The sequence below is a fragment of the Lolium perenne genome, chromosome 4, assembly GCF_019359855.2.
Source record: "Lolium perenne isolate Kyuss_39 chromosome 4, Kyuss_2.0, whole genome shotgun sequence".
NCBI lineage: Eukaryota > Viridiplantae > Streptophyta > Magnoliopsida > Poales > Poaceae > Lolium > Lolium perenne.
This window is the reverse complement of record NC_067247.2, coordinates 79,716,933-79,789,021: the sequence shown is the minus strand read 5'-3', so window position 1 is coordinate 79,789,021 and position 72,089 is coordinate 79,716,933. Positions and strand designations below refer to the sequence as shown.

Sequence of the window (72,089 nt, the reverse complement as noted above, 5' to 3'; positions counted from 1 at the left end):
TTCACTAGAGGTGTCTCTCCCATAAGACGAACAACATGTTGGGTGAACAAATTACAGTTGGGCAATTGACAAATAAAGAGAGCATGACCATGCACATACATATCATGATGATTATAGTGAGATTTAATTGGGCATTACGACAAAGTACATAGACCGCCATCCAACTGCATCTATGCCTAAAAAGTCCACCTTCAGGTTATCATCCGAACCCCCTCCAGTATTAAGTTGCAAAGCAACAGACAATTGCATTAAGTATGGTGCGTAATGTAATCAACAACTACATCCTTAGACATAGCATCAATGTTTTATCCCTAGTGGCAACAGCACAACACAACCTTAGAACTTTCTGTCACTGTCCCTGTGTCAATGCAGGCATGAACCCACTATCGAGCATAAGTACTCCCTCTTGGAGTTACAAGCATCTACTTGGCCAGAGCATCTACTAGTAACGGAAAGCATGCAAGATCATAAACAACACGTAGATATAACTTTGATAATCAACATAACAAGTATTCTCTATTCATCGGATCCCAACAAACGCAACATATAGAATTACAGATAGATGATCTTGATCATGTTAGGCAGCTCACAAGATCCAACAATGATAGCACAATGGGGAGAAGACAACCATCTAGCTACTGCTATGGACCCATAGTCCAGGGGTAGACTACTCACTCATCACTCCGGAGGCGACCATGGCGGTGTAGAGTCCTCCGGGAGATGATTCCCCTCTCCGGCAGGGTGCCGGAGGCGATCTCCTGGATCCCCCGAGATGGGATCGGCGGCGGCGGCGTCTCAGTATGTTTTCTCGTATCGTGGCTCTCGGTACTGGGGGTTTCGTCACGGAGGCTTTAAGTAGGCGGAAGGGCAGGTCAGGAGGGCACACGAGGGCTCCAGATGACAGGGCCGCGCGGCCCAACCCTAGGCCGCGCCGCCCTGTAGTCCGGGCACCTCGTGGCCCCACTTCGTTTCATCTTCGGACTTCTGGAAGCTTCGTGGAAAAATAGGCCCCTGGGCGTTGATTTCGTCCAATTCCGAGAATATTTCGTTACTAGGATTTCTGAAACCAAAAACAGCAGAAAACAGAATCGGCACTTCGGCATCTTGTTAATAGGTTAGTTCCAAAAAATGCACGAATATGACATAAAGTGTGCATAAAACATGTAGATAACATCAATAATGTGGCATGGAACATAAGAAATTATCGATACGTCGGAGACGTATCAGCGTGCCACCTGACCGTATACCTGGCCAGGAAGGTGGTGGATGATGCCTCGCTTAGTTTCCTGCATGGCATACACGTAAACATTAAATACGAGCCTCGATCGGCTCTCAGGTTATCCTGCGAATCGGCTCAAAGAGCCGATACACCCATGATTCGTACGAGGTGCACGAATATATGGTGGTCCTGCTTGATCGAAATAAAGCTAAAACGATCTACTAGGATTTAGGGTTTTCACCGCATAATCGGAACATCCTACTCGTGATTGAGCCTCGCGGCCACGCACGGTGATCGTAAGCCGACCCTAGACAAGGCCTAAAAACCAACACAAGGTTGATCCTCGGAACATCCTGTCTAGGGCTAGCAAACTACACCCTACGCGCCACTGGACCCTTCAACCCGTTTGTAAGGCCTAACGATGCAGATATTAAACTAATCCTTGCAGAACAAGGAGCAAATCATGACGGATCGGATCTACTGAATAACGATCAAGCGGGGTGCCGCCCCTACGCCTAAAATAGGTGCAAGGGCGGCTAGACGTCTCAGGGTTGCACGACAATAGCATATGATACGAAGAACAATGCTAACCCTAACACGTCTAAGATAACTACTTTGCTCGCCATCAAAAAGGCTTCAGCACGAGCAACGCATGGATACGAATAAACTTGTACTGCCTAGATCGCAAGAAGCGATCTAGGCAGCATCACGCTTACCCGGAAGAAACCCTCGAGTTGGGGGAGTTGGCGATGCGCCGAGATTGGTTTGTGTTGAACGTTGGTTGTTGTTTATTCCATAAACCCTAGATACATATTTATAGTCCGTAGACTTTCTAATCGTGGGAATAGTCCCAACCGGGCACGGGCCAAACTCTAACTAACCGACACGTATCCTACTATGTTACAGATACAAGGGCAAACTTGCCCAAACTTGCCATTCAAGGCCGATTCACGTATATTCTTCAATGTATAATCTTCAAGCCCATCTTGATCACGGCCCACCTTTGACTTGGTCAAATTCGGGTGATAACACATGCCCCCCTGGTTTTGGAATTGATAATTCCAAAATCACTCTGTCCTTCCTTCGTCGGGTCATGTCATAGCAGAGCAGAACCGTTGCCGTATCTTTTATCATGATGCCTGGCCTTCTCAGTTTCTCCATGCGATCTGACAACTCTTCGGCACAACTTCCCTGGAAATCGATGTGGCATTAATCCCCCACTAGGTCCCCTTTATTTAACAGTGCCAAACAGTTCGCCTCTTCATCCATCTGCTCTGTTCCGGACCATCGGCACCGAAAAACCCTCCTCCACCATGGACTCGTCTTCCTCCTCTGCCTCGCCAGTCCTTTCCTCTCAATCTTCTTCCTCGAGTGAGCCGGAGTGGGACTTCGACCATGTACCAGACGGCCCACCCGAGGTCCTTGTCTGGTCAGATGGCGATATGCCCCAGACCGATGGGGAAGACGACCTTCAGTTCCTCATTGACGGGGAACTAGTAGCGGAGAGTGAAGACGACCTCCTCTCCTGGGGCAACTTCAACCCTCCTCACGAAGAGGAGGAAAAAGAAGAAGACGAGGAGGATGACGCCCCTCCCAACGAAGAGGAGGAAGAAGACGACACCTCGTCTGACGAGCCGCCAGCGAAGCGCTTCCGCGGCTGGGCCTGGTCGGATGACGACGAAGACAATGATGATGACGAGGAGAAGGAAACCCTGGCCGAGGGCTGGGGTAACAGCGACGAAGACCTCTCCAGAAGCAGCGCCGGCGGCAGCTACGATGCCGACAGCGAGGACAACGAGGATTAGCAGAATAGGATTAGTAACATCCGAGCAATCGGCTCTTCTTTTGTTCCCCTTTTCTTGAGCAATCGGCTCTTCCGTGTAAAAATCCTTCCTTTATTAATGTAGAAGTATTTCTAATCACCTCTTTGCCGACAGCCAAATTCAAACAATCCCCGAAAAAAGCCGATGGCATCGCATCAGTCCCTATCATAAAAACACGCGTAAGGCCAGCCCAGCTGCCCTACCAAATGGTAACCTGCGACCTCCGTCTGAGATAGCAAACTCAGATCCCCAAATCGCCGTCTGGGCAGTCCGGCCTTCGACCATCTACATCCCAGATCTCGACTGCGCTGCCCCAGTTCTACGGCGCCTCCAATGGCGGAATCATCCAATACCAGCGCCATGGTTTCGGGTCTGAAGGTAATCTTTAACCTTCTCTCGTCATCTGAATCACTGTTAGGATTAAAGGCGAACACCTGAATTAATGTCTATTCTGTTATTGATCTTAGGTTTCAGACATCCTACGGCCACATCCTTCCCTCGCAAATTCTATGTGCCTCGGTCCCCGCTCTTCCGAGAGCTCCGCTCTCTTAATTTCATGCGAGGCTAACAGAATCCCCTTTGTGACCCAGAGCCTAGATCTGTCTTCCTGGGCCGACTGCCTGCGAGCCTGGCCTAATCCTCCTGAGGGTTGGGTGGCATGGTACAACAGAGTATCCAAAACCCACTATGCCACCTGGGAAGCCACAGGGATAGCCGATGCCTTGTCATTATCGTTATCTCCCCTTGAAAAGAATGAAAACATTCTGAAAACCATCGGCTACTTCTGGTCCGATGCACTGAACTGCTTTATGTTTGGCCATGGCCCTATGACGCCGACTCTGCTGGATGTAGCCATGATCACGGGCCTAGACATTGCATCCCCAAGCCCTTCTGCGTTCAAGCTGCCGAAAGTTCCCTTCACCCTTTCCTCTAAAAAAGAATGTACGAGCTGGGGTGCCTACCTCCATCGTTACATGAAAACCAAAGGCCCGGTGACAGAGAGAGAACAGACCGCCTTCCTGAACTTCTGGTTGGAGCACTTCATATTCTGTGGCCCCTCACTCGCCCCTACCAAGAACTACCTCTCCCTGGCCTATGAACTGGCCAAAGGTACCCAACTTGGTCTCGGCAAACTATTTCTTGGAGAGGTCTATCGATCTCTTCAATTGATGTCTGTCAAGCTGTTTTCTCAGAGGACAGTTAAAACTGGAGGTCCCTGGTGGTTTATTCAGTTATGGGCTCAACTGTACTTTCAGAACCAGATCCCAGACTTCCCACCTTTGGTCACCTGCACCTTCCCAGACGCTAATGGAAAGGAGATCCGATGCACCAGCTATGGCCAAGCTTTGTATGGTCTCCCAGGTAGCAGGCTAATCCCAAAAGAAGCAGCAGGGTGGTTCAATATTTTCTTCCAAGGTTTGGACAATCCTCTGTTCTTTCCTTACACTGAATCGGAGAACTTTGAGAACCCAGTCTCCTTCCGATTGGACAACTTTGCCGATGACGCTAGCACTCGGCATCTGTACTCTATCATGCTTCGCCCTTGCTTTCTCCCAGTCGGCATGAGCACCTCAAACCGGATTATCAAGCCTGGCTATGAATCTTACCAACCAGTAGTAGTAGCCCGACAACTTGGTCTTGGGCAAGTGCCTCCACACCTCTTCCTACACCACCTGACAGCAAGCAGAGCTGAACTGCCTGACATCCTCACTGGCCAAAGGTGCTATACTTTCTTTGACGATCTGGCCATCCCGATTCCCCACGACCTCCGTTTCACCTCCACTACTGATGGTTTCGAGACTTGGTGGCTCATGTGGAAGACCCATGCCTTCAGAAGAGCTCTAGGACCGCTGCTGAGATAGCTCGATGCCGAATATGACGTTCCTGCAGACCAGGTACCCTCTCTCATAAATTTCACAAAGGCTTATGGTAACTGTTTGTATCCTGACTCCGTTCCCTGGCAGCAACAAGATGGCCCAGATCCCACACAAGCCGATGGTTCCCCCTTTGTATTCCTTCCTCCGGCTCCAGTGGTTCTCTTCTATCAGAGCTCGCCTCCCCTGAAGAAAGTCATAATGCAGAGTCAGCCGATTTCACCAAAATCGGCTCCCAAGAGTAAAGCATCTTCGGGGCCAGTTGCCCCCCGAGCCTCGACTCAGGCGAGGACGGGTGTGAGGAAGGTGGCTGCCAGGAAAACCTTGAAGCGCAAAGCCCCTGCCCAAGATAGCTCATACGTAAGTTGGCTTGCTCCGTCCGCATTTATCTGCTTTCCCAATTATCTGCCTTCTCTATTTTTCGCAACAGGCCTGTATTTTTTCTTCTACAGACTTCCATCGAAGAGAATTCCGGCGAGGAAGTGGAACCCAGCCAGAGGGATTCGAGCTCGGGTAATTCCGAGAGGTCCACCACACAGAGCCAGACGGCCTCGCCAACGCCGGCTTCGAAGAAGAGGTCGATTCCCGAGTCTCCTCCTCCCCAAGTCCTGACCAAATCAGGGTCACGCGTGAAGCGCCGATGCGTCAAAAGGGCTCGCAAAGACTCACGAGCTTCTCTCTCAAGCCAGGAGGTCTCAAATGTAATCATCTCCCTGGTTTACGTTCCTTGCTAACCCAGTGCCGTTTGGATCGGCTAACTGTTTCTTTCTGTAGACCAATAATACCTCTAGCAGCGACATCGAGGAGGTACTGATGCCGTCCGCCCCGCTAGACCTAGCCACCTCGACGATCGTGGCTGGCCAAGTGGCCAACCCAGCTCAGTCCCTGGCGAAGCCGATTATCCCAACATCGGCTGCTCCTCCAACGTTGGGAGAGGTACGTCCCACTTCCTGGGCTCTATCACTCTCTTTGCCGTATATAACACCGTTTCTGCTCGTCTTGCCAGGGTTGTGATCCCTCGAGCTTGCTGACGTTCGATCCTGAATCTATTGAACCAACCACTTCCAAGGCAAGTGAAGAGCCCAGTCCTAGCACGGCCCGTGGCCCCCTCCAGCGTCTCAAGGATTTGCTCTCTTCCTCAATTGAGACCTTGTTTGAAAATTCTGAGGAAGTTAAAGGTATCCTCGAAGATATCCAGCCCCATCTCCCTATGACACTGCAAGTGAAGCTTTGGCCAGCTGTGACTCTGTCGGTCTTCAAATCAAGGGTGCAGACGGCTCGTCAAAGGATCAATCTTCGCCGCACCCAGCTTCCATTGAGGGCCGAAATTGCGGCCAAGTGTCAACGGCTCAACGAGAAGAAGGCTACTTTAGACGCCAAAACTGACACTTCTGCTAATAGTGCCGAACTTGAGACCCTGCGTAGGGAACTGGAGAACCTCGAGGAGAAGGTCAGGGTGACCAAGCAGCTTATCCAAGACAAGGAAGCCCTGATTGCCCGTTCTCAAGAGGAAGCCCAGGGCCTCACAGCCGATCTGAAGACCGATCTGGCCGAAATTCGGGCCCTGAGCAGTCAGCTGGTGATGGGCAAAGACGATGACGACGAAACCGAGATCGCCGAGGTGGATCACATCCGAGCCGACGCCCTTCACGCCCTTAGCGCGTTTCTCAAGTAGAGCTTGTCTGTATAAAACTGCGAAACGTTCTGTTGAACTTGTCCCTCTAGAGTCGAGGACCGTGCGTCGGCTCTTTATCTTCCGAAGCCTCTGTATCGGCTTCTATATTACATTTTACTGCCCATGCATCGCACATGTTCACAGCATCTGTTTGTCTAGTTAAGTGCCCCCCCGAGCTGAATCTGCCAGGTTACGGCGGATATCGGCTCTGTAGCTAGCCAAGGCACTATCTTTGAACGCCGGCTCCAGTAGGACTAAAGTTTACTCGCATCAGCCGGCGTAAAACCGCCGCCCATTAGATCTGCGTTGAACATAAGCAGAACGTGTGCCGAAGATAACCTTGGCCGATTGCTGGAACCGGCTTTCATTTTGATTGTAACCGGGACCTTTTGGAACTGTCGGGGCTGATCACGTAGAACGGCTCCCTCCCTTTTCCTCGCTATGAGAGCAACTGCCCCCGTCGCACTTTCCTTGAGCTCCTCGGTTAGGTCGTCGTATGTGACTGGCGTTCCTTCCGCCATCTCAGATGTAGATGGCGATGGGGTTGTTGTCGAAGATGGTCCCACCGAGCGTGCCAGAATGTGTTGGCGTCAGAAACCCACCGGCGAGTAGCGACGGGCAACACAGTAGAGCCGGGAACAACCTAGGGCTGCGGCTGGCCCTGGTCCCTCCGAGCGATGGCCCGCAAGGTCTTCTGGAACGCACGCGCCGATGCTGGTGCAAGGGCGTGCCACCTGACCGTATACCTGGCCAGGAAGGTGGTGGATGATGCCTCGCTTAGTTTCCTGCATGGCATACACGTAAACATTAAATACGAGCCTCGATCGGCTCTCAGGTTATCCTGCGAATCGGCTCAAAGAGCCGATACACCCATGATTCGTACGAGGTGCACGAATATATGGTGGTCCTGCTTGATCGAAATAAAGCTAAAACGATCTACTAGGATTTAGGGTTTTCACCGCATAATCGGAACATCCTACTCGTGATTGAGCCTCGCGGCCACGCACGGTGATCGTAAGCCGACCCTAGACAAGGCCTAAAAACCAACACAAGGTTGATCCTCGGAACATCCTGTCTAGGGCTAGCAAACTACACCCTACGCGCCACTGGACCCTTCAACCCGTTTGTAAGGCCTAACGATGCAGATATTAAACTAATCCTTGCAGAACAAGGAGCAAATCATGACGGATCGGATCTACTGAATAACGATCAAGCGGGGTGCCGCCCCTACGCCTAAAATAGGTGCAAGGGCGGCTAGACGTCTCAGGGTTGCACGACGTTAGCATATGATACGAAGAACAATGCTAACCCTAACACGTCTAAGATAACTACATTGCTCGCCATCAAAAAGGCTTCAGCACGAGCAACGCATGGATACGAATAAACTTGTACTGCCTAGATCGCAAGAAGCGATCTAGGCAGCATGACGCTTACCCGGAAGAAACCCTCGAGTTGGGGGAGTTGGCGATGCGCCGAGATTGGTTTGTGTTGAACGTTGGTTGTTGTTTATTCCATAAACCCTAGATACATATTTATAGTCCGTAGACTTTCTAATCGTGGGAATAGTCCCAACCGGGCACGGGCCAAACTCTAACTAACCGACACGTATCCTACTATGTTACAGATACAAGGGCAAACTTGCCCAAACTTGCCATTCAAGGCCGATTCACGTATATTCTTCAATGTATAATCTTCAAGCCCATCTTGATCACGGCCCACCTTTGACTTGGTCAAATTCGGGTGATAACACCTGCACTATATATATGTCCTAACTATATTGTTGTGTCCGCTATTATACATGCAGAATGAAGATTAAGGAATGCAGAGTAAGGAACATCCATGATGTTGGGTTCATTGACCCACACATCGTTAATGGATATGTGTTAGACCATCACCCCGACGACGTGGAGGCAGACCTGTGGCAGTTTCTTACAAAGCAGGAACTCAAAAGTGATATTCTATTTCCTTACCATTTTGGGTGAGTGTTTCTGTCTTGAGCACATTCTCTTTTGTTTACTCCATGCATGGTATGTGGCCGGCTAATCGATGAGTTATGCATGACGTACTGTGCATGTATCGTGTCCGCAGGTTCCACTGGATTCTGCTAGTAATTAAAATTGACACCTCAGAATGTCTCGTCCACGACTCTCTGAATATGGATCCAAAGCTTTGGGGCGGCATGAGAAAAACCCTGCAGAAGTAATTATTTTCATTCATTTGCGCTCTATATCGATCGGCCCATTTCGTTCATTTCCTAATATCAAGTAACTCTCTTGTTCATTTAATTTTCTTTGCCTCGTAGGGTTTGGAGACGGTTCGTAGATACAAAGGTCGGTGAATTCAAAAAAGAGCTAGAATTCAAAAGGTCAAAGGCTAAGAATGGTGGGGATATTCAGCCAGCGGGGACCAATCTATGTGGATACTATGTCTGTGAGATGATCCGAGATACACCTCGAGCGGGTTCCGAGTGATACCAATGCTCAGAGGAATAGCCTCCGGATGATGCTTAGTCCAGAAGCTCGCTTCCTACCAATTCAAGAGGAACTAGCTGGATGGTTCAGGAGGGAAGTCCTCCATCCTAAAGGAGAACACCATTACGAGGACTTAGAACTTTATATGCGTTAAATTATGTATGGAAACTTGGTCAAAATTGTATATGATCATCCGATGATATTGAATATATATTCCTCTTGAATTCTTTTTGGTTCTAATTTCAAATTTGTTTGAAATTGTACATTCATATGCATGTATGTAGTACCGTAGAATATGTGAAACTCCTTCAAAATTAAAATAAAGCACAAAAGAAATAAAACAATACAAATTACACAGAAAACAGGTTTAGGGGGGCAGGTTTAGGGGGTTTAGGGAGGGGCAGGTTTAGGGGGGGCTAAAACCCTAAACCTGCGCGGCCTTTAGTCGCGGTTGGCCAGAAGAACCGCGACTAAAGGTCCTCCGCCCCGACGGCCGCCTGGCGCCCACGTGGACGGGCCTTTAGTCGCGGTTCTTAAGCAACCGCGACTAAAGGGGGGGGGGGCCTTTAGTCACGCCTATTTGGTCGCGGTTGCGCAACCGCGACTAATGGCAGTTGCGAACCGCGACCAAAGGCCCTTTTTCCACCAGTGCTTGGCCCTGGTAGATGAGAACCCGCAACGGCCAGCACGCGATAATGCCATGCCGTCCTTGTGACTTGATTCATACAGGAGCTTTTCTTCATGAAGTGTAATTGCTTTAACTTCCCGTGACCTTGACTGCTGCTAGCACTCCACGCGTATAATAGTTCCGATTTCAGTCGATTCATCCAACCTAGCAATAGTAGCCTAGTTATCTTCGGTAGCTATCTTGATTGATGAGCCGATAGATTCGATCCGTAGCGCGGAGACTCGTCGTGTGTTTAGAGCGCCAGTTTTAACGTCCGGCGGCAATGCAGACCGTAACGATTTCATCGACACAGCAAAAATCTATATGATTCTTTCTTTTTTCCAGATGCGATCTGAACGCTTATGATGATAATGATGGATCCCACCCGGATAACGAAATCCAGTCATCGTTTTCCCACAGACGGCGCCAATTGACGAGGCGGTTCCTCGGCAATGCCCACCATGAGGGGCTTGGGTTTTAGAGAAAGGCGACAACGGAAGTTCCGGGAGCGAGGCGATACACAACGTACCCAGGTTCACGTCCCCGCGGTGGAGGATCGCTACGTCCTGCTAGCAATCCAGTATATGAATATATGGGTACAGGGGGCCGCCATAGGCGGAGTAGTTGGATCTAGTCTAGTTCTAATCCGCGGGTTGCGGTGTCCAGGCGTGTCGCCTCCATGATCTATGTTTCTGATTGTATGTGTCCCCTAAGGGGTGCCCCTGCCTGGCTTTATATATCAGCCAAGCTAGGGTTTACAAGAGTCCTATTAGGATTCGTATTGGAGTCTTCTTTCCTTGTAGTCCAAGTTAAGGCGAGTGCAGGTCCAGCTTGTCGAGTCCTCATGCTGGTCCAGCTTCATAGTTTGCACCGGGTATGCCAATGTCGAGTACCCGAATGGTTATGCCCACGTCAGACCAGGTCTGGAAGTGAGCTTCTGGAAGGGTATTGCAACGCGCCAACATTCAACCTTGGCCCGGAATTCGATTTGCCAGAAAATCAAAATGCTGCAACATGTGCATCCGCAGATGAAGATTATGATGCTTTGGAAGGAATTGATCCTGCAGAGATTGAGAGGGTTTGTATTGCGGCCGAGCAAGCACGCAGACCTGTGCACGAGCAACAAAGAACCGAACCGAATTCACTATCTCCAAACAGCTTTCAAACACCTATCAAAGAAGCAGATAATGTTGCAACTGAATCAATATCGGGTGGTACAGGAAGCTCAACAGTTCCTCATCAATTCCAGAGGAGGATAATCAAGCTTCCACCGTGCAAAAAATCTACATTTGTCAATGTTGATAGCACCAAACAGTTCCAGTGCACAGCTGAAGTGAACAAACTATATGCTATGATAATCCAGTATGCAGGAAGAAACACTAGGCAATAGAATTCAGATGACAAAAGGTTTCTCCTACCTACAACATGCACTAGTTTTTTTCCATGAATCAATGATGCATGCTTAGTTGCAAAGACTTTTTTATTGCAACTTATCTAATTTGGATTATCTTTCTCCTTCAATTCTTACAGCCCTCATATTGTGGACTTTGGTGGCTACCATATTACGGCGAAGGAACTCGCAAACTCAATGAAGCCAGGTGGTTGGCTACATAGTGCAGTTATGGAAGTTGGAATTCAGGCAATCACAAAGAACATGACACCATCATCTAACAAGGTCATCATGCCACTAAGGATAGGAGTAAGTACAAGTCATGTACGGTAGGCAAAACTTTTTTTGTGTTGGACATGGAAATGCTGATTACTATTTTTGTTTTTTTTTTGTTTCATTTTTTGCAAAGACTTGGTTGCAGAACCTCGATTTTAACCGCCCTGAAATGAAGGAGCTGTTCAGTTATGAAAGACGATTAGATAAGAAAGACATGGTATTACTTCCTTTCTTTTTCTCCGGATTTTTTTAAATTTTTATTTGTTTGCATGTATATGATTGGTGCTAACCATGCAATTCATGCTAAAACATGCCATTCTGTACTTACGAAGCAACTTTTTTAACATAATAAGTAATTTCAAACCCATTTCAGGCAACACTCTTTTGTTTAAGAAGCAACTACTTTAATGACTCGAGCATTACTTATCACCAACAAAAACATTTCCAGGCAACATTCTTTCTTTGTAAAGAAAATACGTCCAAATAATAAGTAATTTCAAACCATACCCCATCCAACATCCTTTTTACTACTATGTGCAATTTAGAACCAATTCAAGGCAACCAAAGTAGCTATTTAATGCAAATTCATAATCAATATGTGCAACTACTAATTATTTGTAGACATGTTTTGTACTTCTGGGGTTAAGATAGAATGAAATGCAACTTTGTAACCAATACAGGCAACTACAGCTCCTATCCATGCAACTTTGTAACTAATACATGCAACAATACACATGTATTTAATGAAAATATTTTTAGTAAATTTTTTTCTTGCTAAATTTTGCTCTGTTTTATTTAAGCTATGACCAAACAGTAATCATGTATGTCAAACTACCAGGTCCTGATACCTGTCTGCGAACCACTAAACAAGAAGGCGAAAAATGAACCTCTTGTTCACCACTATTGGTTGTTAACTGTCAACATGAGAGACAAGAGGTATCAAGTGCTCGATTCATGGAGGACATTCAATGACAAAGCTCTAAGGGAAACTTACAAGAAGATCCGCACTACTCTATCCATTCTATGGGAGGAGAACTACAAGAAGTCTAAAATCCAAATAGACGATTTCATGTTGCAAGAAATAGCAGTGCCAAAGCAAACCAATAAGTAAGCAATACCACTTGTTTTTTAACTCTTTTTTTAATGCCTTTTCCACTTGTTTTTAAGATTCCATGGTCTTTACTCACTGCCTTTTTATTTTATTTTTCTTCCTTGTCGCGTCTTATGGTGTTGCAGCCATGATTGTGGGGTTTGCACACTCATGAACGCTGACGACTGGGGAGGGAGATTACCACCAGAATATAAAGCCGAGGATATCCCAAAAATAAGGAAGTTGCTGATGCACAGTTGGGTTACTTCAGAAGATAACAAAGGAAACTGGAGGCAAATTCTAAAGATTTGAAGAACAAGTATGCAGACATCAATTCCTTTTTTGGTTCTACTTTTATTAATGTTATCAGTGCATCATTTTTTACTTACATGTTATAATTCATATCCTACTTCAGTTTTTCATACTTGCCAGTACATGTCTGCTATCAATGTTTTCATAGTTGCTACATCTGTCATTGCAATTTGCTTTCACTAGTACTGCATTTTGCTTCGTTTAACCTAAAAGTTGCCACAACACATAACAACAAATTATATGTCATATTTCAGAGTTGCATACTAGACTACAATAAGGGAGACAAGACTTTTGCAAATTTCAGTAAGTGCTTTCTACTGTAGACAACTAAAAGATAAAAATAACATGAAATCACACAGAACTACAAAGGACTTGCGTTCTGCAGTACTACAGGAACCTAAGCTTGCAAGTTGCAGAATTATGCTCGAATGAACCACAAGTCTGACACTGAACTTTTTTCTTTGGATGCAACTGAAGAGCTGAAACTGTACGGTGCACCTTAGTCCTCCCTTTAGTCGTTGTTTTTGCCGGGTCCCTAGATTTCGTAGGCTGATCAGGTGCACTAGTGGACGGGACTGCTGAGACAGGGTTCTTCTTCTTGAGCGACTTGTTCAAGTGAGATATCTCTGTTGCTGCAGCTCTCAATTGTTTGTACACAATGGCAGTAGCTGCATCTGTTCTACTAGCAATACGGGCAAGTTTTGTGAATCCCATATTAAGGTTCGCGTGCCGCAATTGCACTTGTGATTCTGGAGGCATAACATCTGGCTGTTCAGCAACTGCTGCTGGCACATAACCACTCAAAGCACCTTGAGTCCACCTTTTTAGGATATACCTTTCTGGTATCTCATCAACACCAAGGTGGGTGAAGATCTTTAAGATGTGGCAACAAAGTATACCATCCCTGTCCATCTTGGAGCACTCACGGTAGTATGTCCCTTCTTCCTTATTAGCTGTTACCAGGTAGGTCCTAGTACCATATTTTGCGCACCATCCCCTATTTGGCTCAAGCTTGTAAAAGTTGCAACCAAATGGTAACACATTGTACCTCCCAATCAGCTCAAACTCGTTCCGGAACCTCAAATATATGTCTCTGCAGTAAACTTTGAAAGCATGTTCCTCAACAGGGAATGGTGACCATGGACGAAGTTCCAAACAATCCGTCATGTAATCATTACCCCCTTCTTTTACTAATACATGACTTTGCAACTTCTCATACTGTTTTACAAAGTGTAGTATAGAATTTTTTGGGTTCGTATAGCGTTTGAGAATGGCATTAAAGCCCTCACTTCGTTGCGTGGACTGCAGGAATGGGAAGAATCTGTGCTTGAAGTAGCATGGTACCCACTTAGCATGATTAGCATAGAGAGTCGTAAAGTAAGAATTTGCACCACCAACAACTGGCCACTTGCCTACAAACAGAGCCCATTTTGCCTCAAACTCCTCTGGTGAAAAGCTAAAATCGATGCAATAATTGAAATCTTCAGCTAAACCAGGGTTCCCGCCCAGTGTAGGGCCACATTTCAAATGTGTGTTCTGCATTATGTGCCAGCGACAATTACGGTGAACGGAGGATGGCAACAATCTACCAATCGAGACCGCCATAGCACCATCTTGGTCTGTGATAATATTGTCCGGGGCAAGTCCATTCATGGCAATAAGGAAACTCTCAAATAACCAATCATAGCTTGTTGCCAATTCTTGCTTAACAAATCCACAACCCAGCATGATGGACTGCCCATGTTTATTTATCCCAATGAATGGCGCAAAAGGCATACTGTACTTATTTGTCAAGTAAGTTGCATCAAAGGAGACACAGTTGTGGTAAGCCTCTGCATATGCCTTCCGGGCAGCTCCATCAACCCAGAAAATGTTTTCTACCCTGTCTTCGTCGTCCAATTTTAACCGGAAATAAAAGTCTGGATCCTTTTCTTCTTTAAGCTCTACAAAGTAGCTCGCAACTTCAGCCAGATCCCCATCCTTTGTTTCTTCTCTAGTCAGAGTTGCACAATAGTTGGTGATTGTTTTGGTTGTGTATGGCACAAGCAACTCTGAACCATAAAATTCTGACATGATTTCCATCATTTTCCCTGTTATTGAAAAACAAAGTAGGAATGGGTAGTTAGTTGCATTTATAGTCCACAACTATTGCCTCACATTTTCGAGCATTACTTTGCAAACTATTTTTACACGCATTTTTTTCAATGACAACTTGCACAACATATCTTGGAATTTGACAAATAAACCAGGCAACTGCCTACACAATCCATGAAATCATAGAACCATTTCAGGCTAATACAAATTCAAGTGTCTGCAAGTAAATTAATAGAACATGCAACTTCAATACCATTTGCAGCAAATTATTAACCATTACATGCAACTATTTTTTCTTTTCATGCAACTTTACAAATACTACTTTCAAATTTTTTTACTTTCCAAATGATTCTTACCAGCTGAATTTTTTTTCACATGCAACATACAAATTTTTGCAGTATCAAAACTGAAAAACTTACCAGCTGTCAAATTTGTATTGTGAAGATTCTTCACAAATTCCTTTTCCTCTTTTGGCATGCCTTGGTGTGACCTCAGATACTTTGTGAGCGATGGTTTGTGGATAAGTGGATGGTTATGCTCAGGCACAAAGTGGATAACCTCCCATCTTCCATCAATTAACTTCACAACCATCTGGGCTCTGCAAAACGTGTGCACAATATTTTCTCTTTTACGCTTCTTGGGCGCCTTTTCTTTTCGCCCTTGAGCAGCAAGATCAGCTACAATGGAAGCAAGCTCTGCATTTTCAATATCAGCCTCATCTTTAGACATAGAATCAGGAATTGGCCCCACATTAACCTGCAACTCAGCGCCACCATCATCTTTCCTTGGTCTCCTGAACTTGTTGCAAGTGAACTACTGTTTCTGTTTCTATCCAGTGATTGTAGACCTCCTGTTACTATTTACTTTCACAGAGAAACCTTTCCTTGCAGCATGTGCATTGTAGTGCTCCTTAGCACCCTCCAACGTGTCATAGCGCATGCCAACATGTGGGTCATTTGGCTGGGATGAAGCCTCATCCTCATTTCCATCTTGTGCAATTGAAGTAGTGTCTGTAGGAGCAACAAAAGGACCTGTGTATATATTTGTTGCAGCAGGTTCTACATTAACAACCGGGGCGTGAGTGTTCACAGGTGGCTATGGAGACTCGTCAATTGCCTCATCCAACAGTTGTGTAAAATAATTGGGAGGTGATACGTCTCAAACGTATCTATAATTTCTTATGTTCCATGCTAATTTTATGACAATACTCACATGTTTTATATACACTTTACATCATGATAAGGGGTGGCCCGATCTTCTCAGTAAGAAACGGTGGTGATGATGATCACGGGGTGATGGCAGCGGAGAAACACGACGATGTAGTGGATGATAACTTGTATGACGCAACGATATCTCTCGATTGGTGACAAGGTATCAACTTGTCAATGCCTATGGATTGTAGGCTAGGGTTTAGTTGGAAGTAGAGGGTAAGTAGATCTCGAAGGTTTCAGCCGAAAAGTACTCGACGATTATGAAAACTAGGGTTTGTAGACAATGATTCGATCCTTTCTTCGTCCCTCGACTCCCCCTTTATATAGGAGGTGGAGCCGAGGGATTCGTGCTATACAAGTTACAGAGTCCGGGACGGTTTCTAATTCATCCCGCCAGATTACAAATAACACTTCCTATTACAACTCTTGACTTTCCTTGATATATCTTGGGCTCCCGAATCTTCTTATTCTTCGGGTAGTGGGCCTTCAGTAAACCCCGGGTACTATCTTCGGCAGGCCCATTTGGGATGCATATGTCGAGTCTCCGAGATTTTGCTTGAATCGTAGAATCAGGGAAAATCTCCACTGTTTATTTTTATTCGAAAGCTTCAACTTTTTTTATATTTCTTCACATAAAATTCTATATTGTACAGGGATAATGGTAGTTGGGGCTAGTTCATCTGACGGATCAGGTACTAGTTAACTGCTCTAGTGGCAATCCGCAAAAACCTACTTCAAGATCACGTCCCTGGACATGATCTCGGGATACTGGTGTAAACTTCGACAGGTGCCGCTTAAGGTCTTACCATTCTGTCGAGTCCCAGTCAAATTTATCGGGTACCTAACGCGTCCGTTAGGATTTTTCTTCGTATCTGTTGATACGGATAAAGGTAGCAGAGCGCAGTCTTTGGCGATGCCACGCCCAGCAGAACGGATCTGGGGTCTTACCTTCGCAAATTTGCGGCATTCAGAAATTGATCGCAACTTCGGCGTTCTGAGAATATATTGTCGAGTGCTTTTCCGGCTGTTGGAATGGCACATTTTATCGAGTCAATTTTGACTTATATTGTTCTCCCGATGGGAGTATATGTAGAGTTAATTATAACTCGAAATATACTCTCTTGCTTTTCTATCTTTTATTTTTTGAACTTCATCGGGTACGCGAACAGCGTTCCCGATGGGAGTAGCCCCCGAGGCTACAACCAAGAACTTGTGCTTGGTTGTAGGCTCGACATTTTAGTCCACCTTGTCGCTATATTGTCGTTATTTCCCAATATGATCTCTCTCTTCTTTTTTTATCTCTCGGGTGCGCGAACAGCGCTCCCGATGGGAGTAGCCCCCGAGGCTACAGCCAAGGACTTGTGCTTGGTTGTAGGCTCCCGCAATTTCTATATTGCCATACTCGAAATTTTACTTTTTGTCGAAGTAGCCCCGAGCATTTGGGCAAAAACTTGTATTTGATCAAAGGCTCCCGAAGTATTTAATAATTCTCCCTGTCGCCAATCTTCTTTTATTTTCCTTGTCGACATGCTTCCCTTAACCAAATTTACTTCATCCCTGTTAAATAGTCGTGATTTTTCTGCCCTGTGGGTCCATTGCTTCCACCACGTTGACACGTCGTGCAAGTGGGGAACACACGTCCTCCGCTTTTTCTGGCGCACGTACGGTAACGCCTATCTCAGTAAAAATACCTTTTTACCCTTGTATCTAGGAGATCTTTTTTCACCACACGATTTCTTCATCCAACGGCGCACTGCTTCACCCGATTCTTATATAAACCTTTCTTCAACCTCCGTTCATCCTCGCTTACGCCGCTCATCTGTTCCTCTTCGCAAAAGCTTCCCCTGCGCCCAACTCTCTCTGATCATCCGCACTCACGAGCATTGCTCTGCCCATTGCCGTTGATGCCACCGCGCACACGACTCACTCGCCACAGTACTCCGGAATCCAAGATGGCCGCCGAGGATCTTGAGTGGGAGAGATCTAAAATCTCCAACCAAGACATCAACACGCTGAAGAGGCTTGGCCTCATGAAGAAGGAAGACGCCATCCGCTTTCCCAGCGAAGAAAGCTACCCCAAGCCTCCAATGGAGTACCGGGTTAGTTTTGTTGATCACCTTATCCGTGGTCTTTCGACCCCAATTCACGATTTTCTCCGCGGCCTTCTTTTTGTTTATGGGATTCAACTGCACCAGTTGACCCCCAATTCCATCCTTCACATTTCTATTTTCATCACACTTTGCGAATGCTTCCTCGGAATCCCTCCCAATTGGGCTCTGTGGAAACGCATTTTCTGCCTCCGCCGCAATGGCTCCCACAACGTCACTTATAACATAGGTGGCGTTGTTATCTGTGTTCGTACTGATGTCGATTATTTCGACGTCAAATTTCCTGATTCTGTCCAAGGATGGCGCAAAAAGTGGCTCTACATTCACGAAGAAAGCGCCAACTCCGTTGAACACAACATAGTTCCTTTCGACGGAAATGCCAGAATTCAGCGCCGCCGCTCCTGGGATGCCGAAGCTTCGAGGAAGAGAAAAGGCGACAGAGGCACTCATGTCTCGTATTCATCAGCTTCAAAACACTCGAGGCAAAGAGCTGTCTGGTGTTCAAATCACTGCCTACTTCCTTAGGATTAGAGTGCAGCCTCTTCAGGCTCGCAAAAATCCCCTTTGGACGTACTCTGGCAAAAACGACGCCAACAGAATCTCCAACGATCTTTCTGTAAAGGACTTGGAGAAATTGGTTCGAAGAGTTTCTCGACTAGCCAAGAAGGATCCTATTCCCTCCTCTTGTCGAGTAGAACCATACAGTGCTTCCAATCCTCTTCCCGAGGTATTTTGTCTTCTCGAGTTTCTGTCTTGCTCTAAACTTTTCCTTGCATCTCATTGTATTGGTATCTCGCTAATTTTCTTTTGTCGCTATTTTCTTGCAGAACCATCCTACTATGGCTTCCCTTCCTCCTCTTCCTGAGGATGGAGAAGTCGAAGAACAGGCCATCATTGCCGAAGATGCTCAAGGTTCTTCTATTCCTGAAAGTGAAGTCGCGGGTTCTCACAAATCTGCGGCTTCTCACGAAAAAGAAGTTGAGTCTGAGGCCAGTGAGTCGACGCAATCCCTTCCTCCTGCTGTTTCTCCAAAGAACAAAAGGAAAAGGACTGATGCCGAGGATTCTGGCACCTCTAAGGCTGAAGAAGTTGTTCCTTCTCATCCGAAGGCAGCTTACGATCCTTATGTTGAATCCCTCGTCAGCTCGTAAGTCGTCTTTATTTCTCCCTTTTTTTTTATTTTTTGTACTCGAAATATTTATCTTGTCTTGCTTTTTATGCTGCCGATTTTTTGATCAACAGTGATGACGAGGAAGAAGTACCAACTACTGACGTGGCTCCTCGGACAAGCACGTCACGTACTGTACTTGCTTCAGACACGCTAGTTGAAGGAGAAGAAACCTCGCCTCCTCAACAAAACGTCGTCACCACTACTCCACCATCAAGCCCCCTTGCTCCTTCACCAAAAAGGACAAGGGTTGAAAAGATTGTTGAACCTGCCCCTCAGTTGGGCAGTTCGTCGACTCTGCTCTTAGATGATGTAAGCTTGTCGACATCTATATTTTCCTTATTTTGTTTTTTCACACCTTTTCTCTTTTTCATGCCGATGTTTCTCTTGCTGTGTTCACCTTGAACAGCCTATGATCAAAGATCTTCTCCGCATCGGTTCCCAATTTATTGGATACCGTGAATATGCTAGCAGAGCCGAAGGTAACGACTTTTATACTTGCTGTTTTTCCTTGATTTTTTACTCCTGTTGCTTTTCGCAATTTTGATCTTTCTTCTCTCTCTTTTCCATATCTCGACAGAGAAACTTGCAGAGGCCAACGAACGCGCCAACGCACTTGCTCAAAAACTTGAGCAAAGTGAGGCGGCTCGCAAGAAAGCCGAACTTGCTGCTAGCAAAGCCAAGGCCGAAGCTGATGAAGCCAAGGCGAAAGCTGCTGGTGTCGAGGAACTGCAGAAAAAACTTGAGGATGCTACAGCTGCCTTGGATGAGCACAAAGCTGCGCAAGCTTCTCGTGAAGAAGGAATCCTCAAGCGCCTGAAAACTCAGAGTCGCCGCACTTTCAGTAATTTTGCTGATCCCTTCTATTTTTATGAGAATCGTTGTTTCTTGTCTTTTCACTAATGCTTTGTTTCCTTGACAGCCCAAACAAACCAGGATTTTGATCTGACGAATCCTGTCAATGACCCTGTCCTTGACGCACTTTCCTATCTGGAGCTTCATGGATCCGAGATTCGTGAAGGTGTGTCGAATGCTAGCGCAGTGTTGTCGGCATTGTTCCCCTACTTCTTCCCGAAGAAAGAGGAGCCTGCGACTTTCCTCAACCTTGCCAAGATGTTCAATACACCGGAAGACCTTGGACTGAAGATGCGCCAAGAAAATATGAAGGTTGCCGTTGAGAACACTGTCGCGTTGGTTGCTGACAGTCGACAGACTATTGACTGGATGAAAGTTGGCGACACCGAGCAGATAGAGCAATCAAGATGGAGGTCGTTGATTAAGGCAGCCAAGCCCAACACGAAGAAGATCTTGGCCTATCTCAGGATCAAACCAGCGTCGACTCCTAGCTCATCAAGGCCGGAGGTCTAGTTGCATGCCTCTTTATTTTTCTTTCTATGTTTCTTTTGCTCTTGTCGCCAAAGTAGTCATTTGGCGACACGTACTTCCTTAGCTCCACTGTAATGCCCTTGTAATTATTCCAAGAGATTAATGAAAACTCTATCTTTGCTTGTTGTTTGATGTTGTCTTGTTTAAATTTCAGTTGATATTTGATAACTATACTCCATCTTCCGCTCCTTCCGATGTTTCGCCTTCTTCTCGCGCGAGAACTTTTGCTGATACTGCACCTGTCGACGATACCTTGTCGCAAGAACTGGATGAGCTTCGACAGCAGCTTCAGTATGCGAAGAAGCAAACACTTGTGATGATGGAGCAATCTCGTAAGTCATCTGAAGCCGAAAAAGTTGCTCTTCAGCAAGCTCGCGAGGCCGTGGCTGCTAAGGAAATTGCTGCTTCCGAGGCTGAAAAGGCAACCACTCGAGAGAATTTCATGCTCGAATTAATGAATGAAGCCAGTGCAGATATGTCGGGTATGCTTGCTTCATCCTCCGATATCTTTCATCCTCATGCTATGTCTCTTAAAGGTTTCCCCTTCATTGTTTTGATAGGTTCCTTTACTGATGCTGCTGCCGAGGAAGAGAGGGTAAATGCTAGGACGAACCTCCTTGTTAACCTTTCCCTGGACCATGGTTCTTTGTTTTGGGCTACCCCAGAGAGGACCCGACAAATTGTCAGATTCCAAGATCGCACCTCTCAAACTCGCGATTTCCTTGACTTCTGTACCAAGACCTTGTCCATGGTTTACAACTCCATGTTTCCTCGGAACGTCCAACCAAAAACTCTCCCTGAATTGATGGAAAGATTCAAGGATGCTCGCAGTATCCATGATTTTGTCAAAGCTCAACTGGTAGCTGGCGCCAGATTTGCTCTTATCATGCTCCAGATCTGCCACTCAAATCTTGACCTTACCCAAGTTGTCGCAAAAGTTCATCAAAAGGTACAACGTCGAAGAGTTGGTGTTGACAGGATTAACACGAAGGTTACGCCTATAGCCGAAGAAATGATTGAGGACCTTCTTCGGATGGACGCCGACTTTTTTGCCGATGGCCATTATGCCGATTTTCTTGGTGCTGCTCCTGAAGAAAACAGAGTTACTCTTGATGACATATTGAATCAAGACTAGTTATTTTCCTCTTGTAGATACTTCTTCTTTGTAATCCATGACTATATTGTAAAGCAATCATTATACTTCTCTGTTCGTCTAGCCCCCGAGTGTTTCGGTGACTCTTTACTGTATTTATATATCTGCGAGGTTTTGAACCAAGGCATTTATATATTTATGGCGAATATGAGTCCCCGAGCTTCTTTATTGAGTACTATTTTGTATTTTTACTGACTCACGAGGTATTTTAATACCAAGGCAAGGTTTTTTCTTTTTTGATGGACTGTATTAAAATTCGTTGGAGCGAAGACTTTGAACATGTCGATAAAGAGAAAGGTATATTGACACTATCTTTATTATATTGCAGCACCGCGAGCCCGCCTCATTAAAAACCTTCTCCGGCCCCACTCGGTGCCCCGAAAAAGGAAAAGAGTGCGTCTGAAAACTCGCGGGCGTTTCAGTATATTGAAGTTTTACAAGGACTATATTTCGACTCTAGGCGTAGAACCGCCTGAGTTGCGCCACGTTCCAGGGGTTTGGCTCCTCCACCCCTGTCTTCTTGTCCTTTATCCTGTATGCTCCTCCTCCGATTACTTCCGTGACAATGTAAGGGCCAAGCCATGGTGACTCGAGTTTTTCATGACTTTTTTGCGTGAGCCGAAGAACTAGGTCTCCCACCTGAAAAGATCTTGGCCGCAAACGTCGACTGTGGTAATTCTTCAAGTCCTGTTGGTATTTGGTTACCCGAGACAATACTTCGTCTCGGGCTTCATCAAGTGCGTCCACGTCGTCTTCTAGCGCTTTTCTCGACACTTCTTCGTCATATTCGACGACACGTGGAGAGTTGTGCTCTATCTCGATTGGTAGTACTGCTTCTGCTCCATGAACCAAGAAAAACGGCGTTTCCTGTGTTGCTGTGTTTGGTGTTGTTCGGATGCTCCACAACACACTTGGTAGTTCTTCTGGCCAGGTATGCCGAGCTTTTTCCAGTGGTCCTAACAAGCGTTTCTTGATGCCATTGCAGATGATGCCATTGGCTTTCTCGACTTGCCCATTGGTTTGAGGATGTGCAACTGACGCAAAGTGCAACTTGATGCCCACCTCTTCGCAATAATCTTTGAATTCGTGGGATGTGAAGTTACCGCCGTTGTCTGTGACGATGCTGTGGGGCACTCCAAATCTGAAGACGAGGCCTTTTATAAATTTTACTGCGGATGCTCCGTCTGGTGAATTTATCGGCTTCGCTTCTATCCACTTTGTAAATTTGTCGACAGCTACTAGCATATACTCCTTTCCTCCTGGCCAGGATTTGTGTCTTGCCCACCATATCAAGTCCCCATTGAGCAAAGGGCCATGACAATGGTATTGGTGCTAGCTCTGCTGCTGGAGAGTGAGGTTTTGCGGCAAACCTTTGACACGCGTCGCAAGTTCTTACTATGTCCTTGGCGTCCTCGATTGCTGTCAACCAGTAGAATCCTGCCCGAAAGACCTTGGCTGCAATAGCTCGACTACTCGCGTGGTGGCCACATATTCCTTCGTGTACGTCCTTCAGAATTATTCTTCCTTCTTCGGGTGTGACACACCTTTGCAAGACGCCTGAAATACTTCGCTTATACAATTCTCCTTTGACCACCGTGAAAGCTTTGGAGCGTCGAATTACTCGTCTTGCCTCAAGCCGGATCATCGGGTATTTCTTTCCTGAGGATGTATGATATGTACGGCTGCATCCACGGTATCTGTATCACCATGACCAGGTCCTGATCTTCTTCTTCTTCCTCTTGCTTTTCCTTGGTAGCCCCCGAGGGTTTCTTCTCCTTCTTTTTTGATTTTGTTGATTTGGTGGACCTCTCTGTTATCTCTTCCCAGAATACACCTGGCGGGACTGCAAGGCATTGCGACCCGATGTTTGCAAGAACGTCGGCTTCGTCGTTGCTCAATCTGCTAATATGATTTACTTCGCATCCATCGAACAACTTCTCGAGCTCGTTGTACACCTCCTTGTACGCCATCATGCTATCATTGACTGCGTCACATTGGTTCATAACTTGCTGAGCCACCAACTGTGAGTCGCCAAAGATTTTTAGTCGAGTTGCACCGCAGGCTTTCGCCATCTTCATCCCGTGTATGAGAGCCTCATATTCTGCTTCATTGTTAGATGCGTTAGGGAACGTCATCCGAAGGATGTACTTTAACTTGTCGCCTTCAGGTGATATGAGTACTACTCCTGCGCCAGCTCCTTCCAGTCTTTTGGACCCGTCAAAGTTCATGGTCCAGGTTCTCGACAAATCTGGAGGTCCTGTATTTTGCAACTCCATCCACTCTGCAATGAAGTCCGGCAGTACTTGCGACTTGATTGCTTTTCTTTTTTCATACGTGATGTCCCGAGGGGAAAGTTCTATTCCCCAAAGGGAGACACGACCCGTAGCTTCTGGATTGTTCAGTATATTTGACAAGGGAGCTTCATTGACCACTATGATCGGATGTGCCGAAAAATAGTGGCACAATTTTCGTGCTGTTGTGAACACTCCGTATGCTATCTTTTGGTACTGAGGGTACCTTTGTTTTGAGGGTGATAAAACTTCGCTGACGAAGTATACTGGCCTCTGCATGCCGTGGAGTTTTCCTTCTTCTTCCCTTTCAACAACTAGCACCGTGCTCACCACTTGGGGCGTGGCTGCGATATACAGCAGGAGAGGTTCCCTTTCTTTTGGCGCCACCAAAATTGGTGGTGTCGAGATTGTGCGCTTCAAATCCTCGAAAGCTCTGTCGGCTTCTTCGTTCCACTGGAATTTATCTCCTTGCTTTATCAAAGCGTAAAATGTAACGCTTTTTCACCAAGCCTAGCGACGAATCTGCTCAAAGCTGCGACTCGCCCAGTTAGCTGTTGTATTTCTTTCAACTTTGTTGGCTTCCTCATTGTTACGATAGCTTGTATTTTATCGGGATTTGCTTCGATCCCTCTTGCTGAAACTAGAAACCCCAGAAGTTCTCCTGCTGGGACGCCGAAAGAACACTTCGTCGGGTTCAGTTTGAGGCAGAACTTATCAAGGTTGTCGAAGGTTTCCTTGAGATCCTCGATCAGCGTTGCCCCCTTTTTTGATGTTATGACGACATCATCAATGTATACTTGCACGTTCTTCCCGATCTGTGTCACCAAACACTTCTGCATCATCCTCTGATATGTTGCTCCCGCATTTTTTAAACCGAAGGGCATTGTTCTGTAGCAAAACACGCCGTAAGGTGTAATAAACGCGGTCTTTACTTCATCTTCTTCTTTCAATCTGATCTGGTTATAACCAGAATATGCATCCAGGAAGGAAAGACGTTCACATCCAGCCGTGGAGTCGATAATTTGATCGATCCTCGGGAGGGGAAAGTGATCCTTTGGACAATGTTTATTGAGACACGTAAAGTCGACGCACATGCGAAGGACCTTAGTGTTTTTCTTCGGCACCAGCACAGGATTTGCTACCCATGTGGCTTCTGTGAATATCTCTTTTATAAAACCAGCTTCTTGTAGTCGATTGATTTCTGACAGCATGGCTTTGCGGTTTGGTTCCGAAAAACGCCGCAAAGGTTGTTTGATTGGTCTCGCTAGTGGATCCAAGTTTAGGTGGTGCTCGGCAAGTTCCCTGGGTACTCCTGGCATGTCAGCTGGACACCATGCGAAGATTTTCCAGTGCTCACGGAGGAACTCGACGAGCGCGCTTTCCTATGCGATATCCATGTCGTTTGCGATATATGTCGTCTTTTTCGGGTCTGTCGGGTGAATCTGCACCTCTTTTGAATTTTTCTCGGTACTGAAAGTTGATTCTTTGTTTGGCCTTCCAACGTCTGGTAGTACGTCGTAATCAGTCATGCTTTTTGACGCCAAGTACTCAGCTTGCATCCCAAAAGTTTCTGACAGCCGGTGAAAATCCTTGTCGCATTTATCGGCTAAGGCAAAGCTTCCTTTGACTGTGATTGGTCCCTTTGGCCCAGGCAACCTCCACAACAGGTATGTATAGTGTGGCACCGCCATAAATCTAGCATATGCTGGTCGTCCCAACAGAGCGTGGTACTGCGACGGAAAATCCACGACTTCAAATTCGAGCCTCTCGATTCTATAATTTTCTCGGGTCCCAAACTGAACATCGAGATTGATCTTTCCCAATGGATAACTTGGTTTCTCCGGTGTGATGCCGTGGAACCTTGTGTCTGTTGGTTTCAAGTTTGCTAAGGATATGTTCATCTTCCTCAATGTATCTGCATACATAAGGTTCAAGCTGCTGCCGCCGTCTATGAACACTCGAGAGACATCAAATCCCGCGATAATCGCTGGCGAGAATAAGTGCTGACTGCCCTGGTCGAGAACTTGCTGCGGATGATCTGCTATTGTGAAGCCGATATCTTGTCCCGACCAATTAAGGTACTCAACTGTTGGTGGAGGCATTTTCTCTGCCATAAACACCTGTCGTGAGATTACTTTCTGAGCTCTATTGGACGGCCTTCCTTCGAATCATCGACCTTTGCTCCATTGGAGTTAGGATCAACATAAGGTGGTGGTGCAGGTGCTGCCGCTATTCTGAGCTGATGCCGATTGTCGTCTGTGATCGCGGGAGGAGGCGGCAAGTGAATCTCGCTTCTAGGTTCTCGAGGATTTCTCTGTGCTGCCCGCGCGTTAGCATTTTCTGCGTACCGCAACATTGCCTGAAAATTTCGACAGTCTTTCTGCAAGTGCCCTGACTGTCTTTTACCGTTGCTGTCGAGGAAAAAATGCATCTGGCACGGTCCATTCATCATCTCTTCAGGGGACACGAAGGGTCTCGGGAACCTTTGCCCTCTATTTTGCCTTCTGAGTTAATCATTCGTGTTTTCACCTCTCTGTTCATTGCTTCTCACGGTAATCATCTCTGTTGCTTCCTCCTGTATTTGTCCGAAAACCTGCCGAAATTTGTCCTGGAGCGTCATAGTTCTGGTACTGCCGAGAAAATCTTCGCCTCGGTTGATAGTTTCGACCACGGTCCTCCTCTGGCGACCTGTGCCGTTTGTTGTGGACAACGTCTTCTCCATCTGCCCATTTATTTGCTATCTCCATTAACGCGGATACTGTCTTTGGATTGGTCCTTCCCAAATCCTCGACAAAATCTCCACGCCTGACTCCTGCGACAAACGCATCTATTGCTCTCTCGTCAGATATATTTTCTGCCGAGTTTTTGATGATATTCCACCTTTGGATATACTTTCTCATTGGCTCATCTGGCTTTTGTCGACATGCTCTCAACTCCTCTAACGACGCGGGTTTTTTGCACGTGGATCTGAAGTTCTTGACGAACACGTCCTCGAAACTTTCCCAGCTGTCGATAGATCCTGGAGTGAGTTTCTTTATCCACGATCGTGCGGCTCCACTCAAATGCACCTGAATGCTTTGCATGGCTGTTGCCCTGGTTCCTCCCGTGAGCTTCACTGTCTCCAGATAGTCGACTAGCCAATCCTCTGGATCTTGAAGGCCGTCGAACTTTTTGAAATTATCGGGTAGCTTGAATCCTGAGGGGACTCGAGTTTTTCGGACTCTCCTCGTGAAGCATGGCAAGCCGCACATATCTTCGTCGTTAAGCTCCGGAGATTGCCGATGATCCCTTCTGCTTTGTCGTGCACTGTCGACTCTTGCTTGTGCTGCCGTATCTCTTGCTCCACTTGGTCCTTCAGGGGCTGCCGCCGTTGCTGCTGCAGGTCGTGGACTATTTTGCCTTGCTGTTCCTTCGGGAGGCGTTGTAACGAACGCTGTCCCCATAGCTCCAACTCCTGCTATCGCCATATTGTATAGTGTTTCCCTTGGATCACCTGGAGGTGGTTTAGACGCGAGGATAAAAGCTTGTGTCGCCATATACCCAGCTTCTGGTGTCTTAGGGATATTGTTTCCTCGTGTGTCTATCGACATAAAGGACATGTCGAGGTTTTGACCCAAGTGCTACCTTTATGCTTCGGGTATGTGTTGTAACCTTGATCTTCCTCTGTTCCGAGCCTCCCTGTGGCTATCACCCGAAGTTCTAGATTGTCGACTCAGATCTGCCCTTCTCCTGCTGGATGCAGAAGCTGCTTCCTTTCTCCTATTCAACTCAGCTGTCTGTTTTTCCAATTCCCTCGCAGCTCGTGCGAGCCTATATTGATATGCTTGCAATTCTTCTGGTGTGGCTGTGGTAGCCATTGGTTCTGTGCCGTTCATAGCTCTCGCGGCTCTGTCCCACGCTGCTTGTGAAAGTTGAACTCTATCTCGCGGCTCTGGCCCGACGTATTTGTTGCCCAGGCCTTGTCGCAGATTGGAGGGATCGACGTATGGATTTCCCGACCGTCGAAAGCCTCGAATGTCTCCTCTTGATCTTCAATGGCGTAAATCTGATGATACTTTGTACTCAGATCTACGTTGGGTTTGGTGACATCATCGTTGAGATTGATGAAGACCTTGCCTACTGTGATAGATTTGTCGATGAAGTCGTAACTGTCGACATCGCTTGAGCCATCGCTTATATATGAGTCCGCAGATGACTCAAACGACATGTCGTTGAAGATCTTGGCGAGTTTCTCTCTTGTTCTTGTGCTGACGTAACGTGTCGCCGAGGTTTCTTCTTCTCCTGACTCGATTGATGGTGCATAGCTTGAAAAATCGGAATCGACCACCGACGATCCCGACGAAATCGGAACCTCGACACGATACGATCCTTCCTTCTCGACGCGAAAGTGAAACCTTCCGAACGTCATCTCCATGGGCTCCGCCAGATACGCATATGCATCCAAACGGGAGGGTGGGTGAGGAACAAAATCGACAAGACCAGCAGCGATCTGTTTACCTCGATCCATTGTGTTGCTTGCGGTTGACGATGTCGAAGATCCTTAGCGTGCCATCGAGATCAGATCCTTACGCCTCTAGTTCCCACAGACGGCGCCAATTGACAAGGTATCAACTTGTCAATGCCTATGGATTGTAGGCTAGGGTTTAGTTGGAAGTAGAGGGTAAGTAGATCTCGAAGGTTTCAGCCGAAAAGTACTCGACGATTATGAAAACTAGGGTTTGTAGACAATGATTCGATCCTTTCTTCGTCCCTCGACTCCCCCTTTATATAGGAGGTGGAGCCGAGGGATTCGTGCTATACAAGTTACAGAGTCCGGGACGGTTTCTAATTCATCCCGCCAGATTACAAATAACACTTCCTATTACAACTCTTGACTTTCCTTGATATATCTTGGGCTCCCGAATCTTCTTATTCTTCGGGTAGTGGGCCTTCAGTAAACCCCGGGTACTATCTTCGGCAGGCCCATTTGGGATGCCTATGTCAATTGGTCCCTGTCGCCAATGCAACAGCTCTCAACCCTGCAAGATATTCGCAACTCCACACACTTGCGCACGTAGCCGCCGACCACGAAGCGGTAAGTTGCAACCGTCTAATTCCCAATGGAACAGCAGATCACACAAGACTTTTTCAGGATCTACACAATATCAAGCAATATGGTGTAGGGATTCAATAGTTTTGCATAAGCAAACAACTAAGAACTAGGGTTTATCTTAAACGTGGTCTAAAACTGCTAGGGGGTCGTCCAAGGCACTTATATAGGCGTCCGGGACGAGTTCTGGTCGAAAGATACAAGTAAAACCGACCCAGAAATAGATCTGGTCGAGACAGACTCGGACTGGTCCGGTCTGGAACCTGGTTGACCGGGCCAGGGACCGGGCTGGCCGGTCTGGGGTCCAGTCGACCGGGCGCCAACCGGAAACGTCGCAAAATTTCGTCCGGTTGGCCCTCGGTACGAGCCTGATTAGCGCCGGGAAATATCCGGTCTGCCGCCTGATGGCGTGTAACTCACACGTTCGTTGGGAACCCCAAGAGGAAGGTATGATGTCGTATAGCAGCAGGTTTTCCCTCAGTAAGAAACCAAGGTTTATCGAACCAGTAGGAGCCAAGAAGCACGTTGAAGGTTGATGGCGGCGAGATGTAGTGCGGCGCAACACCAGGGATTCCGGCGCCAACGTGGAACCTGCACAACACAACCAAAGTACTTTGCCCAACGAAACAGTGAGGTTGTCAATCTCACCGGCTTGCTGTAACAAAGGATTAGATGTATAGTGTGGATGATGATTGTTTGCAGAAAACAGTAGAAACAGTATTGCAGTAGATTGTATTCGATGTAAAAGAATGGACCGGGGTCCACAGTTCACTAGAGGTGTCTCTCCCATAAGAAATAGCATATTGGGTAAACAAATTACAGTTGGGCAATTGACAAATAGAGAGGGCATGACAATGCACATACATGACATGATGAGTATTGTGAGATTTAATTGGGCATTACGACAAAGTACATAGACCGCTATCCAGCATGCATCTATGCCTAAAAAGTCCACTTTCAGGTTATCATCCGAACCCCTTCCGGTATTAAGTTGTAAACAATAGACAATTGCATTAAGTATGGTGCGTAATGTAATCAATAACTATATCCTCGAACATAGCATCAATGTTTTATCCCTAGTAGCAACAGCACATCCACAACCTTAGAACTTTCTGTCACTGTCCCGGATTTAATGGAGGCATGAACCCACTATCGAGCATAAATACTCCCTCTTGGAGTTACAAGCACTGACTTGGCCAGAGCCTCTACTAGCAACGGAGAGCATGCAAGATCATAAACAACACATAGATAGATAATCAACATAACATAGTATTCTCTATTCATCGGATCCCAAAAAACACACATGTAGCATTACAGATAGATGATCTTGATCATGATAGGCAGCTCACAAGATCAGACAATGAAGCACATGAGGAGAAGACAACCATCTAGCTACTGCTATGGACCCATAGTCCAGGGGTGAACTACTCACACATCAATCCGGAGGCGACCATGGCGGTGTAGAGTCCTCCGGGAGATGATTCCCCTCTCCGGCAGGGTGCCGGAGGTGATCTCCAGAATCCCCCGAGATGGGATTGGCGGCGGCGGCGTCTCAGTAGGTTTTCTCGTATCGTGGCTCTCGGTACTGGGGGTTTCTCGACAAGGGCTATAAGTAGGCGGAGGAGATAGGTCAGGGGGCCGCCCGAGGGGCCCACACCACAGGCCGGCGCGGCCAGGGCCTGGGCCGCGCCGCCCTGGTGTGTGGCCACCTCGTGGCCCCACTTCGTCTCTCCCTCGGACTTCTGGAAGCTTCGTGGAAAAATAGGAACCTAGGTTTTGATTTCGTCCAATTCCGAGAATATTTCCTTACTAGTATTTCTGAAACCAAAAACAGCAGAAAACAGCAACTGGCTCTTCGGCATCTTGTTAATAGGTTAGTGCCGGAAAATGCATAATAATGACATATAATGTGTATAAAACATGTGAGTATCATCATAAAAGTAGCATGGAAGATAAGAAATTATAGATACGTTTGAGACGTATCACCGTTCGGTTGACCGGGCCAGGGACCGCACCGTCCGGCGTGCCGTCCGGTCTGACCGGGCTGTGGACCGGCCCGGACTTCTTCTCCTCTCGCGCATGCCTCCCGCTCCTCCCTCGCGCGTCCATGAGATATCTTCATGTCCAGCTCCATGTCCAGCTTCACGTCCATCTTGACGTCCGTCTTCATGTCCAGCTGCTTCTCTCCTCCTCGTGCGATGCTTGTCTCCTCTTCATACCTGATGATACACAAGTAATAGGATTTAGGTAGTATAAAATTCTTATCAATCAAAGTATCGTTTAGGAACAAGTTCACCTGTTGTTTAAGTAGCTTCACACGAGCTCTTGTAATCGGTCCAATCCTAACTTCATTGGACTTGAGCTTCACAGCAGGTTCATCTTCAGTAGGTAATGACGGAGGTGGCATTGAGGTAGGGATGTCCTCATCATCTCCCCCCCCCCTTCAAAAGGCGTCGACCCCGACGCTCCAAGGTCTTCTCCGTCATATGGTGTCAAATCAGCAACATTGAAAGAATTACTGACACCAAACTCATCAACTGGAAGATCTATCGAGTATGCATTATCATTGATCTTGGCAAGCACTTTGTAAGGACCAGCACCACGAGGCTTCAACTTAGACTTCCGTAGTTTCGGGAACCTATCCTTGCGAAAATGTACCCAGACCATATCACCAGGCTTGAACAACATCTCTTTACGCTTCTTGTTCATCCTTGCAGCATTGATCTTGCCTTTCTTCTCGATCAACTCTTTAGTCTTCACATGGATCTTACGCACAAAATCTGCCCTCTTAGACGCCTCCATATTAACTCTCTCGTGTATGGGCAAAGGCAACAAGTCAAGTGGAGTAATGGGTTTGAAACCATACACCACCTCAAAAGGACACAACTCCGTGGTAGAATGTACCGCCCTGTTATAAGCAAACTCCACATGCGGCAAACACTCTTCCCACTCCTTCAGGTTTTTCTTGATCATGGATCTCAATAGTTGTGACAATGTTCTATTCACCACTTCAGTTTGTCCATCAGTTTGGGGATGACAAGTAGTACTGAACAACAGCTTTGTCCCTAGCTTTCCCCACAACATCTTCCAGAAGTAGCTCATAAACTTCACGTCACGATCAGAAACAATAGTCTTCGGGACTCCATGTAGTCGAACAATCTCCCTGAAAAACAGGTTAGCAACATGCGAAGCGTCATCGCTTTTGTGGCAGGCAATAAAGTGTGACATCTTAGAAAATCTGTCCACGACCACAAATATAGAATCATGGCCTCTCTTAGTACGCGGCAAACCCAACACAAAATCCATACTAATATCCTCCCAAGGTGTAGTAGGTGCCGGTAAAGGAGTATACAAACCGTGAGGCTTCAGCTTGGACTTAGACTTGTTGCAAGTAATGCATCTCTTCACATACCTGTCCACATCCCGCCTCATCTTTGGCCAATAAAAGTGGTCAGCTAGCATGAGTAGCGTCTTCTCACGCCCAAAGTGACTGATACGTCTCAAACGTATCTATAATTTCTTATGTTCCATGCTACTTTTATGATGATACTCACATGTTTTATACACATTATATGTCATTATTATGCATTTTCCGGCACTAACCTATTAACGAGATGCCGAAGAGCCAGTTGCTGTTTTCTGCTGTTTTTGGTTTCAGAAATCCTAGTAAGGAAATATTCTCGGAATTGGACGAAATCAAAGCTCAGGGTCCTATTTTTGCACGAAGCTTCCAGAAGACCGAGGGGGAAAGGAAGTGGGGCCACGAGGCGCCGCCACAACAGGGCGGCGCGGCCAAGCCCTAGGCCGCGCGGCCCTGGCGTGTGGGGCCCTCGTGTGGCCCCCCGCGTTGCCCTTCCGCCTACAAATAGCCTTCGTCGAGAAACCCCCAGTACCGAGAGCCACGATACGAGAAAACATACTGAGACGCCGCCGCCGCCCATCCCATCTCGGGGGATTCAGGAGATCACCTCCGGCACCCTGCCGGAGAGGGGAATCATCTCCCGGAGGACTCTACACCGCCATGGTCGCCTCCGGATTGATGTGTGAGTAGTTCACCCCTGGACTATGGGTCCATAGCAGTAGCTAGATGGTCGTCTTCTCCTCATTGTGATATCATTGTCTGATCTTGTGAGCTGCCTATCATGATCAAGATCATCTATCTGTAAAGCTACATGTGCGTTTGTTGGGATCCGATGGATAGAGAATACTATGTTATGTTGATTATCAATCTATTACCTATGTGTTGTTTATGATCTTGCATGCTCTCCGTTGCTAGTAGAGGCTCTGGCCAAGTCATTTCTTGTAACTCCAAGAGGGAGTATTTATGCTCGATAGTGGGTTCATGCCTCCATTAAATCTGGGACAGCAACAGAAGGTTCTAAGGTTGTGGATGTGCTATTGCCACTAGGGATAAAACATTGATGCTATGTCCGAGGATGTAGTTATTGATTACATTACGCACCATACTTAATGCAATTGTCTGTTGTTTACAACTTAATACCGGAAGGGGTTCGGATGATAACCTGAAAGTGGACTTTTTAGGCATAGATGCATGCTGGATAGCGGTCTATGTACTTTGTCGTAATGCCCAATTGAATCTCACAATACTCATCATGTCATGTATGTGCATTATCATGCCCTCTCTATTTGTCAATTTCCCAACTGTAATTTGTTTACCCAATATGCTATATTTCTTATGGGAGAGACACCTCTAGTGAACTGTGGACCCCGGTCCATTCTTTTACATCGAATACAATTTACTGCAATACTGTTTCTACTATTCTCTGCAAACAATCATCATCCACACTATACATCTAATCCTTTGTTACAGCAAGCCGGTGAGATTGACAACCTCACTGTTTCGTTGGGGCAAAGTACTTTGGTTGTGTTGTGCAGGTTCCACGTTGGCGTCGGAATCTCTGGTGTTGCGCCGCACTACATCTCGCCACCATCAACCTTCAACGTGCTTCTTGGCTCCTACTGGTTCGATAAACCTTGGTTTCTTACTGAGGGAAGACTTGCTGCTGTACACATCATACCTTCCTCTTGGGGTTCCCAACATCACAAGGAAGCTACTACGCCCACATCAACTGTGCGCAAGCAGCTAATTTTCTGGCACCGTTGCCGGGGACTGAAGGAAAATTACACCACAAAGATTGCCAACTCCCACGGCAACAGTAATTTTCTGGCGCCGTTGCCGGGGAGATCAAGACACGTTGCAAGGGGAGTCTTCACAATCCAATCTCTTTACTTTGTTTTTGTCTTGCTTTATTTTATTTACTACTTTGTTTGCTGCACTAAAACAAAACACAAAAAAATTAGTTGTTAGTTTTACTTTATTTACTATCTTGTTTGCTATATCAAAAACACACAAAAAATTAGTTACTTGCATTTACTTTATCTAGTCTACTTTATTTACTGTTGTTAAAATGAATACTCCTGAAAATACTAAGTTGTGTGGCTTCACAACTACAAATAATAATGATTTCTTATGCACACCTATTGCTCCACCCGCTACTACAGCGGAATTCTTTGAAATTAAACCTGCTTTACTGAATCTTGTTATGCGAGAGCAATTTTCTGGTGTTAGTTCTGATGATGCTACTGCCCATCTCAATAATTTTGTTGAACTTTGTGAAATGAAAAAGTATAAAGATGTAGATGGTGACATAATAAAATTAAAATTTTTCCCTTTCTCACTAAGAGGAAGAGCTAAAGATTGGTTGCTATCTCTGCCTAAGAATAGTATTGATTCATGGACTAAATGCAAGGATGCTTTTATTGGTAGATATTATACCCCTGCTAAAATTATATCTTTGAGGAGTAGCATAATGAATTTTAAACAATTAGATACTGAGCATGTTGCACAAGCATGGGAAAGAATGAAATCTTTGGTTAAAAATTGCCCAACCCATGGACTGACTACTTGGATGATCATCCAAACCTTTTATGCAGGACTGAATTTTTCTTCACGGAACCTATTGGATTCAGCTGCTGGAGGTACCTTTATGTCCATCACTCTTGGTGAAGCAACAAAGCTTCTTGATAATATGATGATTAATTACTCTGAATGGCACACGGAAAGAGCTCCACAAGGTAAGAAGGTAAATTCTGTCGAAGAAACCTCTTCCTTGAGTGATAAGATTGATGCTATTATGTATGTGCTTGTGAATGATAGGACAAATATTGATCCTAATAATGTTCCGTTAGCTTCATTGGTTGCACAAGAAGAACATGTTGATGTAAACTACATTAAAAATAATAATTTCAACAACAATGCTTACCGGAACAATTCTAGTAACAACTATAGGCCATATCCTTATAATAATGGCAACGGCTATGGTAATTCTTATGGGAATTCTTACAACAATAATAGGAATACACCCCCTGGACTTGAAGCCATGCTTAAAGAATTTATTAGTACACAAACTGCTTTTAACAAATCTGTTGAAGAAAAGCTTGGGAAAATTGATATACTTGCTTCTAAAGTTGATAGTCTTGCTGCTGATGTTGATCTTTTGAAATTGAAAGTTATGCCTAATAGGGATAATGAAAATAAAATTGTTACTACAGCAAATGCCATCCAAGTTAGAATTAATGAGAATATAAGATTAATGGCTGAATTGCATGCTAGGTGGGAAAGAGAAGAAAATGAAAAACTAGCTAAAGAGAATAATGTAGCTAAAGTTTGGACTATTACCACCACTAGTAATGCTAATGCTCCACATGTTGCTGCACCTCCTACTATCAATGGTAAAATAATTGGTGTTGGCAATGTTTCTACTCCTAATGCAAAGCGAGCAAAAATGCCTGAAACTGCTAAAACTGCTGAAACTGCATGTGATAAAACTGCTGAAATTTTTTCCAACATTGGGGATAATGATCCCATTGCTTTAGATCATAATGGTTTAGATTTTGATGATTTTCATATCTCTGAAGTTATAAAGTTCTTACAAAAACTTGCTAAGAGTCCTAATGCTAGTACTATAAATTTGGCTTTCACGAAACATATTACAAATGCTCTCATAAAAGCTAGAGAAGAGAAACTAGAACGCGAAACTTCTATTCCTAGGAAGCTAGAGGATGGTTGGGAGCCTATCATTAAGATGAAGGTCAATGAATTTGGTTGTAATGCTTTATGTGATCTTGGTGCAAGTATTTCTGTTATGCCTAAGAAAATTTATGATATGCTTGACTTGCCACCATTGAAAAATTGTTATTTGGATGTTAATCTTGTTGATAATGCTATAAAGAAACCTTTGGGGAGAGTTGATAATGTTTGCATTACCGTTAACAATAACCTTGTCCCCGTTGATTTTGTTGTCTTGGATATTGAATGCAATGCATCTTGTCCCATTATATTGGGAAGACCTTTTCTTCGAACTGTTGGTGCTACCATTGATATGAAGGAAGGTAATATTAAATATCAATTTCCTCTCAAGAAAGGTATGGAACACTTCCCTAGAAAGAGAATGAAGTTACCTTTTGATTCTATTATTAGAACAAATTATGATGTTGATGCTTCATCTCTTGATAATACTTGATACACACTTTCTGCGCCTAGCTGAAAGGCGTTAAAGAAAAGCGCTTATGGGAGACAACCCATGTTTTTACTACAGTATTTTTATTTTATATTTGAGTCTTGGAAGTTGTTTAATACTGTAGCAACCTCTCCTTATCTTAGTTTTATTGCATTGTTGTGCCAAGTAAGTCTCTAATAGAAGTATAATACTAGATTTGGATTACTGCGCAGAAACAGTTTTCTTTGCTATCACGAATCTGGGTCTAATTCTCTGTAGGAAACTCAGAAAATTATGCCAATTTACGTGAGTGATCCTCAGATATGTACGCAACTTTCATTAGTTTTAAGTTTTCTAATCTGAGCAAGTCTGGTGCCTGTTAAAAATTCGTCTTTACGAACTGTTCTGTTTTGATAGATTCTGCCTTTTATTTTGCATTGCCTGTTTTGTCATGCTTGATGGATTTCTTTGTTCCATTGACTTTCAGTAGCTTTGTGCAATGTCCAGAAGTATAAAGAATGATTGTGTCACCTCTGAATATGTGAATTTTAATTGTGCACTAACCCTCTAATGAGTTGCTTTGAGTTTGGTGTGGAGGAAGTTTTCAAGGATCAAGAGAGGAGGATGATACAACATGATCAAGGAGAGTGAAAGCTCTAAGCTTGGGGATACCCCGGTGGTTCACCCCTGCATATATCAAGAAGACTCAAGCGTCTAAGCTTGGGGATGCCCAAGGCATCCCCTTCTTCATCGACAACATTATCAGGTTCCTCCCCTGAAACTATATTTTTATTCCGTCACATCTTATGTACTTTACTTGGAGCGTCTGTTTGTTTTTGTTTTTGTTTTGTTTGAATAAAATGGATCCTAGCATTCATTGTGTGGGAGAGAGACACGCTCCGCTGTTGCATATGGACAAATATGTCCTTAGCTTTACTCATAGTATTCATGGCGAAAGTTTCTTCTTCGTTAAATTGTTATATGGTTGGAATTGGAAAATGATATATGTGGTAATTGGTATAATATCTTGGATAATGTGATACTTGGAAATTGTTGTGCTCATGTTTAAGCTCTTGCATCATATACTTTGCACCCTTTAATGAAGAAATACATAGAGCATGCTAAAATCTGATTTGCATGTTTGGTCTCTCTAAGGTCTAGATAATTTCTAGTATTGAGTTTGAACAACAAGGAAGACGGTGTAGAGTCTTATAATGTTTACAATATGTCTTTTATGTGAGTTTTGCTGCACCGCTTCATCCTTGTGTTTGTTTCAAATAAACCTTGCTAGCCTAAACCTTGTATCGAGAGGGAATACTTCTCATGCATCCAAAATCCTTGAGCCAACCACTATGCCATTTGTGTCCACCATACCTACCTACCACATGGTATTTTTCCGCCATTCCAAAGTAAATTGCTTGAGTGCTACCTTTAAAACTTCTATCCTTTATCTTTGCAATATATAGCTCATGGGACAAATAGCTTAAAAACTATTGTGGTATTGAATATGTACTTATGCACTTTATCTCTTATTAAGTTGCTTGTTGAGCGATAACCATGTTCCTGGGGACGCCATCAACTATTTCTTTGTTGAATATCATGTGAGTTGCTATGCATGTTCGTCTTGTCTGAAGTAAGCGTGATTTATCATGATCAAATGGTTTGAGTATGCATATTGTTAGAGAAGAACATTGGGCCGCTAACTAAAGCCATGACCCATGGTGGAAGTTTCAGTTTGGACAACAAACCTCACTCTCTTATGAGAATATTATCTGTTGTTGAATGCTTATGCATTAAAGAGGAGTCCATTATCTGTTGTCTATGTTGTCCCGGTATGGATGTCTAAGTTGAGAATAACCAAAAGCGAGAAATCCAACGCGAGCTTTCCCCTTAGACCTTTGTACAGGCGGCATAGAGGTACCCCTTTGTGACACTTGGTTGAAACATGTGATATGCTATGATAATCCATGTAAATCCAAGCTAATTAAGACAAGGTGCGGGCACTATTGGTATACTATGCATGAGGCTTGCAACTTGTAGGATATAATTTACATAACTCATATGCTTTATTACTACCGTTGACAAAATTGTTTCTTGTTTTCAAAATAAAAGCTCTAGCACAAATATAGCAATCAATGCTTTCCTCTTTGAAGGACCATTCTTTTACTTTTATGTTGAGTCAGTTCACCTATGTCTCTCCACCTCAAGAAGCAAACACTTGTGTGAACTGTGCATTGATACCTACATACTTGCATATTGCACTTGTTATATTACTCTATGTTGACAATATCCATGTTACAAGTTGAAAGCAACCGCTGAAACTTCATCTTCCTTTGTGTTGCTTCAATACCTTTACTTCGAATTATTGCTTTATGAGTTAACTCTTATGCAAGACTTATTGATGCTTGTCTTTAAGTACTATTCATGAAAAGTCTTTGCTTTATGATTCAGTTGTTTACTCATGTCATTACCATTGTTTTGATCGCTGCATTCATTACATGTGCTTACAATAGTATGATCAAGATTATGTTGGTAGCATTGTCACTTAAGAAATTATCTTTGTTATCATTTACCTACTCGGGACGTGTAGGAACTAAGCTTGGGGATGCTTGATACGTCTCAAACGTATCTATAATTTCTTATGTTCCATGCTACTTTTATGATGATACTCACATGTTTTATACACATTATATGTCATTATTATGCATTTTCCGGCACTAACCTATTAACGAGATGCCGAAGAGCCAGTTGTTGTTTTCTGCTGTTTTTTGTTTCAGAAATCCTAGTAAGGAAATATTCTCGGAATTGGACGAAATCAAAGCCCAGGGTCCTATTTTTGCACGAAGCTTCCAGAAGACCGAGGGGGAAAGGAAGTGGGGCCACGAGGCGCCGCCACAACAGGGCGGCGCGGCCAAGCCCTAGGCCGCGCGGCCCTGGCGTGTGGGGCCCTCGTGTGGCCCCCCGCGTTGCCCTTCCGCCTACAAATAGCCTTCGTCGAGAAACCCCCAGTACCGAGAGCCACGATACGAGAAAACATACTGAGACGCCGCCGCCGCCAATCCCATCTTGGGGGATTCAGGAGATCGCCTCCGGCACCCTGCCGGAGAGGGGAATCATCTCCCGGAGGACTCTACACCGCCATGGTCGCCTCCGGATTGATGTGTGAGTAGTTCACCCCTGGACTATGGGTCCATAGCAGTAGCTAGATGGTCATCTTCTCCTCATTGTGATATCATTGTCTGATCTTGTGAGCTGCCTATCATGATCAAGATCATCTATCTGTAAAGCTACATGTGCGTTTGTTGGGATCCGATGGATAGAGAATACTATGTTATGTTGATTATCAATCTATTACCTATGTGTTGTTTATGATCTTGCATGCTCTCCGTTGCTAGTAGAGGCTCTAGCCAAGTCATTGCTTGTAACTCCAAGAGGGAGTATTTATGCTCGATAGTGGGTTCATGCCTCCATTAAATCTGGGACAGCGACAGAAGGTTCTAAGGTTGTGGATGTGCTGTTGCCACTAGGGATAAAACATTGATGCTATGTCCGAGGATGTAGTTATTGATTACATTACGCACCATACTTAATGCAATTGTCTGTTGCTTGCAACTTAATACCGGAAGGGGTTCGGATGATAACCTGAAAGTGGACTTTTTAGGCATAGATGCATGCTGGATAGCGGTCTATGTACTTTGTCGTAATGCCCAATTGAATCTCACAATACTCATCATGTCATGTATGTGCATTGTCATGCCCTCTCTATTTGTCAATTTCCCAACTGTAATTTGTTTACCCAATATGCTATATTTCTTATGGGAGAGACACCTCTAGTGAACTGTGGACCCCGGTCCATTCTTTTACATTGAATACAATTTACTGCAATACTGTTTCTACTATTCTCTGCAAACAATCATCATCCACACTATACATCTAATCCTTTGTTACAGCAAGCCGGTGAGATTGACAACCTCACTGTTTCGTTGGGGCAAAGTACTTTGGTTGTGTTGTGCAGGTTCCACGTTGGCGCCGGAATCTCTGGTGTTGCGCCGCACTACATCTCGCCGTCATCAACCTTCAACGTGCTTCTTGGCTCCTACTGGTTCGATAAACCTTGGTTTCTTACTGAGGGAAGACTTGCTGCTGTACACATCATACCTTCCTCTTGGGGTTCCCAACATCACAAGGAAGCTACTACGCCCACATCAACTGTGCGCAAGCAGTGACCCATCAAACCTCCAGCATGTGATTCCTGCAATAAGAGTAAACGTACAGACGATTCTGGAACACATAGTTTGTTAGCTCGAAACAAGAACCCATCATGTATGTGATATTTTTCCCATGCTTTACAAAGAGCACATAAGCGATATGGTTCAGCAAAATCATGATCAGTAGCATACAAATTACATAGTACTTCTAATCCAGGAATTTTAACATCAAGTTGAGTTAATAGCATAGTCTTCCTAGATAGAGCATCAGCAACAATATTATCTTTTCCCTTCTTATGCTTAATAATGTATGGAAAAGACTCAATGAACTCAACCCACTTAGCAAGACGCTTATGCAAAGTAGATTGGGCTTTCAGATATTTCAAAGCTTCATGATCAGAATGTATGATAAATTCTTTTGGCCACAAATAATGTTGCCAAACCTCAAGAACTCTAATTAAAGCATACAATTCTTTATCATATATAGGATAGTTCAACTTAGTACCAGAAAGTTTCTCAGAAAAATATGCAATTGGGCGACCCTCTTGCATCAACACACCACCAATTCCAATACCACTAGCATCACATTCAATCTCAAATTGCTTATTGAAATCAGGAAGTGCAAGCAACGGTGCAGAAGTTAACAATCTCTTAAGTTCGTCAAAAGCATGATCTTGGGCTGCGCCCCACTCAAATATAACACCCTTTTTAGTCAAGTCATTCAAAGGTGCAGCAATAGTACTAAAGTTGGGCACAAATCTTCTATAAAACCCAGCTAGACCATGAAAACTTCTAACTTGACTCACATTCATGGGAGTAGGCCAATTTTGAATAGTTTCAATTTTAGACACATCTACCTCTACTCCATGCTTAGAGACAACATAACCCAGAAATATGACCTTATCTTTGCAAAATGTGCACTTCTCAAGATTACCATAGAGTTTGCTATCACGCAACACTTGCAAAACATGTCGAATATGTATAATATGATCAGATTCATTGCGGCTGTAAATTAATATGTCATCAAAATACACAACCATAAACTTGCCAATAAAATCACGCAAAACATGGTTCATCAGTCTCATGAAAGTGCTAGGTGCATTAGTCAAACCAAAAGGCATTACTAACCACTCATATAAACCAAATTTTGTTTTAAAGGCGGTTTTCCACTCATCCCCTTCTTTCATCCTAATTTGATGATAACCACTACGCAAATCAATTTTAGTGAAAACAGCAGCACCACTCAATTCATCTAGCATATCCTCTAAACGGGGAATAGGATGATGATATCGAATAGTAATGTTGTTTATCGCTCTACAATCTACGCACATACGCCATGTACCATCTTTCTTAGGAACAAGAATAACAGGAACAACACAAGGACTAAGGCTTATGCGGATATAACCTTTGTCGAGTAGCGCTTGTACTTGCTTCTGTATCTCCTTCGTCTCTTCGGGGTTTGTTCTATATGGTGCCCGATTGGGTAGCGAAGCTCCGGGGATCAAGTCGATTTGATGCTCAATACCTCGCAATGGTGGAAGTCCTGCGGGTACCTCATCCGGAAACACGTCGCCAAATTCCTGCAAAATATTAGAAACACCAAGAGGAAGAGGGGTCATGTCGTTAGAAACCAAAACCGTACCCCTGTACAAGAGCACAAGAGGCATGGCTGTAGGATCCTCACTAAATTATCTCATGTCTTCTTTGGTGGCTAATGAAACTAAGGAATTCACTCTCTCACTTTTCGTTATATCACTCACAAGATTACAATTCTCTCACCTATCTAAAGATGCATCCTCCAAGTTTACTTCAATCTTCTGACGAGACTCATTGACAATTTGCTGTGGTGTCATAGGCTGTAACTTGATTTTCTTGCCCTTGAACTCCAAGTGATATGTATTGGCACGGCCATTGTGTTGCACAGAACGGTCATAGAGCCAAGGCCGACCCAATAGTAGGTGACACACCGTCATAGGAACCACATCAAAGTCAATGCAATCCTTATACGGTCCAATAGCAAATTCAACACGCACCATGTGGTTTACCTTCATCTCACCATTGTCGCTGTAAAATATAGAAAGTGGAACCTTCCGAACGTCATCTCCATGGGCTCCTCCAAATACGCATATGCATCCAAACGGGAGGGCGGGTGAGGTACAAAATCAACGAGACCAGTTTCGATCTGTTTACCTCTGTCCATGATGTTGCTTGCTGCCGATGAAGTCGACGATCCTGAACGTGCCATCGAGATCAGCTCCTTGTCGCCTCTAAATCCCACAGACGGCGCCAATTGACAAGGGATTAACTTGTCAATGCCTACAAGTAGTAGACTAGGGTTTTGTTGGATGTAGAGGGCAAGTAGATCTCGAAGGTTTCAGCCGAAAAGTACTCGACGATGTAAAAACTAAGGTTTGTGAGACAATGATTCGATCCTTTCTTTGTCCCTCGACTCCCCCTTATATAGGAGGCGGAGCCGAGGGATTCGTGTTACACAAGTTTTACAGACTCCGGGAGGGTTTCTGACCCGTCCCGTAAGATTACAACTTACACTTCCTATTACAACTCTATCTTTCCATAACAACATATTGGGCTTCCGAATCTTCTTATCCTTCGGGTCGTGGGCCTTGAATAAATCCCGGGTACCATCTTCGGCAGGCCCATTGGGGATGCCTATGTCAGTAGCCCCCGAGATTTTATTTGAATCGTAGAATCAAGGAAAATCTCGACTCTTATATTTATTCGACAACTCTGAACTTTATCACATGTCTTTGCATATGAATTTCTATATTTTATAGGGATAATGGTAGTTCGGGCTAGTTCATCTGACGGATCAGGTACTAGTTAACTGCTCTAGTGGCAATCCGCAAAAACCTACTTCAAGATCACGTCCCTGGACATGATCTCGGGATACTGGTGTAAACTTCGACAGGTGCCGCTTAAGGTCTTACCATTCTGTCGAGTCCCAGTCATATTTATCGGGTACCTAACGCGTCCGTTAGGATTTTTCTTCGTATCTGTTGATACGGAAAAAAGTAGCAAACCGACGTCAGAGACGGCGCCACGCCGCACAGAATGTATCTGGGGTCTTACCTTCGCAAAGTTCTGCGGCATTCAGAAATTGTTCGCAACTTTGGCGTTCTGAGAATATATTGTCGAGTGCGTATTCGGCTGTTGGAATAGCACATTTTATTGAGTCAACGGATGACTTTATATTGTTCTCCCGATGGGAGTATATGTAGAGTTATTTTTTATAACTCGAAGTATGCTCCCTTTTCCTTCTTTTTCTTCTTTTCTCTTTTTCTCTTTTTCTTTTATAATTTCATCGGGCACGCGAACAGCGTTCCCGATGGGAGTATCCCCCGAGGCTACAACCAAGGACTTGGACTTGGTTGTAGGCTCAAAATTTTATTGCATCGTGTCGCTATATTATCATTCTTTCTCGAACTTTTCATATCTATCGGGTGCGCGAACAGCGCTCCCGATGGGAGTAGCCCCCGAGGCTATGAACAAATGCTTGCGTTTGATCATAGGCTCCCGCAATTTCTATATTGTCATACTCGAATTTTACTTTTTTCAAAGTAGCCCCCGAGCATTTGGGCAAAAACTTGTATTTGATCAAAGGCTTTCGAAGTATTCAATAATTTTTCCCTGTCGCCAATCCTCTTTTATTTTCCCTGTCGAAATTTCCTTCCTTGGTCAAAGTAACCTCATAACTGACGATAGCCACGATCTTTGCATCCAGAAAGCTTTGAGTACTATTCTCTCTCTGCCTTGTGGGTCCTCTTTTTCTGCCACGTTGACACGTCGTGCAAGTGGGGGACACACGTTCTCCGCTTTTCCTGGCGCACGTACTGTAACGCCTGCTCTGTTCTATTGAAGTAAAAATACCTTTTTACCCTTTATTTATCAGTTCCTTGTCCACCGCACGATTTCTCCATCCAACGGTGCGTCGCTTCAACACACCCTTATTTAAGATCATCTTCTTCCTTCTTCTCCACTTTCGCTCGCGCCGCTCCTCTGCTCTCATCTGCCCAAATCCTCCTTTGCGCCCCGTAGTTCTTTGAGCTCCGCCACGCTTTCTCTGTGCTACTGCGCCATTGTTAATGCCACCACGCAGGCTCACCAGGCACAGTACACCTGAATCATCGATGGCTGCCGCGGATCTAAGCAGCGTGGAGTGGGAGAGATCCAGAATCTCTTCTCAAGACATCAACTTGCTGAAGAAACTGGGGATCAGCAATAAACCAGACGCGCTGCGCTTCCCCAGCGAAGAAAGCTACCCAATCCCTCCAATGGAGTATCAGGTTAGTTTCATTGATCATCTCATCTGCGGCCTCTCTACCCCCATTCACAATTTCCTTCGAGGGTTGCTTTTCATGTATGGATTGCAACTCCACCATCTCACTCCCAACTCCATACTCCACATCTCGATTTTTATCACCCTTTGCGAGTCCTTCCTTGGAGTCCAGCCTAACTGGGCTCTGTGGAAACGTCTCTTTTTCTGTCGCCACAATGGCTCTGCCAACGTCACCTATAACATAGGTGGCGTCGTTATTTGCGTCCGCCCTGATGTCGAGTACTTCGATGTCAAATTCCCTGATTCAGTTCAAGGGTGGCGCAAAAAATGGCTATATATCCATGAGGAAAACCACGGGTCTGTTGAAGACAATATTCCTCCTTTTGATGGTGCCGAAAGAATCTGTCGTCGCCGCTCCTGGGATGCAGAAGCTTCCACCGAAGAAAAAGCAGCGACAGAGGCACTGATGACTCGCATCCACGAGCTCCAGAATACCCGTGGCCAAGAGTTATCGGGTATCCAAATCACGGCGTATTTCCTTAGGATTAGAGTGCAGCCTCTGCAAGCTCGCAAAAATCCTCTCTGGAAGTATGCTGGCGACGAAGATGTGGATCGCTTGTCGGCGGATTTGTCGGTCAAAGACTTGGAAAAGCTTGTCCGCAAAATCTCTTCCCTCAACAAGAAAGATCCTGTTCCCTCGGCTTGCCGCATAAAGCCGTATAGCGCCACCAACCCTCTCCCTGAGGTAATTTCTTCGTGTGAACTTCTCTCTATTTTTTATTTGACTATTCTCTTGTTTTTGTTGACATCCTTTGTATGACTTTTTTGTCGCCATTTTTCTGTTTTATAGAATCATCCAAATCTTGTTTCTCTTCCTCCCCTTCCTGGAGGTGGGGAAGTCGAAGAACGTGTTGTTGTCACCGACGACAACCAGGGTCCTCGCCCTGAGAGTGAAGCCGCAGCCTCCCGAAAATCTGCGGTATCCTCTGAAAAAGAGACTGACTCTGAAGGCACCCCCTCAATACCTTCTCCTCCTCCTGCTGTTTCTCTGAAGAACAAAAGGAAGAGGAACGAGGTCGAAGATTCCGGCACCTCCAAGGCCGAAGAAGCTGTTCTTTCCGAAGGGAAGAAGGCTTTCGACCCTTTTTTGGATGCCCTCGTCATCTCGTAAGTCACTATCTTTTGTTGTTTACCTTGTAAAATGCTTGTCGTTGTTTTGCTTATATTGTCGACGCTTTATTGCAGTGATGACGAGGAAGAAAATCCACCTATTGACATGGCTGCTCGGACGAGCACGCCACGTACTTTAGTTGTATCGGATGCTCATCCTGATGTAGAGGAAACTTCGCCTCCTCAACATAACGCCGAGCATCCAACTCCATCTGTAAGCCCCCGAGCCCCTTCACCGAAGAAATCCAGGATTGAACCAGTCAAAGAGCCCACCCAATTAAGTGGTGTTTTCACGACTTCTTCACTGAATGACGTAAGCTTTCTCCCTTATTCTTTTGTTTGTTACCTCTCTTTCTTGTTGCCACCGAATTTTTCCCATACTATATTTGACTTTTCTTTCTTTGAATTTCTCTAGCCTTTGATGAAGGAGTTTTTCCGCCTCGGTACCCAATTCGTCGGGTACCGTGACCTTTCGAATCAACTGAAAGGTACAACTTGCTATCTCTTCTTGATTTATGTTTCTTTTCTTTTTTGTCGCAACAATCATCATTGTTGACTGCTTTTTTAGCTGATCTTGTGGAGGCCGAAAAACGTACTGACTCACTTGCTCGCAAACTGGAGCAAAGTGAAAAAGCTCGCAGGGAGGCTGAAGCTGATGCCCAAAAAGCCAAGGCATAGGCCGCCACTGTCGAAGATCTTCGAAAGAGACTTCACACGGCGGAACATTCGCTAAGCGAGCACATTACTGAACAATCTGCTCGCGAGGACGCGATTATTAAGCGCTTGGCGTCGCAAAGCCGCCGTTTTGTCAGTAAGTACCCGAGCTATTTTGACTCCATTGAACTTCTTCTATCTTGCTTTCTTATCAGTAGACTTTTGTCTTGGCAGGAAAAAATGGGTCAAGAATATGAACTTACGGATCCCGAAAATGACCCTCTTCTTGATGCGCTTTCTCTCCTTGAGATTCATGGAGACGAGGCACGCGACGGCCTTGCCGAAGCTGAGGCGGGGTTGTCGCAACTTTATCCTTACTTTTTCCCGAAGAAAGAGCAACCTGCACCGTTTCTTGCCCTCGCCAAGTGCTTCAACACTTCCGAAAACCTTGGGCTCAAACTTCGCCAAGAAAGTTTAAAGGTTGGCGTAGAAAGTACGATTGCTCTGGTTGCCGATAGTCAACAGACTGTCGACTGGACTAAAGTTGGCGACACGCAAGAAATGGAGACCAAGAGGTGGCAGTCGCTGATCAAGGCTGCAAAACCAAACTCGAAGAAGGTCCTCGCGTATCTTGGGTGCAAGCCAACTCCGGCTCCAAGCTCGTCAAAACCGGAGGTCCAGTAGACCACCTTGTCTTTCCTCCCTTTTTTTTATTTTTCTTTCTTCCTTTTGATGTTGTCGCCAAAGTAACTATTGGCGACACTTATCCCACTAGCTCCACTGTAATGTCTTGTAATTATTCTGAAACATCAATGGAATTTTTATCTTGCATGATGATTGATGTCGCCTCTTTTTAATTTCAGTTGATATTTGATAACTATACTCCAATTCCTGCTCCTTCCGATATTTTGCCTACTCCTTGTCACTCGAGGAAAGTTCTTGTTAACACTGAGCTTGGTGAAGATTCCTCGAGTGCTAGTTTATCGCAAGACTTGGAGGAACTTCGGCAACAACTTCAATATGCGAAGAGACAAACTTTAGTGATGATGGAACAATCTCGCAAGGCCTCTGAAGCAGAGAAAATTGCACTTCGGCAGGCTCAAGAAGCCATGGCTACCAAGGAAACCGCCGTTTCTGAAGCTGAAAAGGCGACCACCCGAGAAAATTTTATGCTCGAGTTGATGAATGAAGCCAGCGCAGATATGTCGGGTATGCTTGCTGCCTCCTCTCTTTATAAAACCACGACATCTTCTGTCTTCTTGCCGCGTCCTCTCTTTATATTTTTTTTTAAATTCCTGCACCGTTTCTTAATAGGCTCCTTTCTTGACGCTGCTGCCGAAGAAGAGAGGGTAAACACTAGGACAAACCTCCTTGTTAACCTTTCCCTTGATCATGGTTCTCTGTTCTGGGCTACCCCGGAGCAGACCCGACAAATTGTTAGGTTTCAAGATCGCGCCTCTCAAGTTCGCGACTTCTTGGACTTCTGTACTAGAACCTTGTCTCTGGTTTACAAGACGATGTTTCCCCGGAACGAGGCACCCGATACTCTTCTTGGTTTGATGGAGAAATTTCGAGATGCCCCTAAAATCCATGGATTTGTTCGGGCGCAACTTTCTGCTGGCGCCAGGTTTGCTATGATGATGATCAAGATCTGCCATCCCAAGTTTGACATGAGCCAAATTGTTCCCAAGTGTTTGGCTAAAATGGCGAAGAAGAAAAGGGACGTTGGCAAAATTGACGATCATGTGACCCCTGTTGCAGAAGATATGATGGATGAACTTCTTCGGATGGACTCTAAATTCTTCGTGAACGGCAGCTATGCCGAACACAGTACTCGTACTGTGAATCGAATGACCATAGATAACATACTAGGACATGGTTGATTTTTTCTCTTTGAATTTTTCTCAGGACTCTTTTGTATATTGTGAACATATTCTATATTGTAAAGCCGACAAATTATTTTTCTTCGTTGAGCCCTCGAATGTCTTGCTGGCAAATTTTTTATTATATGCGCAAGGTTTTCAAACCAAAGCGACTAGATTATATTGATCATGCTATATTTGCGGGTACGAGCCCCCGTGCCTTGTTGTTTGATCGCTATCTTGTATCTCGGTTTGTTTCACGAGGTGTTTTTACACCAAGGCGAAATATTTTCAAGAATATATGTTGTAAGTCGAAGGCGTAAGCCCCCGAGCCTGTCGAAGAAATGTGTATCTCAACTATCTTTACTATATTGCAGCACCACGAGCCCGCCTCATTAAAAACCTTTCCCGGCCCCACTCGGTGCCCCGAAAAAGGAAAAGAGTGCGTCTGAAAACTCGTGGGCGTTTCAGTACATTGTATTTTTACAAGGAGGACTATATTTCGACTCTAGGCGTAGAACCGCCTGAGTTGCGCCACGTTCCAGGGGTTTTGCTCGACCACCCCTGTTTTCTTGTCCTTTATCCTGTATGCTCCTCCTCCGATTACTTCTGTGATGATGTAAGGACCAAGCCATGGCGACTCGAGCTTTTCATGACTTTTTTGCGTGAGCCGAAGAACTAGGTCTCCCACCTGAAAGGATCTTGGTCGTAAACGTCGACTGTGGTAATTCTTCAGGTCCTGGTGATATTTTGTTACTCGTGAAAGTACTTCATCTCGAGCTTCGTCGAGTGTATCGACGTCATCCTCTAGTGCCTTTCTCGATACTTCTTCATCATACTCCGTGACCCGTGGAGAGTCATGTTCTATCTCGATTGGTAATACTGCTTCCGCTCCATGGACCAAGAAGAACGAAGTTTCTTGTGTCGCTGTATTTGGTGTTGTTCGTATACTCCACAACACACTGGGCAGCTCCTCTGGCCAGGTGTGTCGAGCTTTCTCTAGTGGTGCTAACAAGCGTTTCTTGATACCATTGCAGATTTTGCGCTTGAGATCCTCAAAGGCTCTGTCTGCCTCTTCGTTCCACTGGAACTTCTCTCCCTGCTTGATCAAGGCGTAGAACGGTAACGCCTTCTCTCCCAACCTGGCGATGAATCTGCTTAGAGCTGCGACTCGCGCGGTTAACTGTTGTATTTCCTTCAACTTTGTTGGCTTCCTCATCGTTACGATGGCCTGGATTTTTTCGGGATTTGCTTCAATCCCTCTTGCTGAAACTAGGAACCCGAGAAGTTCTCCTGCAGGGACGCCGAAAGAACATTTTGTCGGGTTCAACTTGAGACAGAACTTATCGAGATTGTCGAAAGTTTCCTTCAAATCCTCGATTAGCGTGTCCCCCTTTTTTGATGTTATGACGACGTCATCGATGTATACTTGTACGTTCTTCCCAATCTGTGTTGCTAAGCACTTCTGCATCATCCGCTGATATGTTGCTCCCGCGTTTTTCAAACCGAAGGGCATTGTTTGATAGCAAAACACGCCGTAAGGTGTGATGAACGCTGTTTTGACCTTGTTTTCTTCTTTCAATCTGATCTGGTTATAACCAAGGTAAGCATCCAGGAAGGAGAGACGTTCACATCCTGCCGTGGAGTCGATAATTTGATCGATCCTTGGGAGGGGAAAGTGATCCTTTGGACAATGTTTATTGAGACACGTGAAGTCGACGCACATGCGAAGGACTTTCGTGTTTTTCTTCGGCACCAACACTGGGTTAGCTACCCACGTGGCTTCTGTATGTAATTCCTTGATAAAACCAGCTTCTCTGAGTCTATCGATTTCCGACAGCATAGCCTTGCGGTTTGGTTCCGAAAAACGCCGCAGAGGTTGTTTGATTGGTTTCGCAATTGGATCCAAGTTTAGGTGGTGCTCGGCAAGTTCCCTGGGTACTCCTGGCATGTCAGCTGGACACCATGCGAAGATTCTCCAGTGCTCACGGAGGAACTCGACGAGCGCGCTTTCCTATGCGAGGTCCATGTTTGTTGCAATGGACGTCGTTTTCTTCGGATCTGTCGGGTGGATCTGTACTTCCTTGGAATCCTTTGCAGTGTTAAAAGTTGATTCTTTATTAGGCCTCCCTACGTCTGGCAGTACGTCGTAGTCAGTCGTGAGCCTCGACGCCATGTATTCTGCTTGCATCCCGAAGGTTTCTGAGAGCCGATGAAAATCCTTATCACATTTATCGGCTAGCGCGAAACTTCCTTTAACTGTGATTGGCCCCTTAGGTCCAGGCATCCTCCACAACAAGTATGTGTAATGCGGTACTGCCATAAACCTGGCATATGCTAGGCGCCCCAATAGAGCATGGTATTGTGATGGGAAGTCCACGACTTCAAACTCCATCCTCTCTATCCTGTAGTTTTCTTGAGTGCCAAACTGAACGTCGAGATTGATCTTCCCCAATGGGTAACTTGGCTTTTCTGGTGTAATGACATGGAAACGTGTGTCCGTTGGCTTGAGATTTGCCAGGGATATGTTCATCTTCCTTAGTGTATCTGCGTACATAAGGTTTAAACTGCTGCCTCCATCAATGGAAACTCGTACATCAAATCCTGCGATCACTGCTGGTAGAATAAGTGCTGATTGCCCTGGTCGAGGAACTTGCTGCGGATGATCCGCAATTGTGAAGCCAATATCCTATCCTGACCAATTGAGGTACTCGACTGTTGGTGGAGGCATCTTTTCTGCCATAAACACCTGTCGCGAAATTACTTTATGAGCTCTATTGGATGGTCTGCCTTTCTGAATCATCGAGACCGCTCCATGGGAGTTGGGATCAACATAAGGTGGTGGTGCTGGTGCTGCCGCTATTCTGAGCTGATGTTGATTCTCGTCCGTAATTGCGGGAGGAGGTGGCAGGTGGATCTCACTCCTAGGTCCCTGGGGATTTTGACTTGCTGCCTGAGCATTGGCTTGCCCGGCGAACCTCATCATTGCTTGAAAATTTTGGCAGTCTTTCTGTAAATGTCCCGACTGCCTCTTCCCATTATTGTCGACATAGAAGTGCATCTGACACGGGCCGTTCATCATATCCTCAGGGGACACGAAGGGCCTCTGGAACCTAGGCCCGTTATTTGGCTTGTTGTTTCGGGAATCATCTCTATTGTCGCCTCGCTGCTCGTTGCTTCGTTGATAATTATCTCTATTGCTTCCTCCAGCGCTTGCTCGAAACCCAGCCGAAATTTGGCCTGGTGGATCATAACTCGAAAATCGAGAAAATCGTCGTCTATTTTGAAAATTTCGACTGCGGTCCTCCTCAGGTGACCTGTGTCGTTTATTATGCACAGCATCCTTGCCATCTGCCCATCTGTTCGCTATTTCCATTATTGCTGATACTGTTATTGGGTTGGTTCTTCCCAAGTCCTCCACAAAATCTCCTCGTCGAACTCCTGCCACGAACGCATCTATCGCTCGCTCATCAGATATGTTTTCTGCCGAGTTTTTGATGATATTCCACCTTTGGATGTACTTCCTCGTTGATTCATCATGTTTTTGTCGACATGATCTCAATTCCTCGAGTGTCGCAGGCTTTTTGCAGGTAGACCGGAAATTCTTGACGAATACCTCCTCGAAGTCAGTCCAGCTGTCGATGGAACCTGAAGGAAGCTTCTTTATCCAAGATCTTGCAGCTCCACTCAAGTGCACCTGAATGCTTTGCATCGCCGTTGCTCTTGTTCCGCCTATTAACTTCACTGTCTCGAGGTAATCTACCAGCCAATCCTCAGGATCTTGCAATCCGTCGAATTTCTTGAAATTATCAGGCAACTTGAATCCCGAAGGCACCCGAGTTTTTCGGACCCTCCTTGTAAAACATGGTAGCCCACACATGTCTTCTTCGGCTATCTCTGGAGAATATCGATGCTCCCTTCTATGTTGTCATGCTCTGTCCACCCTTGCTTGGATTTCCGTATCCCTTGCTTCACCTGTTCTCTCTGGAACTGCCTCTACGACAACAGGACGTGGACTGTTTTGCCTTGCTGATCCTTTGGGAGGTGAATTAACAAATGCAGCTCCCATGGCTCCAACTCCTGCCATAGCCATGTTGTACAATGCCTCTCTTGGATCTCCGGCAGGTGGTTTGGATGCGAGGATGAAAGCTTGCGTCGCCATGTACCCTGCTTCTGGTGTTTTCGGGATAATGTTTCCCCTTGTGTTTATCGACATAAAGGACATGTCGAGATTTTGGACTAGGTTCTCCCTCTCTGCTTCAGGTATGTTGTTTAATCGAGACCTTGCCCTGTTGCGAGCTTCTCTGTGACTGCTGCCCGAAGTTCCTGACTGACGGCTAAGTGCTGCCCTTCGCCTACTCGATGCCGATGCTGCTTCTTGCCTTTTATCGAGTTCTATCTTTTGTTTCTCGAGTTCTCGCCTGGCACGCGCGAGCTTATATTGGTATGCCTGTAACTCCTCTGGTGTTGCCGTGACAGTCATTGGTTCTGTCCCATTGATAGCTCTTTCTACTAGATCCCATACTGCCTGCGGAAATCGCACCATCTCTCGTGTTGCCGTGCCGATGTATTTTGTCCCCAGTCCTCGCGTAAGATCCGTAGGATCAACGAACGGATTTCCTGCCTCGTCGAAGTTTTCTGATGTCTGTTCCTGAGGTCGGCTTGAATCTCCGATCGTGTAGATCTGATGATACTTTATTTTTTCTATTTTTTCGAGATCGGTGACACCATCATATAGATTGGCGAAGACCTTTCCCACAGTAGTAGATTTGTCGATAAAGTCGAAGCTGTCGACACTCTCGGAATCGCTGCTTATATAGGAGTCCGCAGACGACTCGAAGGACATGTCACTGAAGATCTTGGCGAGTTTTTCGCTTGCCTTGGTGCTGATGAAGCGTGGCGAGGAGATTCCTTCGTCGCCTGACTCGACGATGATGCCGAGCTTGAAGATTCAGTATGGACCACTGAAAACCTCGAGAAGGTCGGAATTTCGAGACGATACGTTCCTTCCTTCCCGATGCGAAAGTGGAACCTTCCGAACGTCATCTCCATGGGCTCCTCCAAATATGCATATGCATCCAAACGGGAGGGCGGGTGAGGTACAAAATCAACGAGACCAGTTTCGATCTGTTTACCTCTGTCCATGATGTTGCTTGCTGCCGATGAAGTCGACGATCCTGAACGTGCCATCGAGATCAGCTCCTTGTCGCCTCTAAATCCCACAGACGGCGCCAATTGACAAGGGATTAACTTGTCAATGCCTACAAGTAGTAGACTAGGGTTTTGTTGGATGTAGAGGGCAAGTAGATCTCGAAGGTTTCAGCCGAAAAGTACTCGACGATGTAAAAACTAAGGTTTGTGAGACAATGATTCGATCCTTTCTTTGTCCCTCGACTCCCCCTTATATAGGAGGCGGAGCCGAGGGATTCGTGTTACACAAGTTTTACAGACTCCGGGAGGGTTTCTGACCCGTCCCGTAAGATTACAACTTACACTTCCTATTACAACTCTATCTTTCCATAACAACATATTGGGCTTCCGAATCTTCTTATCCTTCGGGTCGTGGGCCTTGAATAAATCCCGGGTACTATCTTCGGCAGGCCCCTTGGGGATGCCTATGTCACCTGGTTAACAAGTTTATGATCACTAGCAGACATCGTTAGTAGATTAGTGCACTAAATCAAAAATATATGGTAGTACTCTCACAACTCACTCAACAACTGATAAGAAAAGGAGATCTTACCGTTCCAAAGTAAATTAGTGTTGCTTACCACTTGTAGTAACAACTAGTGCACGGATGTAGCGAAGCGAATATCAAGGGTATAACAACAAATCACACGGCAAAGCAGGATATATGTGGGGCTGTAGGTAGGCTACCTATGTGCACCAATAACAAGCTCTAGCGCTGACCGTAGACAACCAATGATACTCACACAAGGCGATATAATGGGGCAATGCAACTATTTGGAGGAAAGGTTGCAATGCACTAGAGAGACGCTAGCAAAGCTCAACGAGACAGGCACAAGATTGCTCAACTACGGGTGCAGTAAAGTAAACTTAGGCCTTCACTTGATTCAACTAGCACTTCACTTTTCTTTTTGGATTTTTCTTTTTGTATAACACACGCAGCTATGTAGCTCTTTTTGCTTCTTTTCAATTTTCTCTTTTTTTTTATATATGACACAACTCCTTGATAACACGGCCAACAGAAATATGCAAATCACCGATAACCTAACGAGCAGCCTTTCGAGCGGTAAAACTAGTCTCTTCTGGGGAAGTTCCTAGTCACTTTTGATCGAAAGGCTGTGTCTATGGTTGAGAACAAGCACACTGTACGCTATGTGGACTCGGAGTAACAAACTGACACTAGACGACAAAGTAACACAAGACGATAGAGTAAACTCAAACCCTAAAATACTAGATGGAAAGAAAAGATACGCAAAAACAACTACGAACAGCAACTAAAACTCGAAATTAGTGCAATCTAAGGCTATGGCAAACACTAACCCTAATATTGTTGGCTTTTTCTGGATAGGAAAACACTCACAAATCAACTATGGGGTGGATTGTGGATGGCTTACCGAGGAAAACTGGAAATCTGATACCAAGATGATAAGGGGTGGCCCGATCTTCTCAGTAAGCAACGGTGGTGATGATGATCACGGGGTGATGGCAGCGGAGAAACACGACGATGTAGTGGATGATAACTTGTATGACGCAACGAGATCTCTCGATTGGTCCCTGTCGCCAATGCAACAACTCTCAACCCTGCAAGATATTCGCAACTCCACACACTTGCGCACGTAGCCGCCGACCACGAAGCGGTAAGTTGCAACCGTCTAATTCCCAATGGAACAGCAGATCACACAACTTTTTCAGGATCTACACAATATCAAGCAATATGGTGTAGGGATTCAATAGTTTTGCATAAGCAAACAACTAAGAACTAGGGTTTATCTTAAACGTGGTCTAAAACTGCTAGGGGGTCGTCCAAGGCACTTATATAGGCGTCCGGGACGAGTTCTGGTCGAAAGATACAAGTAAAACTGACCCAGAAATAGATCTGGTCGAGACAAACTCGGACTGGTCCGGTCTGGAACCCGGTTGACCGGGCCAGGGACCGGGCTGGCCGGTCTGGGGTCCGGTCGACCGGGCGCCAACCGGAAACGTCGCAAAACTTCGTCCGGTTGGCCCTCGGTACGAGCCTGATTAGCGCCGGGAAATATCCGGTCTGCCGCCCGGTTGACCGGGCCAGGGACCGGACCGGCCGGTGTGCCGTCCGGTCTGACCGGGCTGTGGACCGGCCTAGACTTCTTCTTCTCCTCTCGCGCATGCCTCCCGCTCCTCCCTCGCGCGTCCATGAGATATCTTCATGTCCAGCTCCATGTCCAGCTTCACGTCCATCCTGACGTCCGTCTTCATGTCCAGCTGCTTCTCTCCTCCTCGTGCGATGCTTGTCTCCTCTTCATACCTGATGATACACAAGTAATAGTATTTAGGTAGTATAAAATTCTGATCAATCAAAGTATCATTTAGGAACAAGTTCACCTGTTGTTTAAGTAGCTTCGCACGAGCTCTTGTAATCGGTCCAATCCTATCTTCATTGGACTTGAGCTTCACAGCAGGTTCATCTTCAGTAGGTAATGACGGAGGTGGCATTGAGGTAGGGATTGATACGTCCAATTTGCATCACTATTTTATATCATAATTTGCTGTTATTCCTTGTTATATTTCATGTTTGGACACAATACTTATGTTATTTCATCTATTTTGCATGTTTCATCATTATTGGAGGATCAAGCACCGGAGCCAGGATTCTGCTGGAAAAAGCACCGTCAGAATGCAATATTTCGGAAGATCAACTGTGGAAAGAAATTATACCAAAAATCCTATTTTTCAAGATGACGAAGGAAGCCAGAAGGAGGAGCTGAGAAGGCCCAAGGTGGGGCCAGACCACAGGCCGGCGCGGCCCATGGCCTGGCCGCGCCACCTGGTGGTGTGGGGGCCCCACAGACCCTTTCGCCTCCTTTTCTTCGCGAAACCCTTCGTCCTGAAGACCTAAGCCACAGAGGATACCTCGCGAAGAGTTACAGCCGCCTCTGCGGGGCGGAGAACACCAGAGAGAAAAGAGCTCTCCGGCGGCTGAGATCCGCCGGGGAAATTCCCTCCCGGAGGGGGAAATCGACGCCATCGTCATCGTCATCGAGCTGGACATCATCTCCATCATCATCATCATCATCATCTTCATCATCATCACCGCCGTCTTCACCGCTGCACATCGTCACAGCTGTAACAATTTGGGTTTGATCTTGATTGTTTGATAGGGGAAACTCTCCCGGTATTGATTTCTACTTGTTGTTGATGCTATTGAGTGAAACCGTTGAACCAAGGTTTATGTTCAGATTGTTATTCATCATCATATCACCTCTGATCATGTTCCATATGATGTCTCGTGAGTAGTTCGTTTAGTTCTTGAGGACATGGGTGAAGTCTAAATGTTAGTAGTGAACTATGGTTGAGTAATATTCAATGTTATGATATTTAAGTTGTGGTGTTATTCTTCTAGTGGTGTCATGTGAACGTCGACTACATGGCACTTCACCTTCATGGGCCTAGGGGAATGCATCTTGTATTCGTTTGCTAATTGCGGGGTTGCCGGAGTGACAGAAACCTAAACCCCCGTTGGTATATCGACGCAGGAGGGATAGCAGGATCTCAGAGTTTAAGGCTGTGATTAGATTTATTCTTAATTACTTTCTTGTAGTTGCGGATGCTTGCAAGGGGTATAATCACAAGTATGTATTAGTCCTAGGAAGGGCGGTACATTAGCATAGGTTCACCCACACAACACTTATCAAAACAATGAAGATTAATTAGCCATATGTAGCGAAAGCACTAGACTAAAATCCCGTGTGTCCTCAAGAACGTTTGGTCATTATAAGTAAACAAACCGGCTTGTCCTTTGTGCTAAGAAGGATTGGGCCACTCACTGCAATTGTTACTCTTGCATTTTACTTACTCGTCCTTTATTCAACTGCTACATTAAAACCCTCTGAATACTTGTTTGTGAGCATCTACAGTGATTCCTACATCGAAACTGCTTGTCAACACCTCCTGCTCCTCGTTGGGTTCGACACTCTTACTTATCGAAGATACTACGATACACCCCCTATACTTGTGGGTCATCAAGACTATTTTCTGGCGCCGTTGCCGGGGAGTGAAGCGCTATTGGTAAGTGGAATTGGTAAGGGAAACTTTTACTGTTAGTGCTGATTTTATTTTTGCTTGCTGCTATAATTCATTATGGAGAGATCTTCTCTCGAATGTTTGTTTGGAAAATCTACTACTACTGCAAAGGTAGTGGATAAGGCGCCAGGTGAGGAAGAGATACCATACAAAATACCTATGAAAATTATTGAACGTGTAGTGGATAACCGTTATACGGGGGATGGAACTGTCCACCCTGGAGATCATTTACTGTTTTTACATGAATTATGCGGTTTATTCAAGTGTGCAGGTATTGCTATGGATGAAGTGAGGAAGAAACTATTCTCTATATCGCTGTCTGGTAAAGCGGCGCATTGGTATAAATTATTGGATAATGGGGATTCTCTTGAATGGAATGATATTGTACCCCGGTTTTATTCTAAGTTCTATCCTCCAAGTGAAATTCATAAGGATCGGAACCGCATATATAATTTTTGGCCTCATGATGGAGAGAGTATTGCCCAAGCGTGGGGGAGATTGAAGTCTTTAATGCTCAAATGCCCCATTCATGAACTTCCTGGTAATGTTATTATTGATAATTTCTATGCAAGACTTTCTTTTGAAGACAAGACTTTGCTGGATACTTCTTGTTCTGGATCATTCACGCGCAATAAGGAAGAGTTTAAAAGGGACCTTCTTAATCGGATCCAGGAAAATACTGAAGGATGGGAAATCGACAAAGAAAGAGAATCAGGTATAAATTATGATTACAAATGCATTGAAGCTTTTATGGAAACTGATAAATTTCGTAATATGAGTGCTACTTATGGTCTTGATTCTCAAGTTGCTGCAAATCTTTATAAAGCTTTTGCCTCTCATTATGAATTGCCTAAGAAGAATTTTGATAAGTTTCATGAACCGTATAAAGATAAAATTGATTCATCTATAAATAAATGTGTTGTAGTTGAAACTATGGATCATGTTATTCCTGAAGCTTATATTGAAAAAACTCATTTCCCTGCTAAAATGAAGGAGTACTCTGTTATAAATAGTGCGGTTCATAAAAGTGAAAAGAAACCTATAGAACCTGAAGAACAAATAAAAGTTGAACCTGCTGTTGCAATAGTTAAAGATCTTGTGACTGAAAATGTAGAGGATGGTCATATTATTTTTTGTGAAGATGCTTCTAATATTGTTTCACATCCTAATAAGTCTAGGAAAGCTAGTGTTCCTATGCTCTCTGTTAGAATTGGTGATCATTGCTATTATGGTTTATGCGATATTGGTGCAAGTATTAGTGCTATTCCTTATGAGCTTTACACGGAGGTTATGCACGAAATTGGTTCTCGTGAACTTGAAGATATTGATGTGGTTATTCAGCTGGCTAATAGAGAAAGTATCTCTCCAATTGGTATTGTTCGAGATGTGGAAGTTCTATGTGGTAAGATTAAATATCCTGCTGACTTTTTGGTACTTGGTTATGCTGCTAGTGATTATTGTCCTATCATTTTTGGTAGACCTTTTCTAAATACTTGTGGAGCTATTATAGATTGCAAGAAAGAGAAAATTTTGACTAAATTTGCTGGTGAATCTTATGAGTTTAACTTCTCTAAATTTACCAAAACTCCTTATAAAATTGATCCGCCTAATGATGATTTTAAAATGGAACAGTGTGCATCTATTGTTCTTGTTCCTAATAATCCTTTGCAGCAACATTTGGAGAATAGCGAGATTGAAGTTTTTAGGAAAGAAAGAGATGAGCTTGATGAAATTTTTCTTCGCCAACCTATTCTTAAGCATGATTTACCGGTGGAAGATTTGGGTACAACACCGCCACCAAAGGAAGATCCTGTCTTTGATTTAAAACCTTTGCATGATAATCTTAAATATGCTCATATTGATGATAAGAAAATATATCCTGTTATTATTAGTTCTACGCTTACAGAGTTTGAAGAAGAAAGGCTATTGGAAATATTGAAGAAACACCGAGGTGCTATTGGCTATACTCTTGATGACTTGAAGGGGATTTCTCCCTCTATTTGCCAACACGCCATTAATATGGAAGATGATGCGAAGCCTGTTGTTGAACCTCAGCGTCGTCTAATTCCTAAGATGAAGGATGTGGTAAGAAATGAGGTATTACGACTTCTTGAAGCCGGTATTATATATCCTATTGCTGATAGTAGATGGGTTAGTCCTGTGCATTGTGTTCCTAAAAAAGGAGGAATGACTGTTGTGCCTAATGATAATGATGAGCTCATACCTCAAAGAGTAGTTGTAGGTTATAGAATGTGCATTGATTTTCGTAAAGTTAATAAAGTTACTAAGAAAGATCATTATCCTTTGCCTTTTATTGATCAAATGTTAGAAAGGTTATCCAAAAATACTCATTTTTGCTTTCTTGATGGTTATTCTGGATTTTCACAAATTGCTGTTAAAACTAAGGATCAAGAGAAAACCACTTTCACTTGTCCCTATGGAACCTATGCTTATAGACGTATGCCTTTTGGTTTATGTAATGCTCCTGCTACTTTTCAAAGATGCATGTCTGCTATTTTTCATGGATTTTGCGAGAGTATTGTAGAGGTATTCATGGATGATTTTTCTGTCTATGGGAATTCTTTTGATAATTGTTTGCGGAACCTTGATAAAGTTTTGCAGAGATGTGAAGAAACTAACCTTGTTCTTAATTGGGAGAAATGCCACTTTATGGTTAATGAAGGGATTGTATTGGGACATAAAATTTCCGAGAGAGGTATTGAAGTTGATAGAGCTAAAGTTGAAGCAATAGAGAAGATGCCCTATCCGAGGGATGTTAAAGGTATTCGTAGTGTTCTTGGTCATGCTGGGTTTTATAGGAGGTTTATTAAAGACTTCTCTAAGATTTCAAAGCCTCTTACTAATCTTCTTCAAAAAGATGTACCTTTTGTTTTTGGTGATGATTGTAAGGAAGCTTTTGAAACTCAAAAGAAAGCCTTAATAACTGCTCCTATAGTTGAACCTCCTGATTGGAACTTACCATTTGAAATTATGTGTGATGCTAGTGATTTTGCTGTAGGCGCTGTTCTTGGACAACGAGTAAATAAAAAATTGAATGTTATTCATTATGCTAGTAAAACTCTTGATGTTGCTCAAAGAAATTATGCTACTACTGAAAAAGAATTGTTAGCTGTAGTCTTTGCTTGTGATAAATTTAGATCTTATATCGTTGATTCAAAAGTTACGATTCATACTGATCATGCTGCAATTAGATACCTTATGACAAAGAAAGATGCTAAACCGAGGCTTATTAGATGGGTACTTCTTTTGCAAGAATTTGATTTACATATTGTAGATAGGAAAGGTGCTGATAATCCTGTTGCTGATAATTTGTCTAGATTGGAAAATATTGCTCATGATCCTGTTCCTGTCAATGATAGTTTTCCAAATGAACAATTGGCTGTAATAAAGGTGAGCTCGCGAGACAGTCCTTGGTATGCTGATTATGCTAACTTTATTGTTTCCAAGTACTTGCCTCCGACCTTTTCAGCTCAGCAAAGGAGGAAATTGTTTTATGACTTGAGGCATTCTTTCTGGGATGACCCACACTTATATAAAGAAGGAGTGGATGGTATTCTGCGAAGATGTGTTCCCGAATATGAACAGCAGGAAATATTGAGTAAATGTCATGGGAGTGCTTATGGAGGACATCACGCCGCAGAAAGAACCGCGCAAAAGGTTCTACAATCAGGTTTTTATTGGCCAACTCTTTTCAAAGATGCAAGGAAGTTTATTTTATCTTGTGATGAATGCCAAAGAGTTGGAAATATCTCCAGACGCAATGAAATGCCTATGAATTATAATCTTGTTATTGAACCATTCGACTGTTGGGGATTTGACTTCATGGGACCCTTTCCCTCTTCAGAAGGTAACACTCATATACTTGTTGCTGTTGATTATGTTACTAAATGGGTGGAAGCCATACCTACAAAAAGTGCTGATGGTGAGACCTCTTTAAGAATGCTTTTAGATATTATTTTTCCTCGATTTGGAGTTCCTAGATATATTATGACTGATGGAGGTTCTCATTTTATTCATGGTGGTTTTAGAAAAACTCTTGCCAAATATGGCATTAATCATAGAATTGCTTCTCCTTATCATCCTCAAACTAGTGGGCAAGTAGAACTATCAAATAGAGAAATTAAATCTATCTTGCAAAAGACTGTTAATAAAACTAGAAAGAATTGGGCTAGTAAATTGAAGGAAGCATTATGGGCTTATAGAACTGCTTATAAAACCCCATGGGAATGTCACCTTATAAAATGGTTTATGGAAAAGCTTGTCATTTACCTTTAGAATTAGAGCACAAAGCTTATTGGGCTGTTAGAGAATTAAATAAAGATCCTAAACTAGCTGGTAATAAGAGGTTGCTGCAATTGAGTTCTCTAGATGAATGGAGAAGCGAAGCTTATGAAAATGCTAAACTCTTTAAAGAGAAAGTTAAAAAATGGCATGATAGAAGGATTATCAAAAGAGAATTTAATATTGGGGATAAAGTCCTATTGTATCGGTCTCGTCTCAGATTCTTTGCAGGGAAATTACTCTCGAAATGGGTAAGACCATATGTTGTTGAGGAGGTGTATCGTTCGGGAGCAATTAAAATTAGTTCTCTCCAAGGCAATGCCACGCAAGTGGTGAATGGACAAAGGCTCAAGCATTATATCTCAGGTGATTCTTATAATGTTGATGTTGATATTATTCGAGTGGAAACACCGGAAGCTTTCATCAAAGGACAAATTGACAGCCGCTAGAACTCGACTTTGAATAGGTAACAGTACTGGTAATAAAAGTTTCGTAATTTACCTTCCGAACAATATTTTTGCTGTTTTTCGAAAATATGAAAAATTACGAGATCGAAACGGAGTGGAGGAGACGCACGAGGGCGTGCCACCATAGGCCGGCGCGGCCTGGCCTGGGCCCGCGCCGCCCTATGGTGACGCCGCCTCGTCGCCCCTTTCCGACTCTGTTTCGACCTGGTACTTTCAGTTTGTTGAGGAAATTTATTCTATATAATCCCCCGGACCCCTGGAGGTCCGTATATCGTTTTCTCGACGTGTTTTGTTTTGAGCTGTTTCTGCCAGGTTCTGCTCCGGATCTAGATCCATCATGTCTTCGTCGGAAACTCCGAAGGGCAGCTCCTGCAAGGATGTCGGCAACTTGTACATGGAGGAGTTGAGGATGCACCCCAAGGAGTTGCTGCTCGTTGAGGAAGAACTGTAGATCAAGGATGTCCAGGGTCCTAAAGGGAAAGGAAGCTTGGAAGACAGGATGGAGAAGCTAGAACAAGAGGTCTTCAAATACAAGAAGATGGGTGAGCGTGAGGTGGATATCTTCCACAAGATTGTGTCTGAACTTATTGCTGAACACGAGAAGGAAACTGCAAAGCTTTGGGGCGACATCCTCTCACTTCACGACACCACCAACAAACTCCAAGCACAACTCTATGATGTTCAGAATCAGAACTGTGAGTATGAAAACAGGTTTAAATACATAAGCCGTGCTGCTAGTTTCAGGATCCCCGAGACCAAGATGTCGTTTCTTGATGGAGAGCCTCTTCCCTGGAAGTTTGATGACGGGAGTTCATCACCACCATCGCCAAAGGAGTAATTCATCATCGGTATTGGCATCCCCTTGGTTTGTTCCAAGCTTGGGGGAGTGCCGCGGTATCACATCATCACTACCTTTTACTTTTTACTATCAAGTAGTGTCATATCATGAGTAGGGAAGTTATCATGTAAGATGGGTTGCAGTATGGAAGTATCTCTCCTTTAGTTGGTTGTCTATGTATCCCTTGGTGTGAGTTATCGTTATGAAATATTAATGAGAAGTCTTATCATTTACATATTGCACATTTCATTTTAGGTTGCAATTCTATTTTATGATTTACCTTGTTCTTAGTATTGGTACCACTTTGGGAGCATCGAATAAATCTATTTGGTTTTGGCAAACTTAGCATTGGTCTATAGCAACAACACTTTGAGGTTTAAGTAGAAAAGAGAAATACATGTAGTTGCTTCATTGTCTTTCTTTCTTGTTAGCTCATAGCATACTATTCTGAAGTTAAAATTGTTTGTGCTTACAAGGAAGATGCATGATTATGTCTATCACATGTATATTTGTTTGTTTCCATCAACTCTTGTGCTTGCTAATTAACCTTGCTAGCCAAAGACCTGTACTGAGAGGGAATGCTTCTCGTGCATCCAAACCTTAACCCAAAACCTATGCCATTTGTGTCCACCATAACTACCTATTACATGGTATTTCCTGCCATTCCAAGTAAATGCTTCATGTGCTACCTTTAAACAATTCAAAATTTATTACTTCTTATTTGTGTCAATGTTTTATAGCTCATGAGGAAGTATGTGGTGTTTTACCTTTCAGTCTTGTTAGGCAGCTTCCACTAATGGACTATTGGCTTCATCCACTTATCCTATAATTTTGCAGAAAGAGCTGGCAACGGGGTTCCCAGCCCTAATTAATCAACTTTCATTAATAATTCTCTTCACATGTTTTGCTCTGATTCACCAGTAAGCAACTTAATTTTGCAATAGACACTCCTCCATGGTATGAGATTGTTGGAAGGCACCCGAGGATTCGGTTAGCCATGGCTTGTGTAAGCAAAGGTTGGGGGGAGTGTCATCCTTAAATAAACTAAAGTACATGTGAAAACAAAAGAGAAGAGGGATGATCTACCTTGCTGGTAGAGATGACATCCTTCATGGGAGCCGCTCTTTGGAGGTCTGTTTGGCAAGGGGGTTAGAGTACCTGCTACCAGTCGTTGACAACAACAAACACCTCTCAAAATGTTACTTTCATTCTCTTTATATGATTTCAAAACTGAAAAAGCTCTAGCACATGATTTAATCCCTGCTTCCCTCTGCGAAGGGCCTATCTTTTACTTTATGTTGAGTCAGTAAACCTATTTCCCTCCATCTTATGCAAGCATTTGAGTTGTTGTGATCAAACCATCTATATTGTGATTTACTTTATCATGTCTTTTATTCTTCCTTGTTTAGTACAAGTTTTATCTGAATGAATGTAGCTTTGCAAGTTATCAATGATCATGAGGAGGTTATTATGATTGAGTATGCAAGTTTACCATAAGCTTTAATATGAGAGCATTGCTCGATAGATAAGTATTGTTAAGTATATAATTTGGCTACTAGATATTTTGGCAGGCCAAATTAGTTTAAAATCTGGTGTTTAGATTATTGATTGACATATATATTCAAGATTATTGTTTAGTTAAAAATGCAGGCATGATCAAAGTTCAATACAAATGTCGAGAGCGTACCAAGCTATTCACCCGGGACAGGTATACTGAGTTTTACAGGACTAACAGCTCGCGGGACAAGTCCTCGGATGAATTCTTGCATGTTGAGATAAAACGCAGCTGCAAAGATGAGTCCTAGCAAGCATCAGAGCCAAGCTGTCACATGAGAAGAAGTGCGACAGGAAAAATATATGGATGAATAGGACGTAGGTAATCCTTATTATCTGATGTGATTAGCTCCTGGCCGGAGTATTTTATTCATACAAGCAATTAGTGCTGGGTCTAAACATGACCAGGAGATGATACGGATATGTTAGCTAGCCGACTTAGAACGCCGTGGTCTATACATGGTAATCTAATTACGGCAAGATTCTAGTCGGTTTATGTTTTGGAGTTCTAAGCTTGTACGTCAAGTCCGGTTGTAACGCAAAGTCCTGCGCCTTATTTAAAGGCTCTGGCCGATTGAAGAGAAGCCCCAATCGATATTCATCAAAAAACAAATCTACTTTTTCTTACGTACTGTTTTTACGTTCGTTCTTCTCCGCTGAGCTCTAGCAACCCTAGGCTTAGCAAAATCTTTGCCGCTTTGCGCTGAAAAGCGGTCGTCCTCCTCTCCGAAATTGAGGCATCTTTGTTGATTTGCTCGAAAATCATCCGGTTCGTCGTCACGAAAGTACGACGGTTATCGTGTTGTTGCGCTGCAGTTTTGCGTGGCAACACAATTGGCGACTCCGCTGGGGAAGAAGAAGCACACGATGGACACCGATCCAAGGAACTCGACCAACCTCAACACGGACAACATCATCCCTGTCATGTTCGATGATCTGTCCGAGGAGGATCGGCAAGCACTGGAGCTGGAGCTTGAAGGAATAAAGGCTGAGAGATTGAAGCAATACTTCAAGACGAGGAGCGGCGTCGTCAAGAAGGTAATACCGCCAAGCCCTCCTCCCGCATTGGATACTAAGGTAAGTAACTCGAACGAAGAAATTGCTCATCTGATTGATGTGTCCGTAGCTAGCAAAGTTAGTACAAATATAGCACATGCGACACACGGTATTACGCAATCGGTAGCCAGCACGCTTGCAGATTTTAAGGATCAGTTTAGTAGAGATTTTAAAACTAATTTACCTCAGCAAGTTCGTTCTATAGTGCTACAAATAAATGATGAAAATCCTGGGAATAATCTGATGCATGTAGACAATAGCCGATTGCCTAGTAATATTCATACGCCTGGTGCATTAGTTAATGTTACACAATCTGCCGTAAAAAATGTTCAATACGGCCAAAATTATGCTAGCACTTCGACGAATAATTTTGTGCCTAGTGCTGCTACTTCTATTGTTTCAACTTCGGTTCCACAAAATTACAACAACAATAACCGAAGTGTTGGCTTTAATTCTAATTTGCAGCAACCTAGTTATCAAACGGTGGCGTATAATACATTGCCATTGCCACCCATTGGTACTGGGGTTCCTTACGGGCCGGTACCAGACGCTTATTTCAATGGTTCTCCGCAGCAGACCACACATGCTCAAATTTCTTTGCCGGAGATGCCACAACGCACTTGTGTTCCACCTGCTCCACAAATTAGTTCTCCACAGCCCACTGATAATTTTAAGGATCAAATTGCTAGTATACTTAGGGAATTTGGTTTGGAAACTAAGGGTAGAGCACGTGCATATCAGAAACCATACCCTGAATTTTTTGACTTGACACCATATCCTCGGGGTTTTAGAATTCCAGATTTTGTTAAATTTACGGGGGAAGATGGTAGATCTACATTTGAGCATGTAGGACAGTTTTTAGCACAATGTAGTGAGATTGGTACATCAGATGTTTATAGGGTAAAATTATTCCCTTTGTCATTGTCTGGTACTGCATTTACTTGGTTTACATCACTGGCTCCTAATTCTATTTCAACATGGTCACAATTAGAGCAAAAATTTCATGAGTATTTTTATTGCGGTGAGACTGAACTTAGACTTTCAGATTTAACAATGGTTAGGCAAAAATACAATGAGCATGTTCATGATTACATAAGAAGGTTTAGAGATGTAAGAAACCGTTGTTTTAGTTTGAACATAGCCGAAAAGGATATAGCTGATCTTGCTTCTTCGGTTTTGCTTACTCATATCAAGGATAAATTAGAAGGGCAACAATTTTCAGATGTTAATCAAGTTTTGCAAAAGGCTTTGGCACAGGAGAATCGAGCTAAAGAAGTTAAACAATTTAGCCGATTTAAAGATAATAATAGAAATAAGGAGAAGGAAAACCACACGATTAATACTTTAGATTATGATGATGATTCGGCTACTGAAGATGAAGTTGATATTTGTGTAGCCGAATGGGTTCAATCACCTAAGTCCAAACCTTTTGCATGTCCTGCTTTGAAACCTACACCTGCTAGAAGAGAAGAAATTAAGTATACTTTTGATGTTAGCAAGTGTGATAAGATATTTGATATGTTACTGCAAGGTAATTTGATTAGACTGAGAGAAGGTCATGTAATGCCATCTGCAGAAAAACTGGGTAGAAAAGCTTATTGCAAGTGGCATAATTCTTTTTCACATGCTATTAATGATTGTAACGTGTTTCGTCGACAGGTGCAATCGGCCATTGATGACGGACGATTGACTTTTACAGAAAGTTCTAAGATGAAGCTCGATACTGATCCGTTTTCTATAAATGTTATTGATTTTGAGAACAAGAAGGTGCTTATTCGGTCAGATCAGACCGAGTCCGCAAGAGGAAAAAATGTCGTGGTTGATGATAATGCTCCTCCAAGGATGATCAAGCCAAAAAATCCAGTAGTAGGAGTGTGGAAAGTCAATGGTACAAAGAGACAATCTCCAAGGCCGAAGCCGACCGTCAGCATGTTATTGGAGAAATACACTTCACGCAAGGCCGATAATGTGTTTAATCGGCTCGGAGGTAACAAGCGCCCTAGGTCTCCTACTCGACCCGGGGGGCAGGAGCAGTGGCGAGAAAATTCATATACTCATCAGCCTTATTTTCCAGTGGCACCGACATATTGGGGTTGCCCACCGCCTATGTATCCTCAATATCCTCCGTGGGGCATCAATACATGGGCGCCATATCCGACAGGGCCAGCAACCTATTTTCAGCCAGGATGGATCCCGTCAAGGCCTACGTTTAGACCATATATGCATGAGAAAAGAGCCCGATACAATCAGGAGGTCAGGTCACATGATGCAATTGATGTTCAAGGAAATTCATCGCCGAGTCGCGGTGCAGGTGGCAAGAACTATAATGGTGACGGCAAGTGTGTGTGGGTGAAGCGTGTTGAATCCAAGCCAGTGCAAAATTTAGATGGTTCGATTGCAGCTAATGCTCTGAAAGTTGATGAGCGTCAGGGCGCCGAAGGTACTGTCCAAAATACAGAGACAAATAATGTCGATGGGGGACAGCTGCAGCAAACAAGGTCTGATGCTGGTGATGATTTGAAGCTTGGGGAAACAAAAATGGCTCACGATGGTAGCTGTATGCATCAGCGTCAAGAATCTGATTAGTTCAAGAAAGATGCAACGATTGAGTCTAACTTGCAAAACAGCAAAGAGAGTAGTAGTTATGCAGATGTGGTTTCACGTGATGGATCTGGAGCTGTTGCACGTACTGGACTTAAGCATGGACGTTTCAATACTATTGCATCCAAATGTAAAAGTGTGCGTGCTGATTTGGGGCCTGATATGCATGCACGTTCAGAAAGACATGGTGTACGTCCTAGTACTAGGTCAGCTGATGTATACGCGAGGAGCTGCAGGAAATTTGAGATTGGCGGTCCATCTGAGCAGCGTAATATTTTTTCGGCCAGGGATACTACATTTGCTCCAAGAACAACAGTAAGTCAGTATAGGCCGGGAAATTTCAAAAGCAGCAGAATTATGTCAGTTGCGCCGGGTACTAAACCAGGACCTCAGTGGTGTCCCAGAGGTCTCACACATACACAGAAACGACGGGTGCAGCGACTGCGAACATTGGAGATCAGGGAAGAGATGGCTAAGAAGAAGTGCGATGAAATGTTCAACCGTGAGAGACCAATGGTATTTCCAAAGATGACTTGGAGGGAGAAGCGCCTCGCGGCGGAGGAAAATAAAAATACGGATGACACCATTGATGATACAAATTCAGAAAGTAAAAATGACATGGCTGTTGACAAAAATTCTGAAAGCACAAATGAGGAACTTACTGATGTAGGCGACATTGTTGCTGATACGGGCGTGGTGACAGAGAAGGCATGGCAAGAGTGCATTATAGAGGAGATAAAAGCAAATGAATATGACACAAGTGGTAGCGAGAGCTCAGAAAATGATGAAGAAATACCTACTGATATGGAGGTTAATATGGTGTTTGCGTTGCCCGCTGAATTTCGTGCGCCCGAAGCTGAAGTTGCAGAACTTGTGTTTGGTCCTAAAAATGCTATCCTTGAGAAGCCAGAGAAACCTGAGCAGCACCTAAAGCCATTGTTCATCAAGGGTCACGTTGATGGTAAGCCTATTGGTCGCATGCTTGTTGATGGCGGTGCCGGTGTCAATATTATGCCATTTTCGGTCTTTTGTAAGCTGAACCGAAAAGAAAGCGAGTTAATGAAGACCAACATGGGACTTAGCGGGTTCTCCGGAGAATTATCAGAGGCTAAGGGTGTTATTTCTATGGAGCTCACAGTCGGAAGCAAAACATTGCCGACTGCGTTTTTTGTTGTCGATGTCAAAGGCCGGTATAATATTCTTTTGGGACGCGATTGGATTCATGCAAATTGCTGCATCCCCTCTACTTTACACCAGTGCTTAATACAGTGGGTTGATGATGATGTGGAGGTGGTTGAGGCAGATAATTCAGCTTGTATTGCATTAACGGAGGCGCCGGTTGATTGGCAACACGGTGAGATGCGTTGTTTGACCGGTAGGGATTTATCGGACTATGATTATATTAATATCGGTAAAGAAGGTTTTGTACCTATAAATGCACAGCCGGCTAACATAGCTCGGCTTAATGAGTTATCTATTTAAATGATGGGTAAAGATGATAATATTAAGTGGCTGCAAAAACGCACCGAAGAGTATCGTTCCGGAAAGAGCGATATGCATGAGACTATTGAAGATTTTGATGACATGGAAAAGCTTGGACAGGGATTCTCATCGGCTGATCCACTTGAAGAAATAGATATTGGCGATGGAAGTATTCCAAGGCCGACATTTGTCAATGCTAACATGAAAGCCGATCAGAAAAGCAAGGTATGTTTGTTACTTAAAGAGTTTGTTGATTGCTTTGCTTGGAATTATACTGAGATGCCAGGTTTGAGTAGGGATTTAGTTGAGCATAGATTACCTATTAAATCTGGTTTTAGGCCGCATAAGCAACCTTGAAGAAACTTTAATTCTGATATATATGACCGCATCAAAGAAGAGATTGATCGGTTAATAAAAGCTGGGTTTATCCGGCCATGTAGATATGCAGATTGGATTTCTAATATTGTTCCCGTTGAAAAGAAAAATACCGGTAAGATTAGAATTTGCATAGATTTTAGAGATTTGAATAAGGCTACTCCTAAAGATGAATATCCTATACCTATTGCTGATATGCTTATTAATGATGCTTCGGGGCATAGAGTAATTAGCTTTTTAGATGGTAACGCTGGTTATAATCAAATATTTATGGCCGAACAGGATATGTCTAAGACAGCTTTTCGTTGCCCTGGTTTTGTTGGTTTATTTGAGTGGGTCGTTATGACATTTGGGTTAAAAAATGCCGGTGCTACATACCAGCGTGCTATGAATTTGATTTTTCATGATCTTTTAGGCATTGTTTTAGAAGTGTACATTGATGATATAGTTGTTAAATCGGATGGGTTTGATCATCATTTAGCCGATTTACGTTTAGCTTTTGTTAGAATGCGTCGGTATGGTTTAAAAATGAACCCACTCAAATGTGCTTTTGGCGTGTCGGCTGGAAAGTTTTTAGGTTTTATTATTCATGAACAAGGCATAGAGATTGATCCTGTAAAGGTAGAGTCAATTAAAAAGTTGGAGGAGCCGACATGTAAAAAGGATGTGCAAAAGTTGTTAGGAAAGATTAACTACTTGAGACGATTCATATCTAACCTTGCAGGAAAAATTGAATCGTTTGTTCCTTTACTTCGGCTAAAGCATGAAGCCGAATTTACTTGGGGGGCAGAACAGCGGGATGCTTTCAATAATATAAAGAGATATTTGTCAAGTCCTCCGGTATTGCGAGCGCCCAAGTCCGGTGTGCCGTTCAGATTATATATTGCTGCACAAGATACAGTGATCGGCGCGGTGTTGGTGCAAGAAGATGGCGGGAAGGAGTACATCATTGCATATCTAAGTCGCCGTTTGCTTGACACCGAGACTCGGTACGTGTTTATTGAAAAGTTATGTTTGTCTTTATATTATGCGTGTACCAAGTTTCGGCCTTATCTACTTTCTAGTTCATGTGTGGTATCTTGCCAGGCCGATGTGATTAAATATATGTTAGGAAAACCGATTCTTAGTGGTAGGATTGGAAAGTGGGCTTATGCACTGAT

The 72,089-nt window shown here is 44.3% G+C and overlaps 1 protein-coding gene across 1 annotated transcript; it reads right to left on the bottom strand.

Moving 5' to 3' along the window:
• Nucleotides 1–13,184: 13,184 nt before the first annotated feature.
• LOC127346940 (protein FAR1-RELATED SEQUENCE 5-like) lies at nucleotides 13,185–53,077 on the bottom strand. Its single transcript, XM_071829039.1, has 7 exons — nucleotides 52,984–53,077; nucleotides 15,756–15,922; nucleotides 15,311–15,647; nucleotides 14,679–14,887; nucleotides 14,206–14,501; nucleotides 13,633–14,118; nucleotides 13,185–13,479 (listed from the first exon to the last, which is right to left on the bottom strand). The coding sequence occupies exons 1-7, from the start codon at nucleotides 53,075–53,077 to the stop codon at nucleotides 13,185–13,187; spliced, it is 1,884 nt and encodes a 627-aa protein (XP_071685140.1).
• Between the last annotated feature and the right edge of the window lie 19,012 nt (nucleotides 53,078–72,089).

What these genes read in the sequence shown, in the direction of transcription:
- LOC127346940 (XM_071829039.1), bottom strand. Translation starts at nt 53,077, where the DNA reads ATGGGAGCTGCATTTGTTAATTCACCTCCCAAAGGATCAGCAAGGCAA. An exon ending in CAATACAAATTTGACAGCTG is followed by an intron (nt 14,888 to 15,310) that starts GTAAGTTTTTCA and finishes TTTCAATAACAG; the next exon opens with GGAAAATGATGGAAATCATG. An exon ending in GTTGATGAGATACCAGAAAG is followed by an intron (nt 13,480 to 13,632) that starts GTATATCCTAAA and finishes CCGTATTGCTAG; the next exon opens with TAGAACAGATGCAGCTACTG.